Below are 72,089 nucleotides of genomic sequence, written 5' to 3' on the forward strand. Positions count from 1 at the left end.
TCTTCATATGGCCAAAGAGCTATTGATATTTCTTGAGCCTTCTACCCTTTCCAATAAACTGATAAAACATAAAGGCCATTTTCAGGCTATTTCAACCATGATAAATTAACGTCAAGCTAGTAAACTTTATTTGGTTGCCTTGCAATAAATATTAGGAGGTGAACATTGACAGCCTGCAATGGAGCCATGATTTGATTTGTCTTTATATTCTCTGCATAATTTTTGTGCCTTTCTGCCAAGTCTTAATGCAGGAATGTTGAATGCTAAGGAGATTTTTTTTCCAGTTAACCCTGTCAAAAATTTTTTTGAATTCTAGATACTTCCTGTGAGTGTTGGTCAGTATTGGAGATCTGGAACACCTAAAACTGTTAATTATCTGATAATTGCATCCCATACATTCCAGAAATTTCTTTCGGGATTTCAACTTACTTTGCGTTTCTTTAGGAATGATAATGTGACAGAAGTTCACTGTTTAGTGAGAAGGTGGCCAGGGAGGCCTCAGCATTCTATGATTCCCTGCCTCTATCCTTAGCTTGCTTTTGTGATTTTTTTGTGTTCCAAACTACTGTCTCTTTATTTATTTCCTGCTATCAGAAGACTAAAAGTAAAATACTGAAAGTATGATGTCACTGAGGTGTTAGCTTATGTAATTAGTTTTCTACTTCATATTCTTCCCAAGTCTGAATCTAAAGACTGGTGGGTGAGATGCATCTACCAGGTCTTCTAAAATACATTTGTAAGACTTACTAAAATACACTCAAGAGCCTATAAGGACTGACAATGACAACACTTGCTTGCTACTGTTCACAGTATTCTTTTATTATCTGGTTCTTAACTGGATTTTTAACAATAATTAATATAAATAGAAATTTAACTTCTTTCCTATCATAAAAGTCGATATTTCTAAATTTCCTCTGTCTGTTGTAGGACACATGAACCATGTACAAACACAGACTCTCTCTGCTGAACATGTCACTAGACCCAATACTCCACATGACATGATCCTTATATTTTCAAGCTTTTTTCCTTATTAGTGAAAGTTTTCACTACACCTTTTTTAGTCACGTTAGTGCTTGGAAGTTATTCATATGTTCATGCATCTTCCATGTCTCAGTTGGTCCTTAATTGTGTTTCACAAGATGCTGTGACAAATCTGTAAATCACAAACTTGGCACAAGCCTGGAAGTGTGTCTGTATTCACTGCCATGTTCTTATCACACTGTAAAACTCTCATGGTCAAATACCACTGCAATTTTTGTGTAATCTTGATGTGGAGGAGGTACTATACACCAACTACTGTTTACCTTTGAACTCAGTTAAAACCTTGTCTTCTTAAATGTAAGGTAGGATTTATATAATCTTGCATCTTACATTCATTACTTACACATCTTATTTTGTTAAATGAAAGGAACTATGTATCATCCTATTGATAACAAGTGCACCAAAAAAGCTAGATATTGGTATAATACATTAAATTGACAAAAAAGCTTTGTATAAACATTTTTGGCTTTTTTTTGGTAAACTTTAATATTCTTTTGAGGAGGCACAGAAAATACACCCTACAGCCTGCCTTAAGCACTTATTTGCATGTAAAAATATTACCTTGTTTGACAGTAAAAGGCTTATTTATGAAATATAGTAAAAAAATTACTATAGTTCCCATACGGATATTTTCTGTTCTCAAAATTCTTACATCGTCCATTTTACTATAGAACCTTGTTATCTTTGAATCAAGCTAAATAATGTATTTATTTCTATATGTAGAAACTACGAAATATCTGCTGTACTACAGAACACAGGATCAGAGAAGTGTGTTTCATCTAGAGAATGTATGTGTGTTGTGGTTTAGCCCCAGCCAGCAACTAAGCCCCACACAGCTGCTCACCCCGGGGGGGTGAGAGGGAGAATCAGAAGATTAAAAGTGAGAAAACACGTGGGTTGAGATAAAGACAGTTTAATAAGTAAAGCAAAAGCCGCACACGCAAGCAAAGCAAAGCAAAGCAAAGAATTCATTCACTCCTTCCCATGGGCAGGCAGGTGTTCAGCCATCTCCAGGAAAGCAGGGCTCCATCAAGCATAATGGTTACTTGGGAAGACAAACGCCATCACTCCGAATGTCCCCCCCTTCCTTCTTCTTCCCCAGCTTTATATACTGAGCATGACGTCACATGGTATGGCATAGCCCTTTGGTCAGTTTGGATCAACTCTCTTGGCTGTGTCTCCTCCCAGCTTCTTGTGCACCTGAAGGAGCAAGGGAAGCTGAAAAGTCCTTGACTAGTGCAGCAACAACTAAAACATCAGTGTGTTATCAACACTGTTTTCAGCACAAATCCAAAACACAGCCCCATAACTAGCTGCTATAAAGACAAGTAACTCTATCCCAGCCAAAGCCAGCACAATGTGATTCTGGCTGTGATGTGATGATGTCCTGTTTCCATAACTTGGGCCTGGCTTCTTAGAAAGCTCTGTTTGACTATTGTGCGTACTTCCTATAGTCTTCACTTACCTTAATTGGTAGTAATTATGTCATTCCTAAACTACGTAGGCAATTAATGTCTCTGTTTTATTCTACTCTAATCAAGTGTTCATTTACTAGAAATTAAGTGTAAGATCTTGCCTACAGCAAAGCAGAGGTTTTTGTCCTGCAAGTGTCATTTTGAGCTGCCGTATGCTCTGGGTCCATCTTTTTAGTCTTTGTCTATACCTAAGCCAAGCAGGCTGACATTTATACCTCACTGACCATCAGTGTTTTGATGTGGATAGGTGCTGAGAAGAGGCTCTTTTTTCTTCACTTTGGAACAGACGCAGCCTTTTTTTTGTAGAAGGAAAACAACTAACCAGCTAGCTCCTGTTGTGCTTAGTTTTATTCTGCCAGATAAAGATTGGACAGCTACTTTTTTAAAGAATTATATTATACAACCCGGATATTTATTTGTGAAGGTTGTTTGCAGAATTCATGTCAAGTACTGAGAGACTGGAAAATCTCTTGGTATATAGCTGCCTAGATGTCTTTTTAAAGTGCTTACGTTATGCATTTAATTGCCAATACAGTTCTATAGCAATTCCAATCCATTTGCTAAATAGCAATATTCAGGATTTTTCAGTTTTAAGCACAGCATTTTCCCAACAGCTGGAAATATTTTCTAGCTTATGGTGTATTTATATGTATTTAAGCTGACGGCTGTGCAAAGTCAAATTTCTCTTATGTCTTTAGAATGAAATGATAAGATACAAAATAGGAGACTGATCTGAAATTTTAACCTACAGTCAGCTGAAAATTATATTGGAATAGAAAGGGAAGTTATTATGAGTATTTTTTGCTTATGTTATCTGCATATTTCTAATGTCAGTGTTTTTTTCTGAAGATGGGAAGTGCTGAGTGGTGCTTTTCTTGTAGCCAAGAGTGTCACTTGTGATTACATTCTCTTCTGTTGTGCCGCACTCCCAAACTGTCAGTCCTCAGTGAGGATGGGCTCCATACCTTTAAGGATAATGTGACATGGCTGGGAATCACAGTTCTCAGTCCCTAGACAATGTTTCAAGAGAGGACACCAGAATTTCAGGTTTTGAGAAGTCCAGAGTGTTTTCTTTTTTTTCCAGCCAACACATTACCACTGCTCCACTTTGCTTCTCTGCATTGTCCATTCATTGCACGTCTGTTGCGTTGTATCCACGTAACCAAGGAACAGATTTACAAGGCTTGCTGGTCTTTTAACCCCATGAATACATTTCATTATTTCACTTGCAATAGGGAGAATTGTGTTCATGATGTGTGCATCAACAGAAAACTCCAGGGAGATCAGTTTGGCATTAGAAAACATCAGTCAGAATGCTTCTTGCTTTCTGAGCAGCATTAAATGACATCTACCTAGCAAATACAAGCACTTGCACCTCTCTGGCTGTTTTTCACTTAGTCATAGAAGATCACAGATGTCAGTGAATCATTCTTTGCTTTATGTTTGAAGAATCTTTTCAGAATGTAACTTACAATGTAAGATGTCAGCCTATCTTCTACAGTACTCAGTCGCAGTTCTCTTACTTTTCCCAGATATCAAGCAGGGTTTAATAGTGCCAGGGATCACAGACACCAGCCCTCTTAGCATTTTCGTTCACTTTCCAGGACTCAAGCCTGTCGAAAGCATAGTGTGCCTAATTCATTAACAGATATACACACCGAAAAGTTAAGAAGATGAGACACATCCTTACTGGAAGGTAGAACAAAGTTTAAGCCATCTTGTCAAACGCAGTGATCCTTTTGCTGCTTTTCCACTGATGTGTATTCTGTTGTCTCAAAATGGTTCTGTGGTTTGTCTAAGAGAAAGCCTTTTCCACAGCATTTCAGGAGAAACATGGTCTGAATATATCATCAAAGATACTGTCCGTCTAGAATACCCTTTCATATTTTTCATCAATTATACAAAAAACTTGACTATGTTTAATATGAAATGTTGTGGGAAAAGGCAATAATTGTGCTAACACTGGACAGTTAAGAAAGGAGTAAAGATTTAGTAGGGACTTTTGAGAGTACTTAAAAAGCCAGAGTAGGAAATTCAGCAAATTGCTATCAACTTTTCTTTACAGCCAAAGGTGGAAAACTAATATTGTAATAGACCCATATAGGATCACCTTAAATTAGGATCTTCATGTATTGCAGGGAAACTTCCCACCCCTAAGTCTCAGTCCTGTTCAACTTACAATTAGAAATTTGCTTGAGTGAGGCTACTCAGTTTTGAAGGTGCTGTAGCAGGGTAGGTAGCAGGATGGTCCAGGAGCAGGTAAGCCACAATGGTTTTTTAACCCACATGGGTAAAATTGTGTGAAATTTATAATTTCTAATGTGAATAATGAGAGGTAGAAAAACATGCCTGTAGCAAGACACTGTAACGTGTGAACAAGGAAGATTTGTTGTCCTCCACTGCTTGTTCCTCTTCATATACCTCTTAGGTTTTCCTCTTTTTAGTTTTTGGCTTTTTATTTCTTCTTTAATATTCTTATAGCAGAAACTTTGTCTTCTTTTTTTCCAATTAAAACTATGCATATTTCTACTGTCATATGAACAACAACAACAACAACAATTGTAATAATAATGTTTAAAGAGAAAAGTGAAAATGTTGCATTTATATTTGCCTGTACTCTGCTACTTATATTGGGTTTATATTTCTGCTTGTGATAACAGCAACTTACTGTGACGACTTGCTTCTGCCTGAAAGCATAATTTAGAAACTGTAATTACCTATCTTTCATTATCAAGCTTAGATCTCAAACCAAAGACAAAACATCTGTGTAAAATGTGAAACTAATCAGAGTTTCAGTATGTACCAGGCCTTCTGGAATAGCAGATATTGCTACTGAGGTCATTATGACACCACGCTGGATAGTAGGCACCTTTGAAAAGAAACCATTGGTGTTTATTCTGTTTTGGAATTAGCTCTCAGTATTTCAAACATTTAAGCAATCTTGTTTTGACCAAGCTTTGTGTTCACATCAAGCAGTTTTGTTATGAGATTGGCAGAGATTATAAAGTCAGCAGAAGATGTGAAGAAAGTGGAAAATAAGGAAAGAATTCCTATCTCTACCATTTCAGTTCTCTTTGTTTTTCACAGGCAGACCTGATGTTATGAATCAGTGATAAACAATTAGTGTGTAGCATTTTGTATGAAAGATCTGTGTGTGAACTGGGTTTTGAAAGAACCACGTAAGGCTGTACTTCCATTGCCAGACTTGATATTACTAGTATTATGTCTGAAGTTACATGGAGCCAAATAACATTTTCACCTCCTGGGGAAGGTTTTACAACCTTTACTGCTATGTCTGTGTAGCTGTTTGTACCCAGGCCACTGAGTTTAAAGCTAATTCAGAGTCTACATAGCCTTCATTGTTTAAAATGAAGGCTATGAGCGAAAAATGTACTAATGTTCCAAACTAGGAGGATTTTTAACTGTACACACACACACACACGTATTTTTGTATACCTATATGTATTTACACATATAAAAATCAAATATCTATATGCTGTGAACAGATTTAATAAATACATGTTGTCTGTAATGCAGATACCAGTTTTAGCATGTATTTAGCATGTGTATTTCAGAATCATACTTGTGAAAAACTTTTGGTGTTGAAATGTTTTTCTGGATATAAATCATCAATGATTAACAACGCCTTACAGAACAGTGATACATTTATTTTCATATTTTACGATATTTTTTATTGTACAATAGAGGTTTTAATTGTACAGACACTACCAAGAATGTTGATTTAATTATTAGATTTTTATCTGATCACAAGAGCTGCAAATTTACTAACTAACCTCAAAGGGGAAAAAAATCTGTCTATCATAATGTCGGACTTTGTTTGGCAACCTTCTGCTTTGGTATGATACTAAAGATAAGAAAATATTCAACTAGAGGCTAAGCATCTGTTGGCTGCAGAAACTTCTTTAACTGTTTGTGTTTCACCCAATAACTGAGATAGATGACTAATGAAACTTACATCCTTGAATTCCTTTAAAAAACATCATTCTTATAAAATGTAGGTTTCATGAATGATTTGCAAAGCAGAAGATGTTTTAAAATGTGCAGAGAATTATAGATGTATGCAAGAAGTGAGCTCATATATGGAAAATTCAATTTTCTTTATAATAGGACAAATGCATGTTGCTTTTTTTTTTTTGCCTGCAATAGTATCAGGGAGGTTTGGTTAATGTTTGGTAATATGAAAGAAATACAAATATCCTCATAAGCATGTTATTGTCTTTTGAATTTTTGAACAGCTATTTTTTCAAGGCATAGGGCTGAATGTTCATTTGCCTGTTTACTGCCATGATTTTTTGTTCTTTGGATGATCTGTGAGGAGTAAGTGGTGTAAAAAACTGTCAGCTACAGTTTCATCTCAGTGTGCTGTTTTATGCTTGTATTTTAGGCTACGTCTTTTATTCTTCTTCTTGTGATTTGTGAATGAATGAGTACTGTTATGAATATTGTATAACTTGGTCTATGGAAACTGAGAGGATTGCTTTTGTTCTCAACACAGAGGCCATTGGTCAAGTTCTTTATTAATATTACTAGAGGACTATACCAACTTGATCATGCCTTGTCTGTATTACAATAGTCAGAGTCCCCATATAAATAACTGATGACTGGACTGCACAACTTCACCTCCCATTGACCTCTATTTAGATAGGAAGAAAACTTTTTTTCCCAGGTTGAAATACTTAACAAAAAAATAAGATAATTAATAGTGTACAGTGTGACAAGACCCTATGCTATTTCCTTGTAGCTGGCCACCTGGAAACAGTGTTACTTTAGTACATACATTTTGGATTTTAAGCATAGTGGATGGATCATAAATAATAACAACCTCAGGTTTTGTTTTTATGGATTAATCTTTATATTAAATGACTCATTAGAAAATCAAAAACTGCAGAAAGATTTGCTTAGGTTTTTTATTAGTGTGTTCAATAATACCTTGTATTACAAAATTTCCTTTACTGAAGCACTTTATTAGGGAGTTGAGAAAAGTCTTTATTTAGATGATGTTTGATTCGTATTCAGACATGCTTACTCCTACACCTTGAGTCTGTGTTTTGCATTCATAGAGCTTATTAATCCTTAAGGTTAAACATACTGCATTCATTTGAACTTGGGTGTGGAACATTTTTTTTTTGAAAGCAGGTTAATTCTTATAAATTTAAAGGAAAAAACCCTATATAATCCGGACAATTTATTCTGTGGAAAAACACATTTTAAAATGTTGAACGTTCTTTTGATGAAAACCCAAAGGACCTAAATGCACAGAAAGTGGTTAGAAAACTTCACAGTATTAATGCAAATAACACTAACCACGTTTTTAGTCATAGATTTCTGTTCATATATCACTGCCTTAACATTGAAGATATTTGCATGTGAAGCACTGATCTGATGGATTTTGTCAAGGAAATAAATAATTTGCTAATATTCTTATGAAAACTTGGTCTCATGACATTCCTGAGGTAGAAAATAACATGAGCACGTTTTGTCAATGGATTTCGATATGTATGTATAAGATGGCTTTCTTTATACCTCAAGAAATTAATAAAGAAAATAAAATAATTTTATCTTTAAAGTTGCATAAACAAAATTGGTTCCTGTAGCTTACCTGTCTTAAAACCACAAAATTGGTGTTGCTATTGAGGAGTTGGCTGACTCTTCTGACTCTTTCTTTTCTACTTCTCTGCAACCATGATCTTTGTTTAGGAGTCATGCAATTCCAGTCCTGCAAAATGCTTTCTGTTCCTGACAGGTGTGGGAGAATATGTAATGGATCAAATATATGCCTACCTTTCAGTCCATTGCATATGTAAAAGTAAATGAAGTGCATATACTAACCTGTAATTACATTGTGGGAATATGGACTTGAGGGTACCGGTGGATGAAAAGCTGGACATGAGCTGACAGTGTGTGCTTGCAGCCCAGAAGGCCAACCGTATCCTGAGCTGCATCAAAAAAAGCATGACCAGCAGGTTGAGGGAGATGATTCTGCCCCTCTGCTCCTCTCTGATGAGACCCCGCCTGGAGTACTGCATTTAGCTCTGGGCCTCCCAACATAAGGACATGGACTTGTTGGAGCGGGTCCAGAGGAGGGCTACGAAAATGATCAGAGGGCTGGAGTACCTGTTCTGTGAGGAAAGACTGAGTGAGTTGGAGTTGTTCAGCCTGGAGAAGGCTCCAGGGAGACCTTATTGTGGCCTTTCAGTACTTAAAGGGGGCTTATAAGAATGATGGAGACAGACTTTTTAGCAGGGCCTGTTGCGATAGGACAAGGGGTTATGGTTTTAAACTAAAAGAGGGTAGATTTAGACTAGATATAAAGGAAGACACTTTTTACAATGAGGGTGGTTAAACACTGGAAGAGGTTACCCAGAGAGGTGGTAGATGCCCCATCCCTGGAAACATTCAAGGTCAGGTTGGGCAGGGCTCTGAGCAACCTGATCTGGTTGAAGATGTCCCTGCTCATTGCACAGGGGTTGAACGAGATGACCTTTAAAGGTCCCTTCCAACCCAAACTATTCTATGATTCTCTGATTCTGTGATCTGCTCAAATGTAAGCTGCACTGAAAACCACAAAAACATACTTCAATTCACTAAATATGGCAGAGAAATGCATTGAGGGAAACTGTGATGTTTACTTATATCTTGAACAGTAGTAGCGTTATTTGAACACTTATAATTTAAAGAAGAGGGAATTTTCATGGGGTCTTGTCATCCTCCCATTAAGGTCAAAGGTATAGCTTTCATGGAATAGTGGGAAGAGGGGTCACCTGAGTAATAGAGGAAGATCTCCACAGAGAGACTCCTTGTGACTTCCTAAGGCTGCTGGTTTTGGTTTTGGTTTTTGTCACCAGTTTTTGCTTTAGTGTAGCTTAAGCATTTTTGTAGCTCTTGCAACATAATGTCCACTGCTAATCATTGCCTGTGGATTGCCAGAGTTTAGCGCACTCTAGCTGTCTTTTTCCAACTCTAATGTGCTTCCTCCAAAAAGACTTTTTCTACGCTGGGGGTCTACTACCTCATTGATCTGTCAGTTGGAGAGTGCAATTGATAGGAGAGAGAATTTTTTTCCTTTTACTGGAAAACCACAGTTTCTGTGGTTTATATGAGAGAGCCGTTGCCCATCTTAAAGAATAAAGATTGGTCAGAGAAAGGAGGCAACAGTTTCTTCTGAGACTGAGGTATTCTAGATGTAAAAAAAAATAAAACATGTACCAGTAAACAACCACCTGCAAAATAATCTTACATTAATTAGCTTCTGAATATATCAAATTCATGGTGAACTATAATTTATGGAAATTTTGCACTCTGTTGTAAATGTGGCACATTTTGTGTTTGTGTTTTCTTGAAAAGTATAAAAGGGATGCTTTTCCCCCCCTGCCTGAAATAAAATGTATTGTTAGAGCTTTTAGAGTCTTGCCAGGTGTATTCTACTTCAACTTTTGTGTTCCATCTTATTTTGGATGCATTATTTCTCTATCTTATGTGTTATCTAGGTTATTTGTGTTATATTTCTCAGCACCTAGGAGGCCAAACCAAAAAAGTAAAACTACTGTTTTAAGAGGCAGGAGGAAAGCAATCATAGTTGCAAATGATGGCTATAATAAATAAAAAGATTCATTCAACTAAATCCTTCCTTTACAGCCTGCAGGGTAAAGTGAGACTGCTTTAATGGCATGGAATAAAGGGACAATTTTGTTGGCAGAATTTTGATTTGATTACCATCTATTTTCTCTAATTGCTCAAGACACAGTCAAAAAAACTACCCTCTGTACCTGTTTCAGCAAAAACAGTTTGGATTTCTTGCTGAGTCCAGAAATAGTGAGACAATATTTGTCAGGGTATGTATATAACATTTATTTTATTTCCATTTGCTTCTGAGATATAATGTCTTTTTTGTAAATCCTCATTCAGATAAAACAGCTTAGACTGAAAAATAGAATCTGGTGGGGAAATAGTGATTAATGACGAAAGATGTATTGCACCGCTGTGAGGAAGTTTGATTTGACTGAATTATTTAATTGAAAATCTACATTTTAAGTGGATACATGAGAATTTTCCTCCTGAGTTTTTAAGAAGGGCATAGCTGCATGATTAAACAAAAAAGAAAACTTGAGGGGCTAAACTCTTGAAATATAGAGTAAGTACATGGAGAAAGGCATAGAGTAAACTGCTGAATTAATTAGTAGTATGGTTAAGAATATGCTATAAAATAATAAAGCATTGTGCCACAGTTAGACTACAATTACAATATGAAAGCAGGAATTCTTGCAGTCTATAGAGACTAAAATTTCTTTTTTTCTCTGGCTTATGAAATGACATCCTTCCTGACATTTTCAATGTACTTGGGCTACTAAGGCTCATTGTGAGAGGACTCACCCATGCAGACTGGGATTTGCTAGCTTGCTATAGCTGAAATGGTGGCTGTCTTTCTCCTGAGTACTTCTTGTTCTCACCAGGAGTGGTTAGCAGTCCTGCAAACAGACCACGTAATGGTCGTTGTTTCTGTCAAGCACAAGTGCTGAGACTGTGTCTTTTTTCCATTTACTCCTCTTTGCATAATGCTCAGAGGCTTAAAACAATTTGGCACATACAAACCCAAGCATTTTTTGAAAACCCAGCACAACTGTGTGATCATAAAAACCTGGACTGTGACAAGCAAGTGTTTGTTAATGTGGAGTTTTGTTTTCTCCATGACTCGGAGTCTGAGAAACAACATTATGAATATCTGTGCAGGAACTCCATCCGATGGTATCATAAATCTTCAGAGAAGTACCTTTTTCTGCCATATGAAACTTCCTAAAGTCATGTTGTCACTTGCTAACACTGACCTGACAATCTTTAAAGAAAAGCATTCTCAGTACAATAAAACTTGTTGGAAAGTCTTTGAACTTGAAATGTGCTGTAAGAACAGGGAGTCCTCAGTGATACTAAGCCTTCTGAGTAGTAGGTGGAAAATTACATTTTTTAAAAAATGAGGATGTGCAAGACAAAAATAATATCAGGAAACTTGTTCAAAGACACTGACTTGGAGCCAGGTTTTCCCTGAGAGGAAAGTCAATTTGACCTGTTTCCAATGTCACAAAAATTATCAGTTCAGAGCTCTGACTCAATAACGAGTAAACTGTTTAGGAGATAGAACCATACACCTTTAAGATTAGATCTTGCAGTGCTCCTACTTGATGCCATAGGAGCAGTAGAGGGGCAAAGATATGCCCATCCTTGTCCTTCTGTATCCTGGGTGTCTAAAATTCAAGCTTGATTTTCTGTGAAGGGTAAGAGTGGGGAAGAGAAAAATCTGCCCACAGAAGTGGACAAGGAACAGGGTGTCAAGAAGCCTTTGAGCCATGGTTTTCCTGATGCACTTTCTGAAGTGACATTCTTAAACAGCATATCTGTCTCATCTTGAAAGTCACAGTCTGGTCCCTTTAAATCTACTTGGTTTATATCAAAACAGAACAGATCATCTTTACTTTTCAAGCCTGCAGGGTATATGCCAACGTGTTGTCCTGCCGGAGCTTTGTAAAATTGGCTGTGTTCATTATGTTTTGGATTTCTTTTTCTTTCTTTGTTTGTCTTCCTCTGTAGCATCAAAGCTGTCTGTGACTAGGAGCAGATCCCCTCTATATTATTATGTAGATTATAGCCTACAATGTGCAAGATCTTTTCAGAATTTAAAATATGATGTCCTAAGTATTTAAGAATTGCAGAGGATAAATGATTCATTCTGGTACAGTAAATACCATTTCACATTATTCTGCTTTTAAGTGTGAAAAGAAAAGTTATATCTCAGAAAAAGCATACATTCATATTTTTTTGAACTTTCACTTTTTCTTTTTTTTTTTTAACTAAATGAAAAGCTGTGCCTCACAGTGATAACTGGAAATTTACATTCCTGCCCAGTTCACAATTTTTTTTGGAATTCATTGCAGGTGAAATTTGCTTTTGTGCAGAGAACTGGCACAAGATCCAAGTACTCCTTAAATGTTGCCTGAAACCATGAGTGTTCTTGCCTGGTTATTGTCTACTACAATCTACTGTGCCTTTAGCTCATTGCAGAAAATGTTAGTGGCCCTACTGCTGTTCTTGTCCCAGGGTTCATGTCAGATCAGGACTGGAGGTAGACGAGCCCATGCAGCTGCTGTTGCAGTGTGATGCTTCAGTCAAAATCAGTGCTCAGCTGCTTCAGGCGCCATGCAGCTTTTGGCAGCTGTGGCAAAGGGATTAGCATCCATCTAGGGCTCTTAAGACCTACTGTAGTGAAATATTGCAAGAACATGTTGTCTTCTGGTATGTGGGATAAAAGATAAAGGGGAAAGGCAGGTGGGAAGGCTTTTCCAAAAAAAGTAGGGGTTGGAGAGCTGCAAGATGGCATGAGGCAGACATACTAGAAGGAACAAGTGCTGACACTGTATAGAACAGGGGCACATCACATTTTATTTGCCTTTTACAATACCACCTTTGAAAACAGTGAGGCCACCTGCTCAATTCACTGACACGACGGAAACAGTCTAAGCTCATCTGTACTCTCTGATTTACAGTGAAAACAAAAATTGCTTTTGAATATCCCAAGGCATTATTGTATCAAATAGAGAGTTATTTGAATATACTTATTCTTAGTTGTTTTCCTACAATCCTCAGTCCTCATTTCAGCCTCAGATATACTAAGATTTTGCAACGATTTTGAAGGGCATTACTTAAGCAGCAAAAGGAAATATGGTGGTAAAATTTTTTATACAAAAACAATAATGACTTTATACAAAATTTTATTCTAAATAATGAAATGTGATATATTGACACTAACAAAATCAGGAAATCATGCAAAACTAGGGCTCTTTCTCCCTGAAGTTCAATGGACAGATAGTTTTAGCACAAGTCTTGCAGAGGCTCAGTGACGTGGATGTAATGGGTCTTTCTTTAAAAGTATTCCAAATCTCAGGACAATGTAGCATCTGTGATTATAAAGAGGTTCAACTCCTTACAGTAAAGAGAAACAAAATTGTTGGAGACAATAGGACCCAAAATGTAAGTCTATTCTGACTTTTTCCTCTCCATCCAATCACTCTTTTTTTCTTTTGTAGCTATTTGGTTCATCAATGACCTATCTGCTTTTCCTGAGGTTCAGCTAATACTAATATGTTCTGTAATATCCTGATGGCTTAGTATTCTTCTGGGTGCTCAGGAGAGCTTTAGCTACTAGCTTTCTCTTCTCTCCAGTAATTTTCCAACAAACTGTTGAATCAAACAGTGAATCAATAATTGCTCTAAATACTTGTTTTGAAGGGGCATATGTACTCTATATATTGTAGCTGTACAGTATATTTGTGTATACTAGAGATGCACAGACTGAAATATATAATGAGTCACTTTTCTGCAAGTTCATATATGAAGTCAGTACATGACCTCCGAAAGTCTAATATGTAAACTGTGCTATAGTATTTGAGTAGTGAATTTATCATGTCTGCTATTCTAGATGCATATAATCTTCCAGATGCCATGTTAGAATAAAGAGTTTCTACCTTATTTTACAGGAAGAAGTTACTTCAGAGTTGGAACAGAGGGTTCGCTACCTGCACCAGTTCTTCAGCTCCATCTGAAATGCACTCTGTGCATTACTATGCTAGGTACCTGACACAGGAACTGTTAACCATTTTATGTACCCTCCCTTCTCCTGTATAATATGTTCTGCAATCATGTCTTGTTTACAAAGTATACTTAGAATAGATACAGGTTCTTTCAAAGACAGTTAATTTTGGCTGTTGGCAAAGTAGTGCTGGGTTTAATCCTAATTTACTTTGTAGGCTTGATTCTTTTCTTCCTTGACCATCCCGATCTCATTGTCTTCCACTATGGGAAATCCTGCTTTAAACTTGGCTGCCAGGACCAAGAAGTTTTAGCTGGGTATATTAGTTGGTCAAGTACTTAACTGTTATTCCTGTTTTTGTTTCCCTGACTATTCCTTGACCTTGTCATACCTAAATGTTTTATTCCAGTGGTGGCCCCAGGCAGCTACATGTCTGGAATTTCCTTTTCCCAGTCTGAGCAACACAGCTTGGCTTAATGTATAAAAACTGTTGCACAGCAGTGCTCTAATCCAATGGTTTATTCAGCTGCATATCCACTGTGTCACCTATAGACTTGTTTCTTTCACTGCCAGAATTATGCTGATACCTGCTTCAGTTGGTGCAGACCAAAGAAAAGCACACCATCAAAACAAAGTATACTGGTCTCATGGAGGCTTCCACATTGTTTATTTTTTAGATTAAACTTTGTCATTTCCTCATAAATAGATGTTACTTGCAAACAGTTGATTTCTTGGTTTTAGCTTTGTAATTTTCTCATCTTACTCCTTAACTGTAACCATTTCACTTTTGATTGGAACCCAATGTTGTTCTTACTGAATTTATCTTAGCAAGGATTATTAAGCAAAAGATGAATTGGAAGCTCATTTTTTTCTCTTCTCTCTCCCCATACTTCTTTCAGTATTTGTTTTTCCTGTATAATTCTCTCTTCCAGCAGCCAAAGAAATGCAGGATGATAAACCAGCCCTCTGACCTGCCAAAGCCACTCTGCTCCCTTTGTTCTCATTTTGTGGTGTCCCACTTTTACAGAAAAATTGCTGCAGCACATAAACCAAAACCGCCAAGCTGATTGTTATCTTTTTTGTCTGTCTGTTCTGGGTGGCGCTCAACATCTTTATGCATCATTCATGGTCACTAGAGAACACTGAAGTAGAGCTGTCCAGCTTTTCTGTCAGATTATTAAATTTCCTCCCAGCAATTAAAAAATTAGAAGTGAAGATTACTCTAGCAACCACAGTTTTAAGTACAAGTGTCAGTTTGTTAAAAATTTTCTTTTCTGCCAAACACTCCTTTGTATTGTATGAAACTATAACAACTACCTGAGATTTGTAAGACTAACACCTTGAAGTACAATCTGATTTGAAAATAGAAATTATTATACAAATATTTCTGTCCTTGTTCAATCCTGTCCTGCCCTGACTTGTGTCTCTTTGCATTAAGAGTTCTTGATGAGGAGAAATAGGGTCTAATGGAAATTAGAACTGACTAGTGCTTTTTATTCTATTTGGTTGCTATAAATGTACCTTCTGCTCTTTCTTTTGAAAATGTTCTGCCTACATAGCAAATGATTTTGTTTGTAAACAAAGAACTATATCATAGTGATTAAATCGTAATGTAATATTAGTGCTTATGATCATATGCAAATCTCTAATACAAATAGCAGTACCTTGCATTAAAGCTACATAATTGATCTAAGAAACACATTTTATTCTGCTTGCAAAGTCATATTAGAAAAAGACCTAATCCAAACAATGAGTGGTATTGAAATAGAAAAAATACATGAGGCAGAGCTGCCAAATTATTTATCTTTCATTAAGGGAGAAAATCACACATAATTATCTATGCTATATGAACACATTTGCTGCAAGTTGGCATGGAATTGAGCAGTAATAATCATAAAAAATGCAACCCACAACTAAGCTGAATCTAACTAGCTGTTATTAAGTAAATGCTAGAAAAGGGAATACTGAACAAGGAGAATATTCATAAATAGTACTACATTCTCCATAGCCAGAAAGGACTACTCATCATTTTGAAGTAGAGAAACAAAATTATATGCTTGGAACTTAATCAGTGCGTGGTTATAATGTATGTCTTTGTAGCTCCCCCATAAACAAATAACAATTGAGCTGCTTTTTAAATTAAAGGAGTTTGATGCTTTGAAATTAAGCAGGGCTGTGATGTTTTGTGGTTTTATTCAGACATTTTGGAAAGATTAAACAGTAAGTATAGAAGGAAAATACGAGATCTGAATTTGCATTTCAAAACATCCTTTGCTTTTTGTTCCTAGTTAAAATCTGTTAAGTAGCTGATACATCTGAGCAGCACAGGGTGACATCCAGTATCATTCCTGAGCTTACAAACCTGTAATCAGGAATAGAGTCACCTTAAGAACTGTCCATTACCTATGATTAGTATATGAGGGTTTCATTTTCTTTACCATTACCAGTTCATTGACAGCTATAAATATATACAAAGCTAGACTTGTTTTGAACAGTTTCAGTAACAGAGAAATTGCAGGGCTTTATACCCTGTCAGTGAGAGTATATGCTGCAGCACATAATAATAGGATAAAAACCCCAGTTTGGACACTTTACAGGCGAGAATACTTGTTCCATTAGATTAATATTTTAATATGTCTCTGTGTTTCAAAGTGAGATTGCAGAAATTGTTTGCATCTGTTGAAATATCAAGTAATAACATGAAAAACATTCACTATTATTATCCTGATAGAAATTATAATAAATCCTTCAGGGGTCCTGAACCAGAATACCAGGAATTTAGAACCGTTTAGTCAAATGATTCATTTAGACCAAAACCAAAGAAACTTTAAGATCTCAAAAGTTTGAGAGAGCTATAAAGCCCGTTAGTGGAATAAAATTCCTTGTAAAATTCAGTGGTGCCTCTTCCTTACAATCAATGACTTAACATTTTTTAATATATTTATCTGAGGATGGAATTTTGTCCAGTTCATATTCTGCTTTTATTTTCTTTGTTGGGCAGATCCTTATTGAAGTAATGCATTTTACCAGTAGCTTCTTTGATGATGACTGAATACCTAAGATGAGCCTAAAAGAAAATTCTATATTTTTATTTGCTTGTTCTTCTTGTTGTTCCATTGTCATTTATTAAATGCATTTAATTTTATATTAAATTTGATCAGTGCCTTGCATGCATAAAAATCAGTTTGTTGGAACCAAATCCTTTCTTCAAGCAAAACCTGGCAAAAATATTTTAAATATATTGTATCAACAGTTTTAATATTCTGCTTATGCAATAAATTTTAATTATAAACCAAAATCTGCTTAATATTTTTGAAGGTTATTTGTCATAAAAAGAATCCTTTCAACGTACTCCACATAGTACTCTCCATACAGATAATCAGTTCTGAAAAACAGCCCATTTCTGTGATCAAGCCCAAAAGAATAAAGATTGTGTGATCTCAAATGTATTTTTTTGTGCCAGTAGTCTTTTTAAAAGTGATCTCTCTTATGTTCTAGTTACTTTATGTACATGTAGAGCTCAGAATGGAATAAACTAGAAATAATGAAGATTTTTTAAAATTATCAAAGTATATGAGTCATATTGCAAAATCTGGAAGCTTTCAAGAGCATGAGCCATTCCTACCGATTTGTACACAGCTGCAAGTATTGATGTCAGCACTCCTGCAGGCAGTAGGGATTCAAAAAGATGGTTTGTGGGGAGGAGACAGCTCCTGGGGAAGACAAAAAAAGGTGATTTTACATTGTTTTATTGCTTTACTACGTTGTTACGACTTAGATGATTGTACGATTCACCATTATAGTCCGTTGACAATTGCAGCACATACAATGAGGGTTATGAATAGCTTGTGTCACTGCAGCTGTGCTCCAAGATGACTTTTCAGAGGGCTATGTGCAGGATTGTTGCTAGTGCCTTATTTGGCACGGTTTGTATTTTGGATTCCCCTATATCTTTATGCTCTGGATCTGGATTATTTTGTGGGTGACATCCTGCAGACCAAACCCACACATCACTGATTATGCTGGTGATCAGTGCACAAAGATGAAATTTGTGACTCCATGTGACTCCAATTTTCAGCCTAGCTTCGCAGTGATTTCTCTGAAGCAAGCTGGCCAGGGTGCAATTAATAGTGAAATCTTGCTCTCCACAGCAGAGGTGTTTCTGCAATGCTGCCAGCTTCTGCTAGTACTAGGGAATACTTGAATTTGGCTATCTTTGAATCATGCATGTAGCTGAAGAATACCACCTTTGTTTTTATTTACTTTGAGGTATTATCGAATTTCTATTGAATGCATAGAACAATACAAGTCTTTATCAGGAAACAAAATTAAATCTGTTAATCTTGACCACTGACCATAAATAGGAAACTTCAAAGGTAATTTTTACTGGCAGTATATAGAAAAAGCAGTGGGAAGTCTTAAATGTTTTTCTCCATCTGTCTTCCACAGGCCAGATTTTAGGCAGGCTTTCCTTATTCAGTTGTACTTAGATGCAGCTTCTACAAGTTCTGCTGCTTTTTTCAGCACATTTATACTAGTTCGCTGTATGAATGATCTTGTGTCTTGATCAGAAGACAAACTATATTCCTTTAGCTGTGTTGATCTGGAAGGAAAGACAATCTGTGCACTGCATATGAGGTGCTTTGTACAGCACGTTCCTTGGAGAATGCATACCAACAGACTTTAAAACCTTTTGCTGCTGTTCATGGTATATTTGTCTATTTGGGGAAAAGGGGAAGAAGGCAAGAGACAAACAGAAATTTCACTTCCACAAGGTAAATCTAGGTACATCTGTCAGCCTGCAGAACACAGCAAAGTGAGCTTGCTTTTAAAGTTACTGCTATTGTGGCTCAGTCCTAGTTCTCTTATTCACATGTGAGAATTGTTTACTTCTGAGGATACAGTGGAGGACCTCTAATACAGAACAGAGAAACAGATTCTTTCATGTGGCTGCCTGACTCCAAACCCACCACTAAAGCTGTCTTTCAGCCAGTATTTTCAGTGAACAAATTAACTTGGGCTTGTAAAAATAAACACACAAAGTTCAGAGCAGTTCTGGTGGTTAATATGAACCATTTGGAGAAGTTCTTATAAAAACAAAGCTGAAAAAGTATCTTCCCAGCAAATGCTGACTAAGGTATAATGATATCTCTTTGTACATGCTTGTATTCTGGGCAAGGATAGGGGGTGGGATGGATTGTTGACAGTCAGACCTTAATCTGAAGCTCCATTTTTCAGCTCAGACTTTTATAATGCCTATTATACCACAGCGAGGTTTAACGTGATTTGTAATATTTGATTTATGTAAAGATATATATTTTTAAGATCTTAATTAAGCTAAAGAGTACTAGAAAATTTATGCTTATCATGGTTTTAAAGTCCTTCCTGGGAATTAGCCATAGAATGGTGTTTTATTCCCCACATTAAACATAAGATGTAGAGTCCCTTTCTGATTCAGCATATAAACTGTCATAAATAGGACCAACCAATCCAAATAAGGCTCTTTCCATTCTTTTGAGGAAAGATGTACTGATCTATGTGGAACTGGTAATTATTACATGTTGTAATTTCAAGATACTGGTTGACCTGGAATGTCCCTTATTCATGCAGTGTATACTGGAGGGACAGACAAATTCTTCTGGCTTTAAGTAGTCAGCTTGGTTTGAATAAGCCGTTGAAATGAATTGAACAATTAAACCTGTTCTCCTCCCTTCCATCTGCAACATGACCTGACTTAAAAACACATTCCGGAAAGAGTAAATCCCAGTGTATTCTTCTCACTCCCTTTGCCTGTGGTGAACAAGGTTGTGAAGCAGGACTACTTGCTTAGTTTCACATGTCCTGGGTTCTAAACAATGGGCTAGACTGCTGTTGGTTAGTGTTAACTTAAGGTATCATATTACTCATTTTTGAGTATGAAAATGCAACACATACAAAAGATTATTATTGCAACAGTAGTGAGAATTAAAAACTTTAAAAATATGTATTTCCAAAACCAGAGAATTCACAAACATAGTAAAGTAAAAAATAGCATAACATGACTGGTTACTTCAGGAGGCAACAACGGGACCTTTGTACTACTGCTAGAAAGGATCGTCTGGAAACACTGCAAACATGAGATTTCTGCAATATTCATTTCTTGCAAGAAGGAAGAATCACACTCATGCTCTTCCAGACTACTCTTTCACTGGAGTTGCTGGAGAGCAGGCTAATGATGAAACACTTGCAGATGATAGTTTCTGACAGGGTATTTGGAAGCTTGGCTATGTACATAGTAGACAAAATAACTGATAGAAGGTCAAATCATCTGCATCAAGGCAACACCACTATAAATTAGGACATAGGTAGCTTAAGAAGTACAAAATGAGTTAAGTACACAACAGAATAAAACCTGAAAAATTAGGCCTGCTGACATTATATTTCTGTCTTTAATATGCAGTTAAAATGATAGGACCTACTTGCCTGCCACTAATCTTTGCAAAGACCGGCTTGGTCTTTCTGACCCTGGAGAGGGTAAATTAACCATCTACTAAGGTTTTGTCAGGACTGAGGTACCACATTCCAATTTAATGTCATTGAAATGGAAATAAGTGCTGAAGACAGAGGCATTTAGGGCAAGAATACAAATTCAACTTTACTCTATATACATGTCAATAAAGAAAAGTAGATCTACCAGAGGTGTAATTTTCTTATAAATCTTTACAAAATGTGGCTAAGGCAGAGGAATGACTAAAAGCTGTACTTTGTTCCTGACTATGTGTGCTCACTGTGTGTCTCTGTGTCACAGCTTCTTGGTTTACTGCAAGGGAAAAAATAAATCTTTTCACAGGCCAAAAGAACATGATCTGTTCTTCTTGGAATGTTCTTAGTGAATACCAAACTAAAAATTTGCATTTTTAGTTAATTAAAAAATAATATAATTTTGGAAATAGCTGCATTAAAGAAATCAAGTCCACACTCAAATGAAACATTTCAAAACATACAATACATAGATTTAGGCTGTTTAAGCAATTTATCTTAAATACTAATTTTGGTGAGAACAATATTGAGTAATGGTATACCCAGCAGGTCAATGCTATTCTTATATCTGCACTATCTATCTCTCCCTCCCTTGAACACACAAGTCCGGCCTTGCCTTTATTACAAAATTATGATGTGATGTACTGTTAAAAATAAAACTGAACTTCCACCAAACAGCCCCAGAGTGCAAGTTCTCCAGCTGCCCTCTGCCCCACTTCTGGGAAACATGTCTACCGAAGGAAGCACTTGAATATGTTAAAGCATAACTACCTGTTTAAATGCTATTAAAGTTTTGTGAACGTTAACCATGTAACTAGACATGTGCATGAATATTAATGTTAAAGGGAAACACCTTCTTTTGTCTGCTACTGCAGAGACTGCAGTGGTACACAGCCCCAGGAGGCTGATTCAGCGGACATGAGCTGGGGTTTTGAAGTGGCCTGTAAGTTTAGAATGGGAGGACTCTGTAGTCCATGAAACAAGTGCTTCCTGAGTTCGGTGTAACTAGAAAATATGTAAATCAACCTTCTGGGCCCCAAAATGGTGTGGACATTGTAAGGAAGCTCTCTCCATGGGATGCCCTAAGAACCGTGATGGATTCATTTTGCAGGGGAGTCATCTACAATTTGTGACTTTACTTCTTTATGTGCTCCAATTAGCTTTCTTCAGCTGGTGCTGAAGCCTCAGCTTCAATTTTAATATGTTTGAGAACAACAAAAGCTTACAAAAAGACCATATCAGAAGATGCTTTACTGTGAGTCTGACATCACAAGGCTTTCTAGGCTTAGTGAAATACAAACATGAAAGTTATGATACAGCCCCCATGGATTTACACTCAAGCCATTGCAAAATTACCTCTCAAGAGGGGAATTTATATAATTTCTCATTAATATTTGGACCTTACTGCTGTCCCAAGACCTTCACTGAACTATGAGGGTGTCCTGTTGACACTAATATAGTCTGTCACCTCTCTGGCTTTGCATGGATGTCGTTTGAGTCTGTTGTGATGCTGTTCATTTCCATTTAAGTGAGCTGGAAATTAGAAATTCACAAGGTTAACTAAGGATAACTATAAGTGTTCATCATACTTACTTTTTCCACTTTATACATTTTAACTTCTTCAGATGGCAGCATTTCAAAATACCAGGGAAGAAATTCATGTTAATACAATTTGGGAATGAATAAATTCCTAAGGCTAATGATCTTTTCTCTCTCCAGTCTTGTGTTTGCAAGAATTCTAAAATTGCACCCGTTTGTAGGCTTTGCTTTCTTAAATGAAAAAGCACAACCTTTTCAAAACCTCTCCCAATCATTTCCCTTCAAAATAAAGGAACCACCACACACATCTGGTCTGACATACCAGATTCTAATTTAATGTCATTCAAATGGAGATAAGTGCTGAAGACAGAAGTGTTTAGAGCAAGAATACAAATTCAGCTTTACTATATATACATTCCACTTGTCTTTAAAACCTGGAACATGTCATTTATTATAGCCCTTGACTATTCAGAATTAAGTGCCACCTTTATTTGAAATAGATTTAACCTCATTGAGAATAAACATTTCGGAAATTAGAGACTAATTTAGATCTTGCCCCACCATCCTGTTTATACATTTATTTAAGCTGACATTGCAGCTGAAGCACTCTTATTCTTAATCAAGCAGGGGTTTACTGTGACATTGTTTCTGGCATTTGCTAATACTTCAACCTTTGATGGGGTGCTAAAGATTTTGAACAGAAAAAACACGCAGCACATTTGGTACAGAATTTTCTAATACAAATATGTAACACCTCTTACTTTGACAATTATTTGAAAATGATTAAAATATGCCCAGGAAAAGTGAAAACTTTTACAGCTTCACTGCTTCCCTTGGAAGTTTATGCATTATACGTGGTAGATCAGTGACCTTGTCTGAATGTCCTTTTAGGTTTCTGTAGAAAAGTGCTGAATGCAGACATAATACCATCTCTAGCTTCTTTCCATTCAGTCAATGAAAAATATGTATTAAGAAGTTCTGTTTGGTCTGACTAAGATTATTTTCTTCAGTGGTAGCTAATTATCAAACTCCTAAGTTTGTTGGAAAGGAACATGGTTGGAAATTTGGTAGATGACATCTTGTTTCTCCTCTTTTCTGGATCAGTTTTGCTTACAATTCATAGTAAAGGAGAAACACAAAATTCCAAAAGGTATTTGAATTCAAAGCTTTAGGTTGCACTTCTTCCTGAAATATACTGCAAGTTAATGTAATGCAGTATTACCTGGTATTACAGTGTGCAGAAACAGCTCTGGTTTTCCTGACTTGTAGTCTGATTCAGACATAAATAGCGTCAGATGACACCGTGCATGCATATGCACATGTGTGTGGAGGTGAACAGTCTGTGAAGAACTCTGCTAGAATTTAACGTTAGTGTTATGACTTATTACATAAGACTTTCCAGACACAGACTTTTCAATTACCACAAACGGGCATTTTAAAGACACAGTTGGCACCATTATTTTAATTCTTAGCTCAGATCTGCTGCTTTACAGAGCCTAAGAATGATAGAATATGATTCAGATTTCTCATGGCAGTTTAACTGTACATGTAGGTTTATCTTTGGCAAATGATTGGTGTCTCAGAAAAAAGCTAGTGCCTAATCCAGAGACCATTGAAGCTAATGAGAGTTTTGGGTTCTTTCTTTGGAGAATGAACTTTTCTGCTTCGTTCCAGGTTTACAGCACAAAAATAAGTTGATTATGTTTAAAATTATACCAATATTTGTGTGAACAGAAACAAGTGACCTCCCAAATACTAGCATCTGGCGTAGATCCTTGGTTAGCTTTCACAGCACATCCATTTAGACATTGCACCTCTGTATAGTGTCTGAAATGACTAAGTCTGAACCAGGATTTTGGAGGAAACCTATGTGAAAAATTAAGTGTACAGAAAAGTTTGGAAACATACACTGCTACTTGAAATTTCCTATGATTCACATTTGTTAAATATCTTCCATCAGAATTTAATCTTTAAAGCAGCTTCATGCCAGTGATCACGGAGGAAAGTCTTTTCTGTTTTTATTTTTTTTAACACTCCGCAAGGCATTAAACCAACTTTTTTAGGAAAAAGATGAAGAAGTTGTGTTATTAAGATATCTTTGAAAATTTCAAGAAGCGGTGCTGAGAGCTGCAATGCCAGCTCAGTCAAACCTCTGATATTTGCTGTTATCTCCATGCATGTTTACAGCAGCTGACATATGAAAAAGCTTGGAAATAATTTGAGCTTGCAGGCTATGAAACAAGCCCATTTTGGATCTGAATCTGGCTGTCAAGTCACTTCATTGGGTTAATCTGACACAAAATGAAAGCACACAAATGAAAGAAAGTTTTGGCAAGCCCGAAAAGATGGGCACACGTCTGCAAGGCGAGTGATTAGCTTAGTGATGTCCTTTCAAAAATCACCCAGGAACCCCTTCCCCCACCCATACAGAAACCAGTCCTTTTTGTTCTTCAAATGTTTATTTATAGGATTATAATGGGGAAATGGAGGAGAGAGGGCTTGGGACTTTGATGATAGTGAAAGGCTGTACACCCCAAAGGTGGTAAAGGAGATAAGCATTATAGGATTAAAAGGGTATGACAAATTTGTGTTTCAATTTGGGACACCATTTCAGCCTGAGATTTCCCTTTGGCTGTCAAAGTAGAAGATTTAACTAATATATTCTACAAAGGAAAAAAATCAGGAAAGGTGGGAGGTTTTTCCCTGACATGTGATTGATTGCCTTTGGAAAACAAAGGAGGGAATTGTGTGCTAGGGGTGGTACTGCTCCTCTGCAAATGTCTTGTGGTCTTATATCTTACACTGTTGTTTACTTTTACACAGTGCCTCTCAGGCAAGGGTGCACAGAACAATATATATCAAAAAGGAGATGAAAACATATTTGGGGGTTTGGCCCCAGAATCTGTATGAAGCTGCTTGCTAGCAGTAAAATGTACTTTCTGCTCAATATCTTGCTTACTGTTCGAAAAGAGCAGAGAAAGCAGAAGAGGAGGAGAAATGACAGGTGAAAATGTATAGTGGGGTATAAAGAAGACCAGGAAGTTAAAAAAATGAGGGCTGAAAAGATCAGCTTAGTAACCCTCGTTATTCTCAAAGATTAGTCTTCTGTGTCACAGTGACTATGAACAGCCACAGAAGCGGTCAATGGTCCCTGTGTCTTTAGAGCAAAACAATGTTCTCCTCTTGAGTTATGGGCACTGAACGTCAGTCTCAGTGGGACACTGTGTTCTTGTCACACCTACTGCAGTAAGAAGTTGTTGAGCTAGAGCAGAGTTTGTGAACAAACTTGCCTGTGTTTGACAAGGTGAATTATTGCATGTAAGCTGTGACCAGGTTATAAAAAAACAGGACACAGTATTACAGTGTATTACAGTCCTCTATTACAGTCCTGTATTACAGTCCTCTATTTCCAATGCCTGCTAAGAAAGAAGGCACATATTATGCGCTGTAGCAGTTGTCAATGGACTCAGTGGACAGTATACACTGAGTGGGGACTTATCTGGTCCACCTTACTGCTGACGAGCTTGGCTAGTTGCCCTTCAGTGTCACAAGCAGAGACAGAGGGAAGAAGCAAGTGTAGATGCACTCTGCACCCTGAGGACGCTTGTCCAGCTTGCATGGAAATGAAGGCAGACAACTTCTGGAGGTTGCTTTCCCAAGCTCTGGTTTTACAGCAGAGACAAATGGTTTTTGCCCCTTACACAATTTATGCTGTTAACCACAAGAAGAGGGGATACAGGTTCTGGGAAAAGACTTAAAAAAAAAAAAAAAAAATCACTCTGTTTTACACTGAATCATGGCAAGCCCACATGCAACTAACTGTTAATTAAAAATGAAAGTAGTAAGAAGACTCTTCTGTCTTACTCTGAAAAAAACCAGTATGTTTTGTTTGACATTAAACAAAACATTTCACTTTGGTATTGAATTCTACAGTTATTTCAGACTTTCAGTTTATGGGGGCATGGGAAAGGAAATAGGCTTAGTAGATTTTCTTGATTGGTCACCAATCCTACATAAAAATTAGGTGAACTTTTATTTGTACAGATTTAGTTAGCATAGCGCATTACCTCACCGCACTACTACAGAGTCCACTGCAGAGCTTCCTCCATTCTCTGGTTTATGTGGCACACCATCATTTTGCTTACAAGGACATACTGCAGCTCCAAATTCACCTGAAGATGGATTCCTAGTCATTGGGTATAGTACAGCTGAAACTGTGATCAGTAAAGAAAATAACAATGTGTCTATTGTTACAGTGGTTACAAAGCAAAACCATACCTAAAACATTAAATACAAATGAGTATACCTCCTTGAACACACTAGATGGAAATAATTGGACAGAGATGTTTCAGGAGAGGTTATGTTATTTTTTTATCAGCTCTCCCTTCAGATGTTTTCCTGCTTGCTTTTCTTTGTTCTCTGCACCGGGTGTCTTGCTCTCGCTGTCCTGTTTCATTTCACTTGCTTTTACTGGGTGAAATGGGGCGGGGAAAAATAGGAGGATAAAATAAGTGGTTTTACTTTCCATGAGCATTACTTTGTGTCTTGGCAGGGGGTCTCGCTGGCTTTTTGCAGAGTTTTTAAGCTCCTCTTAATATTATCCTTTAGAGAGGAAGTGTGTGCAACAACAAGGAAAAAAGCATTTCAAAACTCTATATCCTGACTGTGAATTTCACTTTGCCTGTGAATGTTCTGTATGCAACCTTCCTGAGGAGATTTCATAGTGGTTGGTTTGGATTTCTTTGTTTTTGAGGAGCTGAGTGAAATATCTAGAATGGGAGCCCTAACACATGATCAAAATTTTCTGAAATTTCTATGCCTATGTGTCAATCAAGATTACTAATATTTTTGAGAGTTTTATTATTAACAGAGGCTGTCAGAATAAATATCAGGCAGGGCTGTGAGCATATAAGTGAAAGAGAAATGGAGACAAGTAATGGCAGGAGAAGTCTATAACAAAAGGTGAACTGATTGCATCTAAGACCCTGAGAGAAGAACTTAATTTTCATCTTTTTAAAAATAGAAAAGCACATTCTTTACTTTCTCTGTTTTTAATGGAAATATTGATATTCTGTTTTATGGTCAGTGATGATACAAAAAAGTAAGTATTTCAAATTCCACTTTCTATAACATTTCTTAGAAAACTTATTATCTTGGCTAATTTTGGAAATATTTTATAAAATTAGCTATGGGGTTCACAAACTTCAAGCACCAGGGTGTCAGCTTGCTTTTTTATCAAAACAAGTGTTTTGAGGGTGTGTTCTGAAACTCCCTTTTGCAAGAAAGAGAATTTAGTAAACGCCAGGCTGATTACTGCTTTTGGCCCTATTCTGCACTTAGCAGGAGAGTTACTTGGAGATGTTGATCTGTAAGCTGAGTTGACATGGATGGCTCCATGTCAAAATTCAGTAACTAACTGTCTGTAGTGTGCTTTCAGTTCTCAACCTGAGACAGCACCAAGAAGCTGTGTGCAGCTTTGCATGTGAATAGGATAAATAAATTAGTGCACTAAGGCATACCTGTCAGCTCTTGAAAGCTGTACTGTAAACACAAGCACTTGTCGAGGAAGAATACATTTTTAAATGCTTTTAGAAGTTGCTGGACTGGAAAGGCTTTACAGAGTAAGAGAATGGGGAGCCTTGGAGGGGTGTAACATAAACAGGTGTCACTTTCATGTCTTCGAATTCACACTTCAGTAACCTTCGTTTTCTGATAAGCTTGTGACCCTAATGCAAATAAAAAGCCAATCTCAGCGTCAAATTCTTGACTAATATCTTAGTTACAACAGTTAATTTTACCTTCTTCAGTGACAAAATAAATTAATATCTTTGAAACAAGTACATATTCAATCCAGCAATTTATTCTTTTGACTGACTCTGAAGCCAAATCTGACAATGTGTATCAACTTACTGCCAGGGGAATGAGGTGTTAAAAAAACAATCCTGTAAGGAAAAAATACACAATCAGAAAATAAAACTGCAACAGCAGACACCCACTATTATTAACCCACAAAAAAACAAGGTTAAAGTGACTTCACTGTCTGCAACTATACACTGTCAAGGAATTTCAACAAATCAGCTACGGCTGTAGAAAGATGTCAACCTCTCTGTCAAACACCCTCTCATATTCCATCTATATTGACTTTGCTTTCATGTCAAAGCTGTAACACTGTGACCTGCACAAAGGAAACATGCATATGTATACAGGGCCTTCCTGTGTGCTGATACACAGATTTTACCAGTGGCATTTGCCCCAGGGCAAACGACTCCTGTGAGGTCTCTGTCCTCTGGAGAGTCTCTCCACTTGGACACTTCCAGAAGCAAAACTTCACTTGCTCCTGGATGCCAGAGCAAAATGCAGCAAGTGAAAGAATGGAGCCTGGAGGAATAAGTATGGTCTGAGGGTTTAAATGGACTGAGTATCTGACATTTATGTGCAATTTGTGGAGAGCCCTGTGGTTGTTATTACAGCTCAGAGTCTTATACCAGCTATATCAGGAATGAAGGAAAAAAGGGAATGTATAGCTTAGGGCAACATTTAGGGTATGCTGGAGAATGCAGATTTATGCCTTGGACACCCTCTGCTTCACTGGCACACCATCAAAACACCAAGGATTTCTGTCCACAAGGGTAGGAGGAGGGGAAAAAAAAGTGACTTCAGATTCACTTTGTAGTCAATTTATTAAATGTCTCTTCTTATAAGGAATATAAAAACAAGGCTGGAATCAGGGCTTTCATACTATGAAGGAAAAGACCGTTTAGGTTTCATCATCCCTGCAGAGATGGAACGGTTAAAAAACAATTATTGTTGTTTCAGTGCCCTTGTTCTCTTCCCAAGCCTCCACTAGATGAACTAAAGCATGTTAGAGCACTTACATTTACACTTACTGTCTCTGCTGCCTCAGGGCTGAATCCCTCTTCTGATATACCTTCTCCTTCTTTCACCATGGGAATGTGCCAAATTCAGCTAGCAAGGATGTGACTCAAGTTTGCAAGTCATAGAATAAGTGACAAAATGTTTTAAATGTTATTGTTTTGGACTCTGCAAGCAAGAATTTCCAAGTGAAACTGATAGGATAACGGCAGGCATTTTATTTTTTCTTCTACGGGGCAGAGAAAAAATTCCACTAAAATGTATATATGGAATATATACAAAGATTTTGCTATTGATTTTAACTTACCTGTTCATGTGGAATATGATGTAATACTCTTAAACAAGAAACATTAAATGAGTAATGCTAGAAATCTCATTTAAAGAGGTCAAAATGTAACATTTCAGATTTCCTTCTTACTGTATATCTGATTTGTATTGAAGTTAATATGAGACAATGTTTGCTGATGCCAGACCAGTGAACATCATTGTATAAAAATCTAATACTATGTAATGTCAGTTAATAAGACGGGAACATTGCATTGTTAGACTTTCTCCCAGGGAAAGTCACATCACATCTTATTAATGTCTAAGAGGATGTTGCACAACCATGCAGCTGCACACTCTCTTCTATGCCCAGGCCGCACTTTGCCCCCCACAAACACGTTCCTTCAGACCAACCTGCTCGCACAATGTGTGCTATTTAGCACCAATTCAACCACCACTGCAAGAAATCAGAAGAGCATGTAATTCGCTGAGTGCAAACTCCAAATGAAAGGGTCAGCCAGATTACACAAGAAATACAGTACAGAGAGAACTACTTCAGAGGAAATCTCCTGTCTCGGACAGCAGGGAAACTTTACCTACCATCAATTTTGTCTTCTCTGTACATTATTAAGGCTTATTTATTATACTTAATGTCAAGTAAATACATTCCTTTTCCATCCGGACTATCTCATAGGAGGCATTGCAGTCTGGATAGTGTTCCCTGATAGTGCAAAGTGTTTGGTATTGACTAGCTATGTATGTTGCAGATAGATAGTAAATAGCATTAAAAGTGCAAAAGGTAGTGTTTGCATAGCTAACATCTGTATCCTAGCTTATGGTAAAAGCCACAGAGACCTCTTTTTACTCAGGGAGTCTCTAAACATATATACACATACACAATATATAGCAAGATCTTCCAGATTTTCTATTCAGGGGAAGCTTGATTTTCAAGTTGAATATTTGGATTAATATATCAGTAGATCTCCTTGTGGCTTTGACTTGATGTGGCAAGAGCATGCCCTGGCTGTCTGGTCTTTATGTTATCCAGATGAGGGATGTGGTGGAAAAATACATCTGTCCTGTGGGCTTGGATCTGGAGACACTAAGGAGAAGGAAGGGAGGCAGGTTGTGTAGCTCGTATCAGAATCCAGAAATCTAGACACAGTGCTGCATACAGATATGGGATATTGGATTATCAACTGCATTTTCTGTCATGTCCCTGTCCTGTGCTCTTTTTCTCTGTCCTGTCTGTTCTGGTTGTGAGATCCATTTATTCAAAGTTTTCTCTTTTCATACACATAGGTGAGTAACAGGCAGGAGGTTTTCAACCCCAATGCATTTTCTATAGCACAGTGAATGTTGGAGTTGTCAGCATGGAAATGTGCATACATGCTGGCAATTCCCATTTCTAGGTTAAAACAGTCATGCTAGAGCAAATGCCCTGGGAATCAGAGATTTTACATATATAGAGAAGGAATTTTTACCACTACTTCAGAAAGGAGGTAGTTCTGGAAATTGTTTTCAGGGAGATGTGTCCATACGTGACTGCAGAGTATAGATACACTCACTGAGCCTTTATTCAAATTTCTCTATGGAAAGACCTCTCGGCAGACTCTTAAGATATATAGCACTATAAGCATGTGACCTGGTGGGAGACAATATACTGAGTGTACAGGACATAGCTCTGAGGCAGGCAGAGTCTGGTCATTACATCTCATATCCACTGCTTCATGAAGAATATGAACATGTGCTTAATTTATTGCAACCCAAGTTTAGGATTTTAATCTTTTTAACATTAAAAAGAGAAAATCCCCTTTGACTGACTCCTTTTCTGTAAGAAGAAACTCCTTCCCAGGGGGAAATCTCGAATGCAGACTTCGTCTGGAGAAAATTTGTATCTCATCGTTGCAAGATTCTCAAAATAAAGCCTTGTAACAGTAAGCCTGACAGGCCTTTAACTACAGCACAGCGGTGCTGCCAAATGCAACAAACACACATTGCTGCTTTCCTGTGGCAGTAAAATTGATGCTTTAAATGAGTCTTACAACAGGATTTCTCTGCTAATTGCAGAAATAGATAACATGTGCCTTGAGCAGCCATTATTCATTTGACAGTAATTTTTCTTAAACTGTAAGTGGCATTTTGTTTCACTAGTGCTTGAGTGCCTGATATTCCCACAAGAAATGTTAAAACTCTTCCATTAAGGAAATCACTGGCTTGTGGATTCTAGCTTTTAGAACTGAAATTACCTCAGGTGGTGTGTGTTTGGCTTCTTATAATCAATGGGTTTATGCAGAAGCAAATACCAGAACTTGCTTTCAGAGCCCTTTTTTCCTCCTTTCAGAATATTTCCTATCCTATTAACATATGGTGTTATTTAGCCTGGACAAACTATTTCAAATATAGGAAGTAAAACTGTCCATGTTAGTTTTTAAAAAGTGAATTTTGTCAAAGAAAGAAAGGTTATAACTTGATGAAAAATGAACATAAATGCTACTCTGCAGATGGGATGCTTTTTACTGAGCTGTTGAATCCCAGGAGTAGCAAGAACAGATATGTTGGCTTCTCAAGGCTTCCTTAGCAGTAGGAGAACCCTGCGTGGTGTGGGGTGCTACCTCAGCTCTCAAGAAGCAGCTCAGGTTTTCTGCCCTTGATTTCCAGGCCCCTGGGTTGCCATTGCCCAAAAGAGATCTGCCAAATCAAAGTGATGCAGATGACATTTTGCATCCCACATCCTTTCAACTCCTTTTGGTCCATCGCTTGTGTGACTTGAGCTATTACTTCAGATATGTTAAAAGAATATAAAATTTGGGTTCACTGTAGATTTCTTGGTCAGTTTAGGAAACCTTGAGTTTCTAAGCAATTAAGAGAGTAGACAGAACATTGAAAGCTTCAATGTGCATTAAAATCCAGCTAACAGAGAGGCTTTTTAAATTTTGTCTCCCCAATAAAAAAAGGAAAGGACTTAATTTCAGAGAGGCATAGAGCTGAGTACAAACTGTCAATGATTCTGTGAAATACTGAACTGCTTTTCTATCAAGAGCATGAGATGCGTGTAATAAAATTAATTTCAGATTAATCATAAATGACAGTTCAGTAGATTAGGAAAGAGAAAACTTGTATAAGAAAGCACTACAGGGGAATTAAAAGTTACATAAAAGAAAAGGAATTTGAGAGAGCAACCACTGTCTCTTCACAAAAAATGCTTTATTAGTTGATCTGCTAGTTGATTTAAAATATACATTTATAATAACACTTGAACCTTTGCTTAAGATGTCATAGGGAAAAACTCTTATGTACAGTGATTAATATCATTAACATGAAGAATGATTAAATTGTCTTCAACACAGCTCTAGAGAGAAATTTAAACAGTTTAGAGTTTCAAATAGTGAAATGCTGCATTTCAGGGCTTCTGGAGAAAATGTTATTAATTGGAAATTTAACCATAGGATTTCATATGGCAACATCTCCTGCCTGAAATCAAGACTAATTAAATTATGATTACTTACAAGAACAACAAGCGATTAAAAACAGATTAAATTTTTTTTGCTACATCACATCAAATAAAACCTTCATGTTGGAATGGCTCTAGCAATGTCAGTTAATCTTTAGCATTAGAAGTCTGGAAAACAAACACAGTATGAAAACTCTGAAACAGGCTTTATCTTAAAGTAGTATTTTTGTGAAAGAAAACTAGCTGTTAAGGTGAGTAACAATTCCTTTGCCTGCTTGAAGTTGCCCAGATAAAATTATACAAACTAATGAATGTGGCAAGAAATAAAGATTTATACTTGATTTAGAAGAGAACAAGTTGCTAAACTCAAATTTGTATAGATCCATGCAAGGATGATGAGGAGAAAGGGAGGGAAACATGATTAAAAAGACTACCATCTTATGGTCTAAAGTCTAAGCTTTCACCTAATTGAAGACAAATTTACAATATGTATCTCAGAAATCTCAATGCAAGTAAGAAATTATGGGAAAAAGTGTTTTAAAGCCTGACTTGGCAGATGAGTGTCTAGATGTGTCCTGCATCTGTTTAATCTGCCTTTTATAGTGACACCTGGCAATTGAACTGGAAGTCCTCTATGCAAGGTGCCATACAACATGAACAGAAGGACAGTCCTTGTCCTAGAAAGCTCTTAACTGGAGCATAAAAGAAGAGATGCTCCAGGTTAACTGTTCAACTGTGTTATGCTAGACTGACAAAAAGATTAGGGATGATTTAGTGTGAAGTTTTACAGTGTTGGCTACCACAATGTCTGCTGGAATCAACAGTTATGAAAGACAAGAATAGCTAGTATGGGAAAGGGCAAAAACCTAGAAGTAGGTCTCTTCGGCAATACATCAAGGAAATCTTTAAAATTAGCACAGCATCTGCTGAATGGAAATAAACATCTTTAAATTCACCCCCTTCTGGAAGCCATGCCCCTTCCTCTGGAGGAAGCCTCTGCTTGAATTTGCAGAGGCAAAATCCCCTCCTGGACTGTTCTTTGCCTCCAGGAGGCAAAGGAAAGGCCAACAAAAAAAAGCTAAGAGACATGGAATATTCTCTCTCTACAAGAAATTCAGAGGAAAGCTCTGATAGAAATGCAAGTACTGCATTTGATGAAAACTATGAGCAAGATCTTTCCCTTTTTTAGAAAGAATGATTTTTTTTTTTTTATCTAGCACTTAAAACCACATGTTTTGACAAAGGCTGAGGCTCTGACATTTATGGAGTTGGAAATGCTCTTCATTAAAGAGTCCATGTCACAGAATCACAGAATCACAGAATCGTATAGGTTGGAAAAGACCTTTAAGATCATCAAGTCCAACCGTAAACCTAACTCTACCAAGACCACCACTACACCATGTCCCTAAGCACCTCATCCAAACGTCTTTTAAATACCTCCAGGGATGGCGACTCAACCACTTCACTGGGCAGCCTGTTCCGATGCTTGACAACCCTTTCAGTGAATTAAATTTCCTAATATCCAGTCTAAACCTCCTCACAAAACAGACTTCCTGTAAACCTTCAAAATCTAGGTATATCTCAATCTTTCATCAGTTGCTTGCTCCTGGCATGAAGTGTAAGAGTAGTATGGAAAATAAGCTATATGAGGACAGGGTAATATTGTGCTAACAATGTATTGGTGCGATTTGCTCATATGCAATCTCTGAAGGATATTGTGTTCATCACTTCTTTGTAATTTGACTCTGGTGCTGAGGGTGGTAGCACAGGTAGTCTGGAATGTTGGATTGGGAAAATCTCCAATTTATCATGTGATGAGTGAATGCTGTTACAAATGCTGAAATATTGCGAAAAATCAGGTTACAATCTGGTTATGTTTTGCAGGCCTCCTAGGCCTTCCTGGGACTACTTTGTTGATTTGAGGGAAACAGGCAAAGCACCATATAATTTGCATAGCTCCATAAAACTTAAAAATAGTATAGCCATTTAGCTGCTAAGCCCTGTCAAGCCTGACGACGTTCTAGATGGGCTAAGAAAGAAAATGCCTAATCCAAGTTATATGACAGCAGAATAGAGATCCAATGTTGATCTTGTATGTCATTGCAAACACTGTGTGTGACTCACCTACTATCTATACTCTTTTGTTCTCCACCTGAGAGGGATTAGTAAGGATAGATACACTGATAAAGTGGTGTTCAAATGTTGTGACAGTCTTACGACATGCTATCTAATATAGAATAATGGAGTGTTCAAAACAAATCTAAACTTTACTGTAGCACGGAGATGATTTTCAAAATGTGTATTTACAGATACTAAATGCCGTATAGTTTCACGAAAATGTCAGATTCATGACCAAAACACTTTGAGATCAAAAAGAAATGAAAGGTTGGAAATTGTTACGAAAGAATTAAGCAAAACAGAGGACTTCATTTTGCCAGCTGTTTCTTCAATAGCGTGCATAGTTCTGTTCTCCTCATCTTAAAAACAAAGAAACAATAGAAGATATAGTAGAAGTGGTGAAACTTCAGAAAGGGACAACAAGGAAGATCGAAGATACCAAGCAGCTTGTGTATTGGGTCTGCCTGAGTAAACTAGGACTCTCCAATCGGGATTAGAAGGATTTCAGGAGGCAGGTCCACAAATCATCATGTCATGGAGGAAGCGAAGTGAATTGATTTTCTCACCACCTCCAGGACATGCTAGTAGGAGGCTAGTTCAAAACAACTAAAGAAGGTGACTCCTAATCAAGCAGATATCAAGCTGTGCTCTCTGCCAAAGTTTGTTGTGGGGGCTTAAAGTCCACATGACGGAAAGAAAAGGCAGACTGGACAAGTTATTGGAAGAGAAATCCATTTAAAGACTTGGGATCCTCACATAGCTACAAAATATATGTACTCCTAATGATTCAGACAGTTCTCTGTGCTGAATATTGTTGAAGGTCGAAGCAAGTTGCATTAGGAAGAAGGATCACATGGTTTGCCCTTTCTCATTCTTTCTACGCCATTTGTTCACAGATGCAGCTGGAGGCAAGAAACTGGGCAATATGCACCTTTGAACTGACATAGTACAGCAGTTATGTTATAAAACTACAGCTAAAATTAATACAGATTAAATAACAATTGCATCATATGACTGAAAAGAGGTAATACGATTTTACACATCTGAAATAAACTTTGAAAAATTCAGTGCCTCACTTCAGTACTATTGATTCCTTCTCATGCTTGTATTTCACTAATTCAGGACAGCAAACCCTAACATCAGCCATCGAATACTTCCATAGGACCCCACGCCAAAAGGCAATATGGGGAAAATTTGTATGTGACACCAGAGAGGTCTGCAAATTATTGTTGTATATGACTGGGCTTTTAAATTTTCCATTATTTTCTATGTAAGCAGGTGAACAATGGTAGTTAAGAATGCTACTAAAGTTTTCCTTCCCTATGATAAAAACGCAGCAACTTGAAAAATCAAGTGGATTCCCATAAAGTGTTTGAGTCCTTAATTTTGATTGACGAATGGAACACCCTCATCAATATACTCTCCCTCAGTGGAATCTAAGAATACACATAATTATTTCACTCAGCTCCATAATGGTGTTTGCTATAATTAACACAGCAATGATTTTTTTATTCTCTTCTATTTTGTGTTCATGAGTTCATATTTTTAAATCAATATTTTTTAAAAAGAGAAACTTTATAGCATCATTAAGTGCTGTGGTATTGACATATACATTGCATTTCCAACTACATTATCCTTGCTGTTTTAGTATAGTATTCTAGTAGACTCCCTTTTTGGAAACTGTATGATGAAGTTAACATGCTTTTGGTTGGTGTGTGTTCAATCGATAACTCAAACATGTAAAACTTTTCTTATGTCTAATGTGCTGTCACTTTTTTCTCCCCCAAATGATACAGAAATGGCTTGAACTTTGAAGCTCCATCTTTCAGATGTCCTGTGTGCTAAAAGCATATGCTGACATTAATTTTGATTAAATATAACTTCTGAACCCTCATGCTTCTATTATTCTTAGCAAGGCAGCTCCCACCTGCACTTTTTCTGAAAGGCATCAGCATGTGCACATTAAAGTTTTACATTGCTTTAGTTTCCCTCTACACAGGGAGCCACTTTCCAAGTGGAGGTTAGGAATCTGTTTATGTATAATGTTGAATTCATCCCTCTAATTTAACCCCTTGGCCCCTAAAGTGAGAGAACATTCATTTTTAATGCAAGGAACCAGAGAATTGAGCATGGTAAGGGTTTTTTAATGTGAACTTTTGAGAAAAAAAAAATGAACAAATAAATCTGTGTTATTCTGCCTTCAGATCTGTATGCCTTCCATTTTGAATCACTAAAAGTTAGAGACTAGTATTTACAACTCATTCTGTCTTAGCTCTGAAATGGGAAATTTTCCCCTTCTGCAATATTGCTTTAGCTCTTCAATTTATGTATATGGACTTATACCAGTAGAACAACACTGAAATTTCTTATACACTGGAGTCCTGGATATTTTTTTTCCCCATCACACAGATAGCAGACTACATCCAGAAACCAGCAATGAATTCTGCTTCAAAATAAACTGAACACCCCACATGCATCCATCTACTACGTGGTATGGAGTGGAGCATAATGTGCTAGAAAAGCCGTGAACTTCTGGAAAGGGAAATGCAGAAGCTTTTATGCATGTTGTTTCCAGGAGACCTCTCTGCACTGCCTCAGGTGCATGTGACTGAAGTGTGACATCTTAGAAAGGAAAATAAGCCCTCATTTCTTGTATGCTAAGGAAAACCAGTTAGAAGTCACTGCCATTCATCTCTATTCATTTTTAATTCCCTTTGAAATACTGTAAACCTGAAGTCCAAACTAAATGAGTATGGATCACAACACAACAACCAGAGGCTGTTCTTAAAGGGAGATGAAAACTGGGTGAATTACAAGGACGTCACTCTGCCCTCTATATATCCATTCTTCCTGGAATGCTTCTCTTGCTTTCTTGCCCCATGAAATTTACTTAATCTCAATGATCTTTGCAATACTGAGATTGTATCACTGGATTTATGTTTTATATTCTGTCAACATAGGCTGAAGCTCTCATTTTTATTTCACAGACTAATTTAAAACACAAAAATCACTTTCATGCGTAATAGGAGAACCACCCCAAAGTTTTGCTAATTTTCGTTTAAATGTAGTTTACAAAAAAAATCATTTTGATGTTATAAATCATCAGTGCCAAATTATTTGGAATAATTTAATGTAAAAACATTAGGATGATTGCAGAAAATGGAAAAAAGGCAAAACATTTCACTCTATTAAGGTTGAAAATAGTAGTTCATATCACTAAACTACTTTGTTTCCTTTTTTTTTTCCTTCTGTAAAGTACTTAATCTGAATAATAACAGGCTGAAGAAAGTTTCACTTCTGATAGAATGTTATCATCTGATGGGACAATATCTAATATTTTCAACCAACTCTAATAGCTATTGTAAATATATATAAACACATCAAACATAATATGGAATAAAAATGATCTGATATTGAAGTCTCTGATATAGCTAAAATATAAATTCTAGAGGGGAAGTTCACACTATGTGAAGTATTGAACACTGCCAGATGTTCAACATTTCTGCTCCAAAAACTGTCTGTGTTCAGGATCTCACCTCCCTTTGTTATATAACTTATTCCTTTATTACAAAATAAGTGGGAAACATGGTTTTACTTCCACAGTACCTGTAGGGAGAAATCATAATTTAATCAGACTACAACACGGAAGTGAAACTAATCAGGATGTTCTTTTTTTATTAAAATTATGGGGTTTGATCATATATTTTGTTCATCCTGAAATGCAGGAATTGGTCAATAAGACCAATTGTGCACATAGAATCTTATCCTATTTTTTGTCATTAATGTATTTAATTTAAGATGAATAATAAAAACTTACCTGGCACACCAAGTCAGGCACGATTTGTATGGTGTAATAAGATGTGAAATTAAAGTGCCTCATAAATGTTGTTTTGTTATAATTATATCGTCTTCCTCCAGATTAATTTTTTCTCACCTAATTGAGGTGAGATGTCCCATTGTCTTCCACCCAGCTACTATTTGTATTAATGGAAATACAGTTTGCTTTAATGTTAAAACAGAAATGCCAGCAATTAAAATGAAGCCATTTCAGAACAATTATTGCCACAATGTGAAACCTGAAACCTAAGAAATTATATGATTAGACATACTGAGTCAAAGCAGTCAACAAGCTGGCTCAGTTTACGCTTAGACTGAAATTATTATTACGTGCTGATGAACAATTTATCATACTAGCAGATGAAGGACTTTTATAGCATTTTAGCATTTGAGTACATTTAGATTGTAAGCTTTCTTATGTAAGAGTTAGGTGAGATTAAAAAAAGTTTCTGTTAAGTAACCGTCCTCCAAACACCTGTTATTTAACGAGGCACATATCATCAAGCTGTAATTTATATTCTTAAAGGATGAAGGGATTCTTCAATTAGCAAGTTATCAAAATGCAAAGTATTAGCTTTATAAGCAATTTGTGTTGCAATGAGCAGTTGTAACACAGATGTGGGCTTTCTGCAAACCACTTTAGGAACAATCACCTTAATGGTTTCTAAGTCCTTTTGTAACATTGTTGGAAAACTGTTATTATCTTTCTCTTCCATCTATCTATCATTATCTTTCTCTTTAGTGAATCTCATTTCAGTCTCACTGAGCTGGGGCCTGTTTTCAGAGCTGATTTATGATTGTACTCAACCGAACCAATCAGCAACTCACAGGTCAGTGCTTATCAGGGCTTGCACTGAAAGATCAGCAGAGCCGCCCCTGCTAGTGAACAAAAAAGGCATCTGCAGGGACTCCTCAGTAATGTTTCGAGTTAGGGAAATTGTCCTTATTATAATGCCATAAGAACTGTAATTAAAACTGGTGTTATGCCCTGAAAGTCATTCTGTAAAAGCTCTTAGGAAATATGCTTGGGTTGTCACCCCATGGCATCATCAGAAGGTGAAATTAGGGATGTAATGCTGACACAGGCCTCAAATCCTCCTAGCTTTGCGTGGGAGGAGGTGAAAAGTGATAACTAGCAAACCAGTGTTCTTGTTCTTTTGTTAAGCTCCATTAAAATTACAAGTTATTTGTTTTGTGTAGATGGCAGACATCATTCTGTAGAACTTTCAAGTAGGTTTCTCTGCCCATTTTTACTCTGGACTTATTAATAAAAAACCTTTCACGGTTAATGTACGGGTACATACCCTTCTCTTAAACTGAAAGAGTTTTTCTTGCTTTTTCCAAGTGTCCTCTGGGTCAAGGTCTTAGTGTCTTGTTGGTTAGCCTCCTTTCTCATCAGGATCAGATAACTGTCCAAGGCAGTGACAACATGCCCTACAACAAAAAAAGAAAGCTTTCTGAGACTCTCAGTAGTACTAGCCTTTCAAAAAAAGTTGCAGGTATAAGAAAAAAAGAATTCAAACAATTCATAAGAAGAAGTAGGAAAAGTATGTAATAAAAATACAATAAAACATTCCTCCAGGTGTGACTCTTTAAATAAGGAAGAAGTCAGAGAAATGTATGTTAGACAATTCTCAGGAAGACAAAATGGGGGAAAACAGCCCTACACCAACACAAATATCTTTCATTGATGTTAGGAAATGCAATATTGCAAATACAGTATGAAACTCCATACTGGTCTGTTATTTCTAGGTGATACATAGGTAGCTTTCAGGTACACAAATGCTTGTTTTTGACAATCTGAAAATCAGTTTGGAAAGAAAAACGGTGTGGTAGTGGGTTTTTTAGTGACATAACAAGTCTCCAGATGAATTTTCACTTATGCAATCCTGTTACTTTGCAATTGTGCCTTCAGTGGCACTTCAGAAATCTGTTTTTGAATCGTTTCAGAACTTTGGAACGTTAACTTTTTTACTTTTAGCTCTCAATTTTTCAGTGATAATAAGAAAAGGAAATAAACTTATAAGTCTGATGATATAAAACCCACAAAAAGTGAAGGAACTAGTGGTATTTTATTGTATCATTTTTCATGGAGTAATTGCACCAATTAAAACAGAATTTTATTATGTGACTAACACACAAAGATGTGAAAGATCTGTTTGACATTAACAGCAATGATAAAACTCTGGGCTATGACTAGATTTACACAGGTGTCTTATGGATCCCACTGGCTACAGGTGCTATAGATATACCATTTCTCAGTAATGTTCACTTCACTTTCCTTTCCTTTTTGTCACCAAGACACAATGCTGCATTGTGAAAGAAAAATGTACTGTTACTGTACAGACTCCAGCATGTGCCATGCTGGTGTTATATGCATAGACAGGAGTCAGTAAAAGGGGCAGGGGATGTATGAACTCTGAATTCATGCAAAGAATGGAGGTGTAATGCCGTGAAATCTGCAGCATTAACTCCAGATGCCCCTTTGAGCACAGAAGGCAATGCACTCAAAGAGGTGGAAGTGGAAATAGCACCAGGTTTCTACAATACCACTGGAAAATTGTTTCATCTGCCTAATCCTTAAGATGAATAGATGAATAGTATGGGTTTCATGAATGCCTGAATATGTGGGTGAAGAAAATTGCATAAATACCCATTTATTTTTACTAGTGCCGAAACACCACAACTGAAGGGAAAAGGGAGTTCAAAGAATTCCTTTCAAGAACATTTCCCTCTCTCATAGGCTTAAGGTCAAATCACTTTAAGAATCCTGTTTGTTAGCTTTGACCAAAGCTCTTTGTAATTGGAGTTCTAAGAAATACCTTCTCTCTCATTTTCAGAACACAGCTGAAGTAATGAAGTCTCTTCTGTTTCAAGATTAAAATTATAAAATTGGCATATAGCTACTGGTTCTTAAGTTTGCTTGAGCTGAGGTGGGATATGCAGAGCAAAAATACCAAGATGAATAGCGGTGCTTGCTACGTTACGTCAGAGAAATTTGTTTCCTGAATGTCTTTTCTTTCAAGGGCTTATTTAAAAGGTTGGAGTAGCTGGAAAATGATGGCCAGGAATCCTCATTTCCAGATGTGTACAGTGGATGCTGAGAGGGGCATACCCTGGAACAGCTTAGTTTCTGAGCCAGGTGGGTAACGCAGTAGCAAAACCTTAGAAGACTTTGATAGCCCAGTAGCTTGATACAGCACTTCCAAAAATCCACATAGATGTAAGAATTAATCCTATCTTCACTATCTTGATATCAAGATATTACTGTACTTAAAGTGCCTGATATGTTGTGAACTTCTTTGTGTATGCTTCAAACACATTCTCTGTAACTTGATTGTGGAAATGCCATTGCCTATTGATTATAATGTGATCTCCATATAAAAAGAGAACAAGAACAACATGGAGAAAAGTAAGCTAGTGAGAAACAGAAAATATTTTATTTTCATAATGTGTAAGCCAGTATGATTTTAAGCAAATGACAAGTCACCTTCCTGAAGGTGACTTTCTCATTGCATTGTATATATTGCAGAAAAGTTAATAAAGCTTTTTCATCACAGACATGGCTTCTAAAATATTCGCCTGCATTTGACTTGCAAATCTAAATTCATTTTTGTTTCTCAAGATTTTAAAATGGGTAAATGTCATGATTTACCCCAACTAGCAACTAAGCACTACACAGCCGCTTTCTCAGCCTCGCTCCCCCTGCCCCCCCTGGAGATGGGGGAGGGAATTGTAAAACTGAGAAAACTTGTGGGTTGAGATAAGAATAGTTTAATAATTGAAATAAAATATAATAACTACAATGACAACAACAATAATAATAATAAAAAAGTTGTCATGAAAAGGAAAACAACAAAAAAAAAAGACAGAAACAAACCCAGGAAAAACAAGTGATGCAACCGCTCACCACCCACCAACACCCAGCCTGTCCCCAAGCAGCAATCACTGCATCCTAGTCAACTCCCCCCAGTTTATATACTGAGCATGACATCATATGGTATGGAATAGCCCCTTGGCCAGTTTGGGTCAACTCTCTTGGCTGTGCCCCCTCCCAGCTTCTTGTGCACCTGGAGGAGCAAGGGAAGCTGAAAAGTCCTTGACCAGTGTAAGCACTGCTTAGCAACAACTAAAACATCAGTGCACTGTCATTATTGTCATGCTAAATCCAAAACACAGCTCTATATTAACTACTAGGAAAAAAATTAACTCTATCCCAACCAAAACCAGGACAGTAAGTACCTGTAATTCTGTTTGTTAGAGACCAGGAGAGAAAATCTGGTGTAATGACAGCAGCACTGTGGTGGGAACTGAGCTGTTTCTCTGTGGTGTTCTCATTTGGCTCTCTCTTTCTGCTCTGGCTTGGAATAAATCAGCCGGCAATGAAATGGTAACCTAAAGTTAAGCACCTTAATCTACCTTTTACTCTCAACATGAAAAAAAGGGTTCATTTTGAAAGTATCACTGAGTGGTGCTATTAACTTTTATGTCTCAAAAGAGTGGATTACACAGAGAAAAACATAACATTAGGTATCTAACTTTGTGCTACACTGTATGGTGTGTTTATTCTTAAACCTTCCTAAACCAGTTCAATATTTTAGATAATGGTATCTACTTATCTGCTTTGCAAATGGACAGTCAAAGGTTAGTGGCATAATGCTTGTGAAACATGGAGAGTATTAATTATTTAATGTTATTATTTTGGCTTCTCATAAAATTGAAGAAAACCAAGATGCCAGAAAGTCCTTTTAAAAGTGATTTTTTTTTTTTTTTAGTTACATACTCACTCTAAATCATTCAAAGACAAGACATTTAATCAAAGCTGCAGTGTCAGCTTAAGTAAATCATCTGTTTGTGTGCTTAACTTCAGTAACTGAGACCACTTAATGAACTCAATGTTAAGCACTCTCTCACCATTGTGCATCATTCCTGCTCATAAAAACCTTAGGTTGAAATAACACTAGCTCGAGGCCTGGAGTGGACAGGAAGAGATAGGTCAGAAACCGCACTACACAAGATAAATGTGTGTGTGTATTCATGTATGTATATATACGGCACGATTCTGTGATTTCAGAATCTATTCTCATGGGCACAATAAAGTCAAGTCTGTCTTTCTGTCCTTGATGCTGAGGGCAAGCCTCCTGTCATAACCGCCTTAATTAATTAAAAGTATTATAGGAAAAAAAAAAAAGTGACACTTATACCACCAGCAAGAAGTATGGCTAGCTAACTAATGTATCTGGCCTGGAAAAAGCCCTCTTCTGTACATATTGCACAAAACAGCTGAAAGCATCAGAAGTTGGATAACAGGGTGCAGAATACCAAGTCAGCAAAAGACTGTTACACAGAGGGACTAACTACTGTATAGAGGATAGTAAAGACTCCTTTCTTGAAGCCACTAATGCATATGTTTCTGCACACTGCAGTAGAAAAGAGGTAAAATGATTTATTATGTGGAGCATGAAAACATCCTGAAATACAGAGGTTCTGGGAAAGATATTTCAGGGTTTGTCCCTACTTCATTTCTTTGAAAGTGCTCATGTAAAACAAAGAGGATATTTTTCTGAGGGTTACATCCACGAGAAGGAAATTATAATAAGTCAGATATGTCATCTTTTAATATTCAGCTATCCTTGTATTTTGAAGAAATCCAGCCCAATTCATCTTGCATTATTTTAATGTATTCTGTGTATTAATGGTGGTTTGCCTTTTCTTTACCTAGGTAGGTAGATACTATGAAGCATCAGCATTAAGCTTTTGGTTGGTTGGTTGGTTGGTTTTGGTTTTGTTTTGTTTTGTTTTATTTTAAGATGGGTTTGAAGAAGCTAGGTAATTTTTTACCTTGTTCAGTATTTCTTGCTGCTTTGTTGTTTTTTTGCTGTAATATTTTGGAAATGAAAATGATGCATAACAGTTTAATTGAAGTTTCTTGATTTCATATTGTTGCTGTGAATTGTTCAAACTGAATGTGGCCATTTTAAATAATTATGCATTGCTGTGCTCTTTATGTTATAGCTTTAATCTCGTTTAGTATTCATGATGATTGAGGGTGGAGTTGCCTGGCATCCTGAAAAATGCAAAGTTAAAATGAATCTGTTATGACTAAAAGAGTGACTAGATACTAAAATGTTAGCAATGTTTAAAAGGCTTCATAGCTTCTTTGAACTCTTGACTCTTGTAGCCATATGAAAGTTGAAGTCACGATATAATTTTGAAAAAAGGTATATCTTTGTTAATCATGAATATACTTTGTGACAGCAAAGGCCTCATTTGACTAACTGAAATTGCTGGCCCTAGATCCTTGGTAATTGCGTGTATGAGAAAAAGTAAGCTTATGATTACATGACAAAATTAGGTGATCACATGCACATGAATGATTAGTTGCCTGGGTTTGACCCCAAATTTTTGAAAAACAGGGAAACTTATAGCCTGTTTTGGCTAAGCTCCTGAAGAAGAAATTCAGAGTTAATATAAACCTATGGATACAGCCACATCTACCTCAGCAGAAAAATGTAGGCACATACATGCAAACTCTCTGAGGTAATGATCTTAGTGGTGACTTCACACAACAGTGAAATGCACCAAGCCTTCTCTTTTGTTGATGTACTTGGTGAACTTGGATTTTCTGTTTCAATATTTCTCCGAGCATTTGGAGGTGTACCAGGCAAGACAATGTCTAAAAGGCAATGATATTTTTTAGTGTGTGAAACAACATGTCGAATTAGGTTGCCTGATGCAAACCTCACCTAAGTCATTGGTCATATTTCCCCACAGCTTCAGATGGGATTTAGATGACTTCCCAAAAGAGTGGTCAGCACTGACACAGACAAGTGGTGTAGGTCTCTGTTTATGCCTAAGTGCTCAACTTTCTACTGCTGACCTAACTGAAATGTAACCATCTGCCCATCTGCTCCTAAATCAGGATTAAATGCTTTGCTTTTGATATATAACTCATACAACCCTTCCCAGACTTCTCTTTACTTGCAGCTCAAGGCAGCAGGGACGCTCAGGTCACAGGGAACAGTCTGTCACCATTGGGCAGATATAAAATATCTATAAGGCAACTTTAACCCAGTGTTAATTCTGACAGTCAGCTCTGCAGACTCCTCAACCTCAAAGCTATCATAAGAGCCAGAGAAGGGTTAAGAAGAAAGGAAGAGGATAAATGAGAGGAAAGAGAGAGATATACTCCCCGAAATGGTAATGAGGTTTGTCATTTTCCAAAGGAAGAATTTCAGACAAGGATGATGGTTTAAGTAGAGGAGGAACCTGGGAAAGAGATGAGCAATCCATCTGTTTGTGCTTTGCTTTCCGGCTTCCACTATTCTTTTCAGTCGAGGTTGCCCCACATCCACTTCTGTCTAGACAGAAGTGGAGGCATTCAATGCTTTTTTGCCTCAGTCTTTAATAATACTGATAGACCTTGGGCTGCCCGGTCCCCTGAGTTGGAGGGCCACTGTCGCAAATGGAGTGAGAGTGCACTTCACTCATAAGAGAGAAGCAAAAATGTACTACATTGATATAGGACAGGGAGCTAACAAAGTTCAATGCGACAGTGGTTTAACAAGACTCAATGACAAGGTACACTTGATCACTTATTGCATAGAGGGCAGGGTCAGACAAAAGTGTCAGGGAGACCGTCCCGTTGAGTCATGAGATTCAGAAAGGACCCCCTTGCTTTCTAAACTCCTTCTCAGAGAGGAGTCTGGGTGCAGCTAGATCCAATCATAGCCCCAGACTTGGTCAATGGTGTATGTCTAAAGGATTATATATGTGCAATCAATCCTTTATATCGCTTAGCCAAGATTTCAAAGTTTAGCATGCTGTTAGTCACTTACCGAGGATCTGTTGCAGCAATGAATCTCTCAACCTCGAGGAGTAACCTTGAGAGGAGTCCCTACTCGAGGGGAGATCCTGGCATGCATCCCGCTGCTGTGCAGGAGAGCTCAAAGGGCTCTTGAGCTGCTCACTATTTATGCAGGCAAGCTGATTGACTCATAGTCATATTTGCATACCAACAGAGACTAGTTTCTTCACTGTGGTTAGGTGGGTACCTCACACAATAACCCTTGGGTATTGTGTTGTTATCTGTCTCCCGAATGCACTTTCAGCTGGATGCAGCCATCATGACCATTATGACCACCACTGGTGGTTGTCACCTGAGCAGTGTTATGGGAGATAAAGGTTGGGGGAGGGGGAAGGACACCATCACAACCACAAGTGCAGGACCAGTGACATTCCTCTTGTGGACATTGAAATTGTAAGAGACCAGCTGTATCAGCTGAATGTTCACAAGTCCATGGGGCCTGATGGGATTTATCACAGAGTGCTGAAAGAGCTAGTGGATGTTATGGCAGGACCTCTCTCTACCATCTACCAAAGGTCTTGGGAGTCTGGGGAGGTCCCTGCTGATGAGAAGCTAGCCAATGTTATTCCAATCTACAAGAAGGGCATGAGGGAAGACCCAGGGAACTACAGACCTGTTAGTCTAACCTCAGTTCCTGGAAAAATTATGGAGAAGATTGTACTGGGTACTATTATAAGGCATTTGAAGAGTAATGCAATCATCAGGCACAGTCAACGTGGGTTCACAAAGGGAAAGTCCTGTTTAACTAATTTGATACCCTTCTATGATAAGGTCACCTGCCTAGTGGATGAAGAGAAGGCAGTGGATGTAGTTTTTCTGGATTTGAGTAAGGCTTTTGATACTGTCCCTCACAGCATCCTTCTGGACAAGTTGTCCAGCTGTGGGATGAGTGGGTTTACGGTGCGCTGGGTGAAGAACTGGCTGAAGGGCAGGGCTCAACGGGTTGTATTGAATGGGGCTACATCTTGCTGGCGACCAGTCGCCAGCACAGTTCCTCAGGGTTCAATTCTAGGGCCGGTGCTGTTCAATATATTTATCAACAATCTGGATGCGGGAGTTAAATGCCCCATGAGCAAGTTTGCTGATGATACCAAACTGGGAGGTGCTGTTGGTTCTCTTGAGGGACAGGAGGCTTTGCAGAGGGGTCTAGATAGATTGGAGCACCAGGCAATGATTAATGGGATGAAATTTAACCAGTCCAAATGCTGGATTCTGCACCTGGGATGGAGTTACATGGAGCACAAGTATAAACTGGGAGAGGAGTGGCTGGACACCAGCCCTGCAGAAAGGAATGTGGGGGTGCTGGTTGGCAGCAGGCTCAGTATGAGTCAGCAGCGTGCCCTGGCAGCAAAGAGGGCAAACTGCATCCTGGGGTGCATCAAACAGTATAACCAGCTAGTCAAAAGAGGTCATTATCCCACTGTATTCAACACTAGTGCAGCCTTACCTTGATAGTGTGTGCAGTTCTCACCTGCTGTGTGCAGTTCTGGGCCTCATAATTTAAGAAGGATGTGAAGGTCCTTGAATACGTCCAGAAGAGGGCAACAAAGCTGGTGAAAGGGCTGGAAGGAATGTTCTATGAGGAGTGGCTAAGGACTTTGGGCTTGTCTAACATGGAGAAGGAGGCTGAGGGATAACTTCATTGCTCTCTACAGCTTCCTGAGGAACGGAAGTGGAGAGGGAGGTGCTGAGCTCTTCTCCCTGGGATCCTGTGACAGGACACGTAGGAATGGTTCAAAGCTGCATCAGGGTAGATTTAGACTGGACATTAGGAAGCATTCCTTTACTGAGAGGGTGGTCAAACACTGGAACAGGCTTCCTAGAGAGGTGATCGATGCCCTAAGCCTGTCAGTGTTCAAGAGTTATTTGGACAATGCTCTTAACAACATGCTTTAACTTGGTCAGCCCTGAATTGGGCTGGGGTGATTGTTGTAGATGATTGTAGATGTAGACGATTGTAGATGTGTCATTAAGAATGTTCCTATTAAAGCAGTACTGAGGTAACCCTTTTACTACTGCCTACCCTAACATGCATAGCTCCCATTTCAGTCCTCTTCGATGCTCTGAGTGGCCTTGCTCTGGTCATTGCATAGTACAAACTCAGTAGCTCCAGGGCCAACAAGTCCTGCTAAGAGTTGAAGGATTTTGCCACCACCACACTGCTATGCTGACATGGCCTGGTTACTCCAGGCTAGATGATTGTTGTAGGACCCTTCCAACCAAAATACTCCTATTCTATTCTATTCTATTCTATTCTATTCTATTCTATTCTATTCTATTCTATTCTATTCTATTCTATTCTATTCTAGACATGAAGGCATCTATTTTTCCAGAGCGAGAGAAGAGGACAGGAAGTATCTGATCTGTATATACTGTCTTCCTTTCCCATCAGAATTATTCCTTTCCCTTTTCCACTGCTCTATCCTCCCCTCCCTCCCCGCCTTTATTTCCTAACCTAAGGAGGATGCAAATTCAGCAAACTGCAAAGCTGGGATTAGTTTTGATCTTAGGCTATTCAAATAGGTTTCTAATTAAGCAAAGGTAGCTCAGTATAGCTTAGATTTCAGTTCACTACATATCTCAATAATAATCATATTATGATATGGTACTCCTGACTCCATGAGAGCAAATTTCTTTGTAGTAAATTTCTTGAGTGTTTGATCTCCACAGGATACTGTTACCTGTAGTGAGTCCAATTGCTTCATTGTACATGCTGAACATTTCCTATGCTTTTTTGGGTTGTTTGTTTTGTTTTTTTTTTCTCTTCTGTAATCAAAATTGGAGGAGGATAAATGCTAATGGAGAGCTGAGACACTGCAACTTGTCCTTAATGACCATCACATCCATTCTCACATCTCCTTCTAGAAAAGAAAAGCATGATTGCTGCACAATCCCAAGCTTGGTTATTCTGACATTAATCACACTTGTAACACTTTGTGTGCATCTAGTCTTAATAAAAGATGGTAAATGTAGAGACAGGTCCTAGTCTAAAAGCATCACTCAACGAAGCCAAATGAGAGAAGACTTATTTTGATGTCCTTTTCTGAATCCTTGTCTAGAGAGGAATATTGTCTTTTTACTAAAGAGAAACAAGAAGACAGGGCTATATAGCTTTGGGGCATGCAGTTGCAAGGTTAGCAACAGGTTCAAGGTCATTAAGAATGTTCATTATGAATGAACATGTGTCATTAAGAATGTTCATTACAAATGAACATGTGTCATTAAGAATGTTCCTATTAAAGCAGTACTGAGGTAACCCTTTTACTACTGCCTACCTTAACATGCATAGCTCCCATTTCAGTCCTCTTCGATGCTCTGAGTGGCCTTGCTCTGGTCATTGCATAGTACAAACTCAGTAGCTCCAGGGCCAACAAGTCCTGCTAAGAGTTGAAGGATTTTGCCACCACCACACTGCTATGCTGACATGGCCTGGTTACTCCAGGCCAGAGCTGGCTAACATCCAGCTGAGAGCATATGAGCAGGGAAAATGCATCTCTTCCTTCAACCTTGTGCATAGATGTAACCTTATTAGCAATCTTCTCCTTCCCATATGTCTCTCTTAAAATAGAATGCTTTGAGTTGCTACACATAAATTGTATCTAGAAGGTTATTCTATTAACATTTATTTTAGACTCCAACGACTTCAGGGAGGGGAATGTCATTTGCTATCAGTTTAAATAGTGCTTAGCAGAATGGGGCTCTGACCTGCTGTGCTCCTTATACCTGCCATATCTAGATAAATAAGCATCTCCTGGTTTAACAAATATCTGTAAATCAGCATTCTAAAACACTAATAGAAGTTGAAAAAAGCAAAATATGCTCTTTCAATAAAATGAACTGTACAGGCACCCACCTTTTTCCCCTTTAAATGGCCTATTGGATTTAGGGAAAAGGGTAATGCTTTTGTCCCTGCCTCTGCCAAAAGGATTCACTTTTCCTCTGAGCGCATTATTTTCCTTGGTCTTCCCTAGTTATGATTCATGGCTGAACATTACTAACTCAGAGAATTCAGTTTTAGGGAGAAAAGGTAAACTTTTTCTTTCCTCAATGATATGCCCGCATATCACAAGGCAGTACATTAACACTGTGGTCTGCCTAGGTTAATGAACTCTACATCTCAGTAGGGCTAATTAAACAGAAAGCAAGGGGTGAAAGGCAGTGTCTGCAGAAACCTTCATTCAGGGTAGTGTTCCAGCATCTTGGAAAGATTTCCATAAATTCTTTGTACAGGTCCAGCTGTTTGCCATACAACCCGAGGGGAGGTCCTTATTTATGAGGAGAACTCTCCACCACCGCTGATTGTAATCATGTGCAAAATGGTCTTTTCATCCCATGCTCATGAATATGTCTTTGTTAGACTAAACGAGAGCTGCTGACTCCACATCTGCCCGTAATGCATGCAACTCACCTTTTCATCTCAGCATCCATTTGGATGGCTAAAAGGAGTCTGTGCTTCGAGGGGACATTTCCATTAATATTAGGACTATGCTATGTTCTTTTGCTAAAATAGGAAGAGAATTTTTGACAAAAATATTTCCCTTTGATATCCATATAAGGCACACCACTTAATATATTCCTTCATAGAATTACACTTTCTGTAATTTATTAGAGGCTTTGCGTTATGAATTTTATATATGGAAGGCAATGAAGGGTGAGAAAACATCCAAAACTGTAGAGAAAGCAATAATTTACTATATCCTGTGGGACTCAACAGCTTGTTATAAATTCATTTTCCATGTAAATGGGCTTAAAGAAAGATTAAACTTGGTGCTGGTGCTTTAATTGTTATTCACACGAACTTCAAACAAATTTCATTCTTTGACTACTCTTTAATGCTAATGACCAGAAAAATCAATTTTCGTTTTTTTCATTCTTGCATTTGAAATAAACTTAAGCTTACTGCAGTTAAGGGATTTAGATTATTGGCATGCCTGACAAAGCATATTTTGTATACAGAGATTTAAAGAGATGACCTCCTTTTAACTAGAGGTTTCGGACTCAGTAGTCGACTAACTTATCTGAGTACTTCAGGTGATTCAGATTGCACAAAAATTAAAGAAGATACATTGAACACTTGTTCTAGTCTTATTCTTCCATCAGTGGTCTAGAAAGCTTTTAGAGAAGCCCTGCAGTGGGTTGCATGCTCTGACCTTGTTCTGTGGTCACATCAAACTCTGTTCTGTGATCCAAGATGCAGGTCTGGGTGTAAAAGTGGTACTGGGCTAAATGGTCAGAGGAGAAGATGGAGGAGGATCCGTGTATGGCATTCATCTTGCTTCCTACTGGTGTGCTGGAAAGTAGCTTGATGGTAGCACTGGAAGTAATACAAACCCACGTGTGCTGGAATTGCCCTCTTTTGCAGCCTCTACTTCCATCTCTTGCTTGATGAGCAGTCCGTGTGAGGTATATGTAGCAAATGGCAGTCAGCGTCCTCCCTGCTGTGCACCTATGAAGCAAAAACAGGACATTTGCTTAAAGGACAGCAAATGAATGCATAACCTTCACATTTAGAAACTCCTGTGTACTTCAAGGGACTGATAAAGGATAAAGGTAGATTACCTGATTTAAAAACAATTTTCCAAAGCTGCTCTTTCCAATATCTTAGTGAATTTGGAAAATGATCTTACTTGTCAGCAAAGGTAATAATACGTTAACCTGAATTATTTAGGAGAGGTAACAGGGTCAGTGAGATTTATGAAGTCAGATTTGGAAGTGAAGAAACATTGGGATCAGGGTACAGGCTTGCTCATCATCAACAAACCTTAAGTACTATTACTTTCAGTGCCCTGTCAACCAGCTGTAGCGTATCATAAAAGAAAAACTATGGGAAAAGATTGGAGCCTGCTTTTTCATGAAAGTGTCAAGGGTTTGAACATAATGTTTTGGCTTTTTTTAAGGTAATGTTAAAATTCCGAAATTGTTTACTTCTAGAAAAATTGTGACCAGAAAATAAGCGATGCTCACACTTGAAGCTTCTCAAAGCCTGGCATATGTCCCCCCGAAAGAGAATCTTCCCATAGTTTCTTTTCCTTTAAAACAGAACACTCAAGTGGCTATGTTTTTTTAATGAGTTAAAAGTTTTCTTTAGTCCAGTTGTTCTTGGATAGCAATTTTTCCAGTACGTTTCTGTTCACTTGCATGCTTCCTACTTCTAATGAGGCATATTAGAGGTCATGCAAAACTGACTGAGATGATTCATCTTCATGCCTTGATCTGTGCGGTTGCTTGAAAAGCCATGGGTGTTCAGTTACCACACTGTTGTTATGCTTAATTTATGAATTATCAGCTATATGTTCTCAGTTCCCAGATGTTGGAACAGACAGTCCATTTCAAACTACTGCCATGCAACAATGAGAAGGTTAATTACATGCACAAAATAAAGTTTTTTTCAGGTGTCAGAGCTGAAGCCATCAATGACCAAGCTCTGCACCTCCACAAACACTTGTAAGAGTACTTCACAAAGGAATTTGGCAAAGTAACGCAGGATATGTCCAGATGTTTAAGGTCACTGATGTCATCCTTATTTGTTTCACTGGCTAGACTATGTTGGCTTTCTGAATAGTAAAATATAAGTTATATACTGAAGATAATTGGCAATGATTGCCAGCTGTTGGCAATCTGTACCAGGCTAGACTCCACAATCTAATACTTAAATTGTTTTGAGTGAAGATATTTCTACAAAACCTGTTGAGATTTACAGGTGTTTACTCCATATTTATACATTACTGATAAGACAGTATTGTTACGGAGTAGTATCTTCTCAAGACCCTGTATTTCTCGACCATTACAGAGAAGGGAATGATTTAACAATGAATCTTCTCTGTCTTCCTACACAAAAAAAAATTAAAGGTTCAGATTCAAAGTCACCCTCATCCTTTAGAGACAGAGTATCACATCTTTTATATGTGGTAGCCATCCTTCATAGGATTTAAACAGCAATGTTAACAGGATTAAATCTCATGATATTACTAAATTAAAGCCTCTCAGGTTAGGTGAAAGATCCTCCCAGCTGTCAAAGTCTTCTAGAGAATACTTGGCAGAGTTTTACAGTCATTATAGAGAAAATACCAAATTACAGTCTGCCTGGGTTCAAAAGTCCCTGAGCATCACAAACATATGGAAGTCCCTTTGCAGCTCAGTTAGCTCTGAGAGGAAGTCCTTGGCCAAATGCTTGTGTAGATCTGCAGACCATCATGGTTTCTGTATCTTAACTGTGATTCTCGTACTAAATGGATACACTTGAATGATTCCCACCCCCACCCCCACCCCCCGCCCCAGAACAAGCTTTTACTATATACAAGGTCAGATTCAAAATGTACAGCTGCTCTTCCTCCTGTGCCTCCTGTAGGCTCATGTATCATTGAGTAACCAGCTGGAAATAGCTGTGTAAGCACAGAAGTAGCTGAACCATTCAGTCAGGATTCAAGGGCATAGGCAAGGGCAAGAATTTGTCTGATTAGGTCACGAGTGATGAGAGCCAAGGTTAGGTACTCTCCCATTTCATAGCCATATTGCTAACATATATTAAAATTGTGTGAAACATTTGTTTCAGCAATAAATATAGCCCTTTTGATCTGGTCTTTCCACAGCAAGACTGCCTTTTGCTCTTGGCTTTATGTAGACATGTATCTGATTTAAGCAAAAGAAAATGTTCTTTCCTCTCTTTAGGTATCTTCTTACAACGGTTTTCATAGATGGTCACATTACTTAATGAATATGCTAATGGTTAGGTCCCCAGCCTATATATGCAGGAATGATAGCAATTTATTTCTGTAAGGTGGGAGGGAGCAGTGCTGTTAACCTGCTCCCTGTAAAATGAGTCAGGTTCTGGTAAAATTAGGTCAAGACTGAAAAAAAAGAAAGGTACGATAGTAATCAGATTTATGTCATTTGAAAGTCAGAAAAATGCTTTCAAGTGTTGTTTAATCACTTTCATCTATCTGTAGGCATTTACAATACATCTTACCTTACAATAATAATTTTCTCTCAGCCCTGACAAAAAAACAGGGCATTTTTCAGATAAGCCAGAGGCTTTTTGCCTCCCAAAAATGCTGACCCATTCTAGCCATGGGGCTGAAAATTACTCACAGGGAATGACTTGGTAGGTTTGTAACAATGTCTTCTGAGATTCAGATATTATGGAGTTGATGCTTAGGTTCTTAACCTACAGTAATATGGTTCTACTGGAAAATATAGTTCTAGGAGGAACGTAAACTATGCAAATTTGATTATACAGTTTCCTGGTAACTTTATGTCTTCCTTGTTTTAAAACTATATATTTTTTAAAGCAGCGAAATACTGTATATGCTGATTACTTTCTTGTGTAAAGTATGTGTTTCAATAATAGGGAATCAAAACCATGCAGAATCCAGCCATACAAACTGAAACCTCCCATCACTGTAAAAATTATGTTAACTCTTTCTGGCTTAGACAACTTTTGTCTCATGTCCAGCCCTATTTATTATAAACAGCAGGTAGCACAAATGGGTGAGTGGATTAGGGTTTGGTGAACTAATACAAAAAAGAGGAACAGGCATGTTGTTTGTTCCAGTGCAATACTCTTTGGTTGTGTTAACTTTTAATTAACGTGTAGGTACCTTCACATGACCTCAGCTGGAAGACAAAACTCAATAATGTGAGAAAAATAGTTTCCGCAGAGTCTGACTACCCTTATTTTCCCCACTACTTGTTTCATCCTGCAGGATGCAAGCAATTCCCACTGATTTGTTGAAAAATCACAAGTCAAAACCACTGAAAGTCTATTTTATAGATCTACAAGATTCAGAGAATTCTGCAGTGCTTAATAAGCTTGCTTTTTGTTTTAGTATTAGTTTTTTTATTATACTAGTTATTAACTGAAGTTCATTCTCATAGCATTCTCTAAGCAACAGACAGCAATATTGTTTTCATAATTTAAAGTTTAATGCAATGAATGCCTATAAAATCTTTAAGCCAGTTGCTGATCAAAGCATCTTTTTTGTTTTTCCTTGTTTTTCATATTGCAAGTTAAAATGCCTGTATTTGTAAACTGTATTCACTGAAACTTCAGGATGATTTTTAGCTTAAGAAGCCCTCAGTGCTTTGTCTTGCCTATATTTAGCGGTGTCTGGCACTTCTCAGATTCAATTAACTTCAGTTCTGGTGAAATCACATTATAAGCAAAATTTGCCCTCGTAAACCCATTTTATATAAGCCATATTTTTAAAGAACTGTTTCAGCAACAATAGAGCACTCTTTGACACAAATCTATGACACAGAAGATCTTTATTTTATGAGCAATGGCTTGCTAGCATGTTATTCCTTTTTTTTCCTCTTGTGATATAAAATTACTATAAAGGCTAAATAGATCTGTAACGGACAGGAACCCTACAGATTGTTCTTCTCAGTTAATTCACATTCCCAGCATCATGACAGGTGTTTAGGAAAAGGTGGAAAATTATAATTAAATATATTGGACTAATTCTTGTTCTTATTTATATCTGTTTAACCCAATTAGTCCCGTAGAGTTTTTCTGGGCATAAATAGAAAGCAGAAATAGCTGAATATTAATTTTAACTGTCTTTCTTTATTCCAGTTGAACATCATGGGCTGAATTTTGTTGTCATATGTGACTGCTCAACTTCATAATTCTGTTGGGTTATGCAATTAAAAATAAGAAATTATTATACCACTAGGAATTAAAGATATATAATTAAAACTAAAGTTTCTTGAAACTTTTTTGCAAAATTTTGGATTGACAGTAAGAAATAACCTTTTCAATAAGCTTAAAAACCTCAATTTTCATCAAAACATTAAAATAACTTTCTGATATTCTGAAGTGAAAGCTGAAATCATATATATAAGTCTAAACAAAAGCAAAGGGGACTGGGGTTGTTCCTACCTGCTTTTCTATTTTCCATTTTAAAAATTATATAATTTTTGCTCTAGACACAGGGTACTCAAATTAGGAAGCAGAGTGAAACACAGAAAAATTTCCCACCTCTTTGCTACATTCCTAATTTTCTGCAAATGTGTTTTGTTTGAGCAAAAGATTAAATTAGACTTATGCAGACATAGGAAAGGGTAACAGCAGAAAGTACATACAGGAGCATTATCATCAGATGTGGTAAAAGCACAAAAGAAGTCAGAGGAAATGCTTCTATTGGAGTGGAAGCAGCCGAATACAATATTAAAGCTCATACACTATTAGCACGACAGGGGCAAGAGCAAATGTTGTTATCAAGACAGAAAAAATCTGGAACAAATATTGCTGTTGCAATAAATAGAAGCAAGAACAGGCATTGCCATCATGATAAGGGTGAAAGCAACAGAAGAGGCAGGGGGAAAGCACCAGTCTTGCTGAAAATGTCAGCAGTGAAAAAATCATCTTGTCTACTGCATGTTTTAGTCCTTCTACTAACAACAGAACCAAACAGCAACTCAGAGGAAATATATCATCTAAATGCTAACTACAAGAAAGTGTGTCGTCATGCGAAACCAGCTACAGTGAATGTAAAAATCCATCCTAACACTTTCATCTTTGTGAGCATTATTCAAAGTCTTCTGAAACCAAACAGAATCCTTTTGCATATTGATTAAATAGATTTTGAAGAAGGAAAAGATCCAACCATAATAAAATCCTACAAGTCCAGTGCTGCAATAAGCCTTTCCTATTGTAACTTTGGGTTAGGTATCCCTCACTCTTACATCCAGAGGCTGCTGGAAAACTCCAACACTGGAGATGTTCAGGGGGAAGAAAAGTAATTTTCAGCCTACACTGGATCTACCCTAGGTTGTCTTAAGCAGGATCTAGCAGCTGGAGAGGAGGCAAGGTCTGATGCTTGCCTAGGACCCTGGAAGCTCAGGATATATGAAGGATTGGGAAAAGATGCCTATTCTGATGATTAATATCGATCATGTTTGTGTGAGCTGGGGAGACATAAGATAGAAGGTGCAAGGAATGAAAAAGCAATTGCTAACACCTTCTTTTTTAAATGTCCTGTGCCTTAACCCCAGACATCAGGAACAGTCTGAGCTCCATCTAGACCTCTGGTGCAATGGCTAATACAGGCTGAATGAGTCCTTTGACATTGGGGATTAACCATCTGAGGGTCTGGGATGTGTACACAACCCGAAAGAAGCAATTCAGATAAGTACTCTGTAGCATCTGTTTTCTTCATGAGGAGGTTCTCTAGAATAGCTAGTCTCCTGAATTGCTCATTTATCATTGAAATGATGTACTATTTGAGGTTATCTATATAATAGAATTACAATTCTGCTGTGCATTGGGACTCTTTATTGGCTTTCTGGTTAAAAGAGTAACTGTATGAAATATAAACTTTAATATTTGGGCTATAAAAATTGTGAAATGTCCTTTCCTCTCCTTGTGTTCATTAAGCCTCCAGAGAAACTTTCAAAGCTCGTTAGTTTATTTCAGCTTGGGTTTCTCATCTGAATCTCAAACATCAAGAAATGAGATTTAATGACTTTAGAGGTCGTGACTTTTTTGTCACATACAGTGTCTTCATTTGGTGACCTGTTTCATTATGACCACAACTTTATTACTTGTTTATTCCCCAAACACTCAAAGTTAGAATAGTCTATTTCTCATTTTCAACCTTATAATACAGCATTTTTTATTAATCATTATGAAATTAAGGCATAAGCTATTTAAGTAGTTTGTTGAAGTTCACAGTATTAAAGGCATGTTATAGTATGGGATCCAGTTTACAGTTTAAAACTATCTTTGTTTCACAATCAAAACTATACTCACTTTGCTTACAGTCCTTTCTGTTGGAAAAGTGCATCAGGCTAGTATATAATCTAACAACCAGGTACCTGCATTAGAAAATAAGGAAACCATAACAAAGTGTCTATTTTTTCAGGTACTTAAAAACAAACAAAAAAAACTTCTAGAGACTCCTTGGTGAGGGAGTCTATCAAAAGGTAGCCTTTTGTCAGTAATTATGGCAGATACATTAGATAATTTCCCCTGCCCCTCCTTATTTAGGTATTGGTAAAATGCACATCAGCAAAAGATTGGTCTTCAAAAGTGGTTATAATATTAATAAGCAAAATGTATTTTGCCTGTTTCCAGGTATTTTGGAGAGACCTGTATTTGGCAGTGTCCTGTGTCTCACAGAGGCTCTACTTCAGCCCCATAGCTAGTGAGAGCAAGTAAATCCAAGCCTACTCTAATGATTACCCAGAGTTTTATGTACTTTGGATTCCCCCAGGTGACCTTGCCCCACACAATAGTGCAGCATCTCTGGGGTGGACCCTACTTACAGTCATCAGCTGTCTTGGATCCTTATCATCAGGAGCAAGTTTTTGCTCACACTTCACGGCTAGAGTACTGGGTTGTAATGTACATCATGTACATATTTTACCATTGACCCAATAAGACCACAGAAAAATTTAGGTTGAAAGGGGCTTCTGGAGGTCAGCTAATCTGTCTAAAAAGCAAGGTTAACATCGCAGTTACATCAGGCTGCTCAGGGCTGTGTCCCATCAAGTTTTGGAGATTTGCATGGGTGGAGATGCCACAGCATCTCTGGGCAACCTGTACCTGTGCTTAGCTACTTTCATTGTGCATGAATTTTCCTTAAATACAGCCAGAATATCCCCTCCTATAAACCAAGTCTGTTGCCTCTGGTCCTTATGCTTTGCAGCTTTGAGAAGAATCGGGCTCCCTCTTCTCTATAAGCCCCACTTACCCCAAATTTATGTAGAGGAAGGCTGTAATTAGCTTGGTTCTAGCATTTTTCTTTCTGGGCCAAACAAACGCAGCTCCCTTATCCTCTCCTCAAATGTCATGTACCCCAGACTCCTAACCAACTCTATGGCCCTTCACTGGACTCACTCCAGTTTGTCTGCACTAGGAAATCTAAAACTGAACACAAATATTCCAGAAGTAACCTCATCAATGTCTAGTAGAGGGAAATAATCACTTGCCAAACCTGTACCAGTGCATGGGGTTGCTCCATCCTAGGTCAGTAATTTCCCTGTGATCATGAACTTTACATGGTTCCTGTTCGCCCATTCCTTCAATTTATTGCGGTCCTACAGGTAAATTACTTTTATGTCCAGTGTTATCAACGCTTCTCCCCTCCCACAATTTGGCATCAACTGGATGATATCACATTCCTGTAAAGGTCATTGAGGAAGATGTTCAACAGTTTGAAACCTTGAGCAACATCGCTCACAATCACCTGCAAGCTACATTACTCTCTAGGCTCAAATGTTCAACCACATTTTTGCTCACTTGGAACACTGTATCTCTTTGAAATGATTGCCATAATACTGTATTGAAACCCTTGGTAAAGTCAAGATAAATGACATTCTTTGCTCTTCACTTTTTCATAAAGCTGTAACCAATTCAACTTTAAACCAGGCTGATCAAGCACTGTATGTCCTTGGTAAATTTAGTCTAGCTGTTCCAAATTGCCTTCTTGTCCTTTTGTGTTTGGAGGTGGCTTCTGTGAGGACTTATTTCCTGATTTTCCTAGGGACAGAGGTTAAACTGAGACTGACTGGCCTGTGGTTTCCCCAGATCCTTCTCTAACATTTGCCTTTTTCCACTCATGTGGGATTTCTGCTGATCACACAACTCTTCAAAGACGATAGAGAGTAGCCTTACAGTGAATTGGCCAGCTCTGTCAACACCACTGGATGCATTCTGCAGGTGCATCTACCTATAAACAGAAGCCTAAAAAAGCAAGAAAATGTACATTCTGTTTACCGTCCTCCAAAAGGCAAAAACGTGAGCATCATTAATGTCAAAATTTACCGAACTTAGCTATAGGCAAGGAAGATTGCATCTTCCAGTACAGCTTTCCCTATTATCAATCATCCATCTATGCAGGACAAACAAGCCAGATACTTCCTTCTTCACTGCCAGCCATTGCTCTATTTGCATAATTCTATATACATTCAAAGGGGCAGATGCTGAAAAAATTCCACTCTCATCATTTCCCTACTTTATTAGTCCAGTAATAATTTAAGTTTCAACTTCTTGTTATTTTTTTAACTTTGATTATTCATGGGAAGGTCTTATGGTGCTATTAATTTATCCTCCTTTTCGTCAGTGAAGCAAGACTCATAAGGCTGTGAAACTTGTGCTTGCCCAATTATACAGGCTAGCAGCAGCAGCTAACACAGCCATGTGTGTTTTGGACCCCAGATCCCACAGGCTGAGCCACAGCTGGCTTTTTTTGTTTAGTGAGAAGGGCTGTTCAGGCTTTACACACTCTAGGACAAGAGAATGAGAATAGTGTTTCAGATGGCCAGGAATAGCTCCTGAAGGAGGAGAAGTCTAACTGCCTGAGTTCATTACAATTGACTAGTTCCCTTATAAACAAGATATTTTTGATTTACTTGAACTGCAGTTGAAACTCTCAAGGGAAAGCAAGGTTATAATAAGGAAGACATTTTATTTTAAAATAAGCTAATTAATGCAATAGCTTCCTGGACAACAGCTGGAAAATGACATTTTAAAAACAGTGTGATTCTTAAAAGGATAAAATGCTTATGAGTAAAACTTTTTGGTAATATAGTCTTCCAGGGGCTTTATTAATATGTGGATAAACCTCCAGCTGGGTCCTTAGTCTCTGAAAATTGACGCGAACACAACTTATTAAAAGTTGTAGTGAAGGATACTATTTTAAATAAGGTTCGAAAATTGTCAGAGTTTTTGGAATCTCAAACTGAGCTTCAGGCAGAGATAAGGGTTATGATAAAGTGTTTTGTAAAATGTTTTAATATTTACTTAAGTAAGTCTGCTGTATAATTCTTTGTTTTTACTGAACAGATTGAATTAATATCTCCCTAAAAACTGTATAAGCTGTCTAGAGTTGAACTAGACAGTGTTTTTTTGTTTAGACCACTATTATTAGTAGCTTCTCGTGCATAACAACCAGTAGAACAAGTCAAGAGCCCCAAATATTTAACATAATGAGCTAGCTGTCTGCTACTAGTTTCAAATTCTCACTTTTCATCGTATTCAATATTTGAAAGTGGGTTCCAATGTGCTAGTAACCGTGGATAAACACTATCTTTCTTTTCCTAACAGATAATGAAACAATTTGCTCTGCTTCTGCTGACTCTACAGTCAGGCTTGCAACTGCCTTCCAGCATCATCATAGGGTTAAAGCTCATGGTAGAAACCCTGTGCTGCTATCACAGCTTGATTTCACTTTCTTAAAAAGAGCTTTCCATACTTTCCTATCAAAATATGAAGCTAGCTTTTTTAAAAAACAACTGTATCTACCTTAATGTTGAGGCACAACAGAGTAGTGGTATTAGAATCCAAGATCTCTGAAGTCCACAGTGGTGACAGCTAAGCAGTGTATTTCCATTCTTTAAAAGTAAATCTGAGATAGCTGCATTAAAAAAAAAAAAGAGCCAAAAGTTGTTTAGACAAGTGAGTTTGCTAACCTACAAATGTTTCATCATAGCCAAACCCTCTTGATCTAAGAAAACAAGTAGATTTCCTTTGGGTCACTTAAAAATGTTTTATCCTTCTTTGCTTCTTTTTTTTTTTAACTGACTTAATCAGAAAATATTTCAATCAAAAAGTGAAACCAAACAAAAAGACCTCTCAAACCAAATACAGTCCCGAAGTGACTGGGATTTGTCAAGCTCCCAACATAATTCAGGATCTTTGGTCATGTCAAAGTTAGGTTAATAACTTGGAAAAAAATCCACTATCCTCAAAATTTTAAAGATATTACCTGGAACAATGGGCTTATCTCTTATGATAAACTGATATAATAACTCAGAAAATATAATCTGACCCATTTAAATATTGATCTTTTTCCCTGGAACATTTGCAAGTGTAAAATAATATTTATTCTTTTGAGACTTTGCTGAAAAGGGATTAAAAATCTGTATTTAAAAAAATCTATTTTTGATCTGTCTATGAAAATGAAGTCCCCATCCCTTCTACTTCGTCAGTGATAAGGACTTTTTTCACTGTGCCCGGAAGACCATAACAACTCTATTGGTTGCATAAACATGCATCTCAATGAGCTTTTCAAATGTAGATTATAAGTTCCACGATGAAAAAAGATTCCTGCCTAATAACATCTTGCCAAGCCATTAAACATCCTGTGAAAATAACACTGAGAAAAGTCACAAAGTATATATAATCTCAGTAATATCAGTAATTATTAAGTTCTATCTCTCCATCTACTTAAGATGTATTCCTGAAGAATATTCATATACACATATGCATGTATTTCAGGAAGGCAGAGTCTTTTAAGGAAGCTATCACAGCTCCTCTCCCCCTTACCTTTCTGCCTTATATTTCTTTTGTTTTGACAGCCTAGTGGCAGACAAAGTGATAGTGTTTGGCTGCCAAGTGATTGGCCCCATGGCCATGGTCAGTACAATGCAGCCTTGATCCTTCCAGGGCTTCCAGAGGACCTTCCAGAGCCTTTGGTCCTCTCTCAATGCGAGTTTCTTCCCCTTGGCTGCTCTCTCCTATGTGGTTCCCATGATTCCTACCAAATCTGCTGTCATGCAGAGACCTGCAGCCTTTACAGGTACTCCGCAGGGGTACCCACAAGGATGTAGCCTTTTCTTGTGTTAGATGAAGGTCTGTAGCACAGTGGACATGGGTCTGATGTCTCATGTTGCCCTGTTTGACCTGGGATCATCATTACTCAGACCAAAGCTTCTCAAAGGCAGTTTGAGGCTTTATCGCTAGGCCACTGGAACAGCTACCCTTAAAATTTCAAATCTCAATTCCTAACTGACTTGCAAATCCTCACAAACCATGTTTCAACCCAAATGAAATTTAATGGCTGTTATAATCCCCAGGCAAACAGGATTGATAAGACTGTGTCAGCATCTCTTTTTCCCTTAACTGTAAGATTTTTTTCACTAATAGATAGTGGGTTTTTATTTCATCTTTACCAACCATTTCAGCTGGTTGCTTTTTGATATATAAATTAGAGACAACTCTAAAAATTTATTTTTATTTTGCTGTATGTCTATTTCTTAGGAATAAAATACAAATGTAAGTAATGCTGGAGTACTTAAGGTTTGGTTCATTGAGGCATTAAATGCTCTAAAAAGTGAGTGACCTTCAAAGCTTTTTGTGTAGGAAAATTACTCTTTGCTTTTGTGCACACATATCAAGAGAAAATGAGTTGCTAATCTGGACTTCCTAGCATAATCATCTACATCAAATATCTGGTTATGCTTTTTGGGTGACAGCTCTTCTACTTCCATTATTGAATGGCCAAATAACGTGACCTGTATTGAAAGAGAGAAAAAAGGACTGTCTCCTCAGCTGCTGGCAATTGGTTTGGATCCAGTAAAATAAATGCACATGCACTCACATACACCAATCAGGATTGGCCCCTAGTACCAGATGAAGGAGAGAATAATATGATTTCACAGATCTGTTTACTGAATCATATTTTGGAGTGGCTGTTCAGTTAACATCAGTACCTATTTTATTGGTAGGACAGAAATTATTCAAAAGATTGGAGGTGAGTAAGATGTTTTGAGAAGGCAGAATTCTATTCTTGGAAGTTGGGAACAAGGTACACCTTGTCATCTAGAAAACAATGAAAAACAAATCAGCCCAACCTTTTCTTGTCCAGCAATATTCAAGCATATTGTAATTGTTTTTCTTGCGTCTTTGAAATTTTTCAGCTATGCAAATATTTTGCTTTCAAAGAAGAAAATTATTTTTGACCATGTTTGTATGTTGTGTGGATGATGACCAAGTTAGCTAAGACATTCTTACTTTCTATATATGTACATGAAGCCAAACAGATCGCATGTATTTCTGTGGTGGAATTAGGATTAATTTAATCAAATGAGTGGATGTTAGTAGTACTTCACACTTTTTATCGATGCAGCCATAGAAAACATAGATGATGGCAGTGCCTACAGTGCCTTTCTCTCCCTCTTCCTCTCCCTGTTTCCCTCTCATATGTAGTATACTTCTTTGCAAAACCATATTGAAAGAGAGCGTTTTGGGCCTGCTAGAAGGTCTGCTTACTGTTCAGAGCACCCAAATGTTTCTTGCAAACATGGCAGGACAATAGCAGCTGTGTAACCAGAACACTGAAGGCTTTCTTGTCCTCTTTATTTGTTTCTTCACACACTGTAATAACCTGATCATGTGTGGTTTTCATGACAATGTCCATAAGGTGATGACCAGGTTAGCTGTAGAAAGCAAGATTTGCACCCTTTTTTACTACTTGCTGGAAGCTCTCAGAGGAGCATGAAGAGAAAGAATGGCCTTCTACTTTACCAGATTAGTCAAGATTTACAAACCATATTTGCATTGCTATTAAATTTACTTCTTAGTGAAGTAATGTTTTTTAAATGCATCATATTTATGCATATTTTGATGTAGATATGAAGAATCAGTTTATAAATTGAGATACAAACATCTTATTGAATAGAAGTAATTGTGATGAAGTAACTGTTTCCAATTATATTTTGATCTATTTAGAATTTCTACTAAAATAGCTCAAACTAGTCACTCACAAATACATATTTAAAAAAAAAAAACAAACCTGAGATAGGCCAAACATCATCTGTATTCATTTCTGAATCAAGTACCAGTGGTGAATATATGTCTTACTCTGGGCCTAACTGCAAATGACATGGGTTTGTCATAACCCCACCCTAAGATGAAGGTGGTTGTCATCACAATTATCCATGTAGTATCTTTTCTGGAAAATCTGATAAACTTTTACCTTAAACTGACTCAGGTTTTTACAATATACCAGATGTGTTGCTAAAGCAAGGTGTTATTCATTTGTTTTCTCCCCAACCTCTGTGGTTACAGAAATGTTGAACTTCTACAGAAATACTCCTCCTTTGATTAATTTTGATCATATGCACTCTGGTTTTTATTGTCCTGGTTAAAAATGGAATGGAATATGATAACTAGAAAACCATTTTCCCCTCAGGTTTCCAGCAAGCAAAAATCTGAGGGCAAGTAAAAATTTCATAAGCAGTACAAGTTTATTTGAAACTTGCAGGGGAGATCATAGCACACCAGCTCCTCAGAGTCCCATGCTAAAGCCTGGGCAAACTGAAGGCTTGGATGCCATGCAAAGATGGAAATAATGATTTTACTCATATGGACTGCATATTGTGGAGTAAAAAACTATTGTGTCTTGGTTGATCCACAGGAATTGTCTATGTACCTACTCTAATTTTTCAGCAAACACTAGATAATTCAAATTGGATTAACCCTAAAAGACAAACTAGTTTTTTTCCTAATTTAATTATCAGCCATGCTGGCTTTTGGGGCTCTGCTGGATGAGCTCAGGAAAATCCCTTGCATTAAAATCAGAAAGCTGCCTGTTCCTTTAAAAGGATGTCAAGGCAGAGACCACTTGGCAAATCATGGTACATTTTAGTGGAATGGGGCAGCAATTGCTTCAAACATCCAGTTTTGTTCCACAGCATATTGCAGCCAGAACTCAAAAGACAGTGGAAGCTGAACAAGAATGTCTGAGACATGACCTTTCAGTAAATTTTGCAGAGGGGCTGATAAAAATGCAGCAGGAGTGGATAAGAAAATATCTGAGATGTTCTTTAAACTCAGTAACTATTATTTTCAGCAGATAGGGACACCATTATATTGTCTTTCACTAAGACATGGTATATGAATGGCATCAGTTGCCTATAGGTCTCTCATGAACCAGGAGAGGCTCTGATCAGACTATTGGATTTTTGGATCACACCTCCTTTAAGGGTGTTTCCGTACAATTTCTGATGACTGCACAGAGCATAGATGTGCAGGATGTTTATGTACTGGGGAGTAAATTATAGAATAGTTTCAAGTTCTTTTTGAAGTCTGCCATAGTGGTTCAGGTTCACATGAAGTAAGGGAACAGTTTTTCTCAGTGTTTGATGCTCATTTGCAAAGCAGATTGTGGATGGGCTGTTAGGCAGACTGCTGACCAGTCTCCCGACTGCCAGAGCCTGCCGTGGTGGGAGCTAATGACAAATTCTTATGCTGGAATACACCTGCAGCACACACTGTGAGGTATCCGTTCTTTTTCACACCATTTATTCCTTTTTCTGCCTGTCCTTCATGGATGCTCAAATCACTACTTCCTCTTTGTCTGATGTTAAATACTAAAAAAATCTCTCCCTGGGCCAAATGTGAGGAAGGAGCATTTGAAAGCTACTGTGTTGAGGGTCGAAGCTGGGATGCAGCAAAAAAACTCACGAGATACTTCATTCTTCATCCTTTAGCAGAGTTTGGACTTGACTAAGTGTAATTGGTCCTTGTGGGCTGTGTCTTCATTGGTTATTCAGTTTAGAGTAGAAATGTGGTTTTGAAACAAATTTCCCAATGTTTCAACCTACCATGTGTTGGTTTAGCACACATGGACTAGAATCCTTCCACAGGAAAATGTTTTAGAGAGGGCTTAGCATTGCTGTGATTTTCCTGTCTAAAAAGTGATGCTAAGCCCTCTCTAAAAAAATTGAGAGTTATTACTTTCTGTCTTACCTTTATCAAAAGAGTGTCAAACAGAAGAATGCTGTGGTGGGCACAACAGCATGTATTCACAACCTGGAGATGATTAACAAAATAGTTGATATTAGACTTTAAAGGCAGTTGACCTGTAACAACTGTAAAAATATGCGTGAGATAGATGTGTGTGGCAGGAGTATGCAAGCATAATCACTCATAAGGTGTGATTTTGATACCTTTTACATCATCTGGGATGGTTCTAGATGGTATTTACTGATATTATCTACCTAACCTTAGTGTATTTAAAGGAGAGACTGACCTTGTTTGACTTATGAGAGAAGGCGGTCCATGGTGTGAAAATAGAGAATATATAAAGGCTTTATTTCCTTTCCAAAGAGCAAATGAATAGGTCAACATAGTGGCTGTTTAGAAGACAATCTCTTACATAATTCTTCTTGCTGTAACAACATTGCTTTGCCCTAGAAAAGATGTCTAGGATATAGTCTATCAAGTTTAAAAGTGTTTTTACGCATACCATGACAGCACATACTAGCATTATAATTGCTTCAGGGCTTTTCAGAACTGCTATGGAAAATAATGCTTCACTGAATGAATATTTCAATGAAAATCTCCCTTCCAGTGAAGTAGGCCCTGGCACAAAACAAACAGAGATCTTGTGCAGACGTACGTATGGGGTATGCAGGAACATTAGCAGAGGTGCACTTTCAGTTGCTATCAGCACCTTGTCAACTGCTTGGAATAAAAGAGACACTCTGCTACATGGTGATCTCCTTTCCATTTCCAACTTATAAAATCATAGACTATCTTTTTTCCTTGTTAAAACATAAGCTGTATGAGAGAGATATAAGATAAATTAACTGAGAAGAATTTGCAGGCAATATGTAAAAAGGTAATACATAACTGGTTACTGAAATGACAGAAATTTATCAAATTTTCCTAATAGAATTAGTTCAAAATATACCAATTTTTTCACATACAGGACTTCTTTTTTAATGGGGGATGAATCCCAAGAACCTGAGCCAAAGACAGGGTGATTTCTTGGCTTTGAATGGGAACTCTACTGAAATGCATTTACTTTTTACTCATCTATGACTGATTATAAAAAGAGTTCTTTTAGGTGCAATGTGAAGACAAGGAAAGTACAGCGGGACTAGGAGATGCGTTTTGCAAAAAGCAATTTGATGTACTCTTGGTTTTAAAGGAGAAAATGTCTTCTAATTCACGTCAGAGAAGGGGAAGAGCATCTTCGGTCATAGGCTTGCCAAGCTGGTAAAGAGGGCTTTAAACTAAAGTTGACGGGGGAAGGGAACCTCAATCCATCCCACTCCTAGCAGTTTGATGCCAGTGCCAGCATTAGATGCCCAGAATCTGGAGAAAGATCACAGGTCAGCAGGAGAGCACCTGAAGAAAGAAATTCTTCACAAAGAAACAAAGAAATTCCAGTGAAGGAAGAAATTCTTCACTATGAGTGTGGTGAGGCACTGGAACAGGTTGCTCTGAGAAGCTGTGGATGCCTGTCCTGGTTTCGGCTGGGATAGAATTACTTTTCTGCCTAGTAGCAGTATAGTGCTGTGTTTTGAATTTAGTATGAGAATAATGTTGATAGCACAGTGATGTTTTAGTTGTTGCTAAGCACAAAGAAATTCCAGTCACTCCAGCCAGTAAGTCAGCTTCACTCGGGGCCCAACTTAAATGCCTCTACAAAAACGCATATAGCATGTGCAATAAACAAGAGGAGTTAGAGACGTGCACAAGCCTGCAGGGCTATGATCTTATTGGCATCATGGAGATGTGGTGGGATGGCTCCTATGATTGGAGTGTTGGAATGGAAGGATATGGGTTCTTTAGGAAGGACAGGCAGGGGAGACGAGGAGGGGGTGTTGCCTTCTATGTCAATGAGCAGCTGGAGTGCATGGAGCTCTGCCTGGGGATGGATGAGGAGCCAACTGAGAGCTTATGGGTCAAGATTAAAGGGAGGTGACATTGTAGGGGGCATCTGCTACAGGCCACCCAACCAGGAAGTCTGAGCAGATGAGGCCCTCTATAGACAGATAGGAGCAGCCTCACATTCACAAGTCCTGGTCCTCATGGGGGACTTCAACCATGCCGATATGTGTTGGAGGGACAACACAACAGGGCATAAGCAATCTGGGAGGTTCCTGGAATGCAATGATGATAACTTCCTTCCCTAAGTGATGGAGGAGCCAACGAGGAGAGGTGCTATGCTGGATGATATTCTCACCAACAAGGAAGGTCTGGTGGGGAGTGTGAAGCTCAAGGCCAGCCTTGGCTGCAGCGACCATGACATGGTGGAGTTCAAGATCCTCAGGGCACCGAGGAGGGTGCACAGCAAGCTCACTACCCCGGATTTCAGGAGAGCAGACTTTGTCCTCTTGACGGATCTGCTTGGTAGAATACCATGGGATAAAGCCCTGGAGAGAAGAGGGGCCCAAGAAAGCTGGTTAATACTCAAGCATCACGTCCTCCCAGCTCAGCAGTGATACATCCCAACAAAGAGGAAGGCAGGCAAAAACACCAGGAGGCCTGCATGGATGAACAAGGAGCTTCTGGACAAACTCAAACACAAAAAGGAAGCCTACAGATGGTGGAAGCAAGGACAGGTAGCCTGGGAGGAATACAGAGAAATTGTCTGAGCAGCCAAGGATCAGGTTAGGAAAGTTAAAGCCCTGATTGATAGAATTAAATCTGGCCAGGGACATCAAGCGCAAGAAGAAAAGCTTCTATAGGTACATTGGTGATAAAAGGAAGACTAGGGAAAATGTGGGCTCTCTTCAGAAGGAAATGGGAGACCTGGTTACCTGGGATATAGAGAAGGCTGAGGTACTCAACAACTTTTTTGCCTCAGTTTTCACCGGCAAGTGCTCAAGCCACGCCACCCAAGTCGCAGAAAGCAAAGGCACAGACCAGGAGAATGAAGGACTATACATTGTAGGAGATCAGGTTCGAGACCATCTAAGGAACCTGAAGGTGCACAAGTCCATGGGACCTGATGAGATGCATTCATGGGTCCTGAGGCAACTGGCAGATGATGATGCCACTATCCATCCTATCTGAGAAGTCGTGGCAGCCTGGTGAAGTTCCCACTGACTGGAAAAGGGGAAACATAACCCCCAATTTTAAAAAGGAAAAAAAGGAAGACCCAGGGAGCTACAGGCCAGTCAGTCTCACCTCTGTGACTGGCAAGATCATGGAGCAGATCCTCCTGGAAACCGTACTAAGGTACATGGATAACAAGGAGGTGAATGGTGACAGCCAACATGGCTTCACTAAGGGCAAATCATACCTGACAAATTTGGTAGCCTTCTGCGACGGAGTTACAGTGTTGCTGGATAAGGGAAGAGCAACTGACGTCATCTACCTGGACTTGTGCAAAGCATTTGGCACTTTCCCACATGACATCCTTGTCTCTGAATTGGAGAGACATCGATTTGATGGATGGACCACTTGGTGGATAAGGAATTGGCTGGATGGTTGCACTCAAAGAGTTGTGGTCAATGGCTTGATGTCCAAGTGGAGACCAGTGACAAGTAGCGTTCCTCAGGGGTTGGTATTGGGACCAGTGTTGTTTAACATTTTTGTCAGCAACATGGACAGTGGGATTCAGTGCACCCTCAGCAAGTTTGCTGATGACACCAAGCTGTGTGGTGCAGTTGACACACTAGAGGGAAGGGATGCCATCCAGAGGGACTTTGACAGGCATGAAGGGTGGGCCCATGCAAACCTCATGAAGTTCAACAAGGCCAAGTGCAAGGTCCTGCACACGGGTTGGGGCAGTCCCAAGCACAAATACAGGCTGGGTGGAGAATGGTTTGACAGCAGCCCTGAGGAGAAGGACATGGGGGTGTTGGTTGATGAGAAGCTCAGTGTGACCCAGCAATGTGCACTTGCAGCTCAGAAAGCCAACTGTACCCTGGGCTGCATCAAAAGAAGCGTGACCAGCAGGTTGAGGGAGGTGATTCTCCCCGTCCACTCTGCTCTCATGAGACTCCACCAGGAGTACTGCATTCAGCTCTGGGGTCCCCAACATAAGAAGGACCTGTTGGAGCAAGCCCAGAGGAGGGCCACAAAGATGATCAGAGGACTGGAGCAACTTTCCCATGAAGAAAGGCTGAGAGAGTTGGGGTTGTTCAACCTGGAGAAGAGAAGGGTCTGGGGAGACCTTATAGCAGCCTTCCAGTACCTGAAGGGGGCCTACAAGAAAGCTGGAGAGGGAATTTTTACAAGGGCATGCAGTGATAGGGCAAGGGGTAATGGCTTTAAACTGAAAGAGGGTAGGTTTAGGTTAGACATAAGGAAGAAATTCTTCACTATGAGGGTGGTGAGGCACTGGAATAGGTTGCTCTGAGAAGCTGTGGATGCCTGTCCTGGTTTCGGCTGGGATAGAGTTAATTTTCTGCCTAGTAGCAGTATAGTGCTGTGTTTTGAATTTAGTATGAGAATAATGTTGATAGCACAGTGATGTTTTAGTTGTTGCTAAGCAGTGCTTACACTGGTCAAGGACTTCCCATGCTCTGCCAGCTGCACAAGAAGATGGGAGGGGGCACAGCCAGGACAGCTAACCCAAACCAACCAAAGGACTATTCCATACCATACAATGTCATGCTCAGTATATAAAGCTGGGGGGAGTTGATTAGGGGGCAGTGATTGCTGCTTGGGGACTGGCTGGGCATTGGTTGGTGGGTGGTGAGCGGTTGTGTCGCTACTTTTTTTCCTGGGCTTTGTTCCTCTCTCACTCTCTTGTTGTTTTCCTTTTCATTATATTTTTAAAATCAATTATTAAACTGTTTTTATCTCAACCTCTGAGTTTTCTTACTTTTGCTCTTCTGATTCTCTTCCCCATCCCACCTGGGGGGGTGGGTGAGCAAGTGGCTGTGTGGTACTTAATTGCCAACTGGGGCTAAACCATGACAATGCCTCATCCCTGGAAGTGTTCAAGGCCAGGTTGGATGGGACTTTGAGTAACCTGATCTCGTGAAAGACATCCCTGCCTATGGCAGGGGGGCTGGACTAGAAGGTCTTCGAAG

This window comes from Ciconia boyciana, chromosome 4 (assembly GCF_034638445.1).
Source record: "Ciconia boyciana chromosome 4, ASM3463844v1, whole genome shotgun sequence".
NCBI classification, from domain to species: Eukaryota; Metazoa; Chordata; class Aves; order Ciconiiformes; family Ciconiidae; genus Ciconia; species Ciconia boyciana.